Below are 72,089 nucleotides of genomic sequence, written 5' to 3'. Positions count from 1 at the left end.
TCTGCCCAAACTGTTCTACTTTAACTGTCTCGCTTCCTAATATGACTCCCTCTGCATCACCTGATTTAATTCGACTACATTCTATTATTCATGTTTTGCTTTTGTTGATGTTCATTTTATAATCTCCTATCAAGACACTCCCTATTCCGTTCAACTGTTCTACCAACTTCTTTGCCGCCTCTGACAGAATTACGTCATCGGAAAACTTCAGAATTTTTATTTTGTCTCCTTGAACAATGTTTCTTTGGCTTCCTTCACTGCTTGCTGAATTACATACTGAATGACAACCCTGTTCCACTTCCTTCTCAATCACTACTTACCTTTCATGTCCCTCGACTGCCGCCTGGTTTCTGTAAAAGTTGCAAATAGCCTTTCGTTCCCTGTGTGTTACACGTACTACCTTCAGAATTTCAAAATTGTCAGAAGCATCCTCTAAGCCTGCTTCTTAACCTATCTTGTAAGGTAGCCGTACAAACAGTATTGCCTCGCGTGTGTCTACACTGCTCCGCAATCCAAACTGATCTTCCCCGTGATCGGCTTCTACCAGTTTTTCTATTCTTCTGTACGGATTCGTGTTAGTATTTTGCAACCATGATGTGTTAAACTAGCACGATTACCCAACCCAAACGCCCGTACGCCACGCCTCTGCACTCCTATTAGCTGTCTCTGTTCGACTCTATCGATATCGCTCTCGCTTCACAATTCATACAACAGTGCTGCACATTACATCTAGTTTCGCATGATGCATTTCATACAAGAATTACGAAGAAAATCAAACATACATTGACACTTTTGCATACTTAATTAACAAGAGATTCATGTTGTTGTTGTTGTGGTCTTCAGTCCTGAGACTGGTTTGATGCAGCTCTCCATGCTACTCTATCCTGTGCAAGCTCCTCATCTCCCAGTACCTACTACAACCTGCATCCTCCTGAATCTGTTTGGGGTATTCATCTCTTGGTCTCCCTCTACGATTTTTACCCTCCACGCTGCCCTCCAATACTAAATTGGTGATCCCTTGTTGCCTCAGAATATGTCCTACCAACCGATCCCTTCTTCTAGTCAAGTTGTGCCACAAACTTCTCTTCTCCCCAATCCTATTCAATACCTCCTCATTAGTTATATGATCTATCCATCTAATATTCAGCATTCTTCTGTAGCACCACATTTCGAAAGCTTCTATTCTCTTCTTGTCCAAACTAGTTATCGTCCACGTTTCACTTCCATTCATGGCTACGCTCCATACAAATACTTTCAGAAACGATTTCCTGACACTTAAATCTATACTCGATGTTAACAAATTTCTCTTCTTCAGAAACGCTTTCCTTGCCATTGCCAGTCTACATTTGATATCCTCTCTACTTCGACCATCATCAGTTATTTTGCTTCCCAAATAGCAAAACTCCTTTACTACTTTAAGTGTCTCATTTCCTAATCTAATTCCCTCAGCATCACCCGACTTAATTCGACTACATTCCATTATCCTCGTTTTGGTTTTGTTGAAGTTCATCTTATACCCTCTTTTCAAGACACTGTCCATTCCGTTCAACTGCTCTTCCAAGTCCTTTGCTGTCTCTGACGGAATTACAATGTCATCGGCGAACCTCAAAGTTTTTATTTCTTCTCCATGGATTTTAATACCTACTCCGAATTTTTATTTTGTTTCCTTTATTGCTTGCTCAATATACAGATTGAATAAAATCGGGGATATGCTACAATTCTCACTCCCTTACCAACCACTGCTTCCCTTTCAAGCCCCTTGACTCTTATAACTGCCATCTGGTTTCTGTACAAATTGTAAATAAACCTTTCGCTCCCTGTATTTTACCCCTGCCACCTTCAGAATTTGAAAGAGAGTATTCCAGTCAACATTGTCAAAAGCTTTCTCTAAGTCTACAAATGTTAGAAACGTAGGTTTGCCTTTCCTTAATCTTGCTTCTAAGATAAGTCGTAGGGTCAGTATTGCCTCACGTGTTCCAATATTTCTACGGAATCCAAACTGATCTTCCCCGAGGTCGGCTTCTACCAGTTTTTCCATTCGTCTGTAAAGAATTCGCGTTAGTATTTTGCAGCTGTGACTTATTAAACTGATAGTTCGGTAATTTTCACATCTGTCAGCAACCGCTTTCTTTGGGATTGGAATTATTATATTCTTCTTGAAGTTTGAGGGTATTTCGCCTGTCTCATACATCTTGCTCACCAGGTGGTAGAGTTTTGTCAGGACTGGCTCTCCCAAGGCCGTCAGTAGTTCTAATGGAATGTTGTCTACTCCCGGGGCCTTGTTTCGACTCAGGTCTTTCAGTGCTCTGTCACACTCTTCACGCAGTATCGTAATTTTGCTGTAGGCAGTATCTATCCTACCCCTAGTGAGATAAGCTTCTACATCCTTACTTTTCTCCTCTAGCCATCCCTGCTTAGCAATTTTGCACTTCCTGACGAACTCATTTTTGAGACGTTTGTATTCCTTTTTGCCTGCTTCACTTGCTGCATTTTTGTATTTTCTCCTTTCATCAATTAAATTCAGTATCTCTTGTGTTACCCAAGGATTTCCACTAGCCCTCGTCTTTTTACCTACTAGATCTTCTGCTGCCTTCACTACTTCATCTCTCGAAGCTACCCATTCTTTTTCTACTGTATTTCTTTCCCCCATACCTGTTAATTGTTCCCTTATGCTCTCCCTGAAACTCTGTACAACCTCTGGTTTAGTCAGTTTATCCAGTTCCCATCTCCGTATATTCCCACCTTTTTGCAGTTTCTTCGGTTTTGATCTACAGTTCATAACCAATAGATTGTGGCCAGAGTCCACATCTGCCCCTGGAAATGTCTTACAATTTAAAACCTGGTTCCTAAATCTCTGTATTACCATTATATAACCTATATGAAACCTGTCCGTATCTCCAGGCTTCTTCCATGTTTACAACCTTCTTTTATTATTCTTGATCCAAGTGTTAGCTATGATTAAGTTGTGCTCTGTGCAAAATTCTACCAGGCGGCTTCCTCTTTCATTTCTCTCCCCCAATCCATATTCACCTACTACGTTTCCTTCTCTTCCTTTTCCTACTATCGAGTTCCATTCCCCCATGACTATTAATTGTTCGTGTCCCTTCACTATGTGAACAATTTCTTTTATTTCGTCATCCATTTCTTCAAATTCTTCGTCATCTGCAGAGCTAGTTGGCATATAAACTTGTACTACTGTAGTAGGCGTGGGCTTCGTGTCTATCTTGGCCACAATAATGTGTTGACTATGCTGTTTGTAGTATCTTACCCGCACTCCTATTCTTTTATTCATTATTAAACCTACTCCTTCATTACCCCTATTTGATTTTGTATTTATAACCCTGTATTTGCCTGACCAAAAGTATTGTTTCTCCTGCCACCAATCTTCACTAATTCCTACTATATCTAACTTTAACTCATCCATTTCCCTTTTTAAATTTTCTAACCTACCTGCTCGGTTAAGGGATCTGACATTCCATGCTCCGATCAGTAGAACGCCAGTATTCTTTCTCCTGATACCAACGTCATCCTGAGTGGTCCCCGCCCGGAGATCCGAATGGGGAGCTATTTTACCTCCGGAATATTTTACCCAAGAGGACGCCATCGTCATTTAATCATACAGTAAAGCTGCATGCCCTCTGGAAAAATTACGGCTGTAGTTTCCCCTTGCTTTCAGCCGTTCGGAGTACCAGCACAGCAAGGCTGTTTTGGTTAGTGTTACAAGACCAGATCAGTCAATCATCCAGACTGTTGCCCCTGCAACTACTGAAAAGGCTGCTGCCCCTCTTCAGGAACCACACGTTTGTCTGGCCTCTCAACAGATACCCCTCCTTTGTGATTGCACCTACGACACGGCTAACTGTATCGCTGGGGCACGCAAGCCTCCCCACCAACGGCAAGGTTCATGGATCTTGGGGGGGGAAAAGATTCATATTGCAATATTAATAAAGAAAACTAGGCACATTTAATGTGACAGAACAAAACAAAAAATATTCTAGATCATCAAAAATTAAATGAAGCAAAAGACAAGAAAGAAGAAAAAAATTATCTAGCGTAATAAGCAATATCTTCACAGAAGGCACTGGTATACTACGCAGGGAATAAGGAGCAAGCCTGAAATAAGTGGAGCGAACGAAATAGATTTTAGGTCCAGAGAAACAGCGAGAGGCTCTGGAATAAGTCAGCTCAATGATTTTCGCATTTTGCGGTCAAATAGCTTCCATTTGCATCATGGGTCACTTCAACAGCAGATTAACAAGTGGGACTGCAGCGACACAAGGAATTATGTCGCTCAGTTTTGATGAGACATCAGACAATAGGATCTTTCTTCAAAGAATTATTTGACAAGAGTCTTGTTTACCTGCTTTGAACTGCCTTAACGGATGTGACATGTTAATGGTCTAAGAACTTACAGCATTGTAATTGATAAGGCCATTAAAGCTGGACTGTAAATAGTACAGAAGATAAGTACAGTAATACTTGTGAAAATACAATGTACAATCTCCTACAAATTTAACATATTCACAAGTACCTTTACCTTTAATCCATATAAAAACAGTTTCATTAACAGATAATTTACGTCTATTACGTGTATACAAGGAAAAGGGTGAGGGTGACATATATGTTGATTTGCCAAAGTCTTTATTAGCATTTTCAGTAACATGATATGTTCGGTATGCTATGATGTCACGATCAACAAAGCTTTCCAGTCCAGATACATTGGGTACGCCTGTTCCACCACGTACAACAGCGACTGTTAGCCATCCATTTCCGTGGGTAAACGAATCATTGATGTCGATGCTGAAGTTCAGTCTGCATCCACAAAAGACTGCAGGTCCGTCCAGTAGAGCGTGTGCAGCGACAGATTTGATAGTATTCTTTTTCTTGTCGGCGGCAGATGTGGTCATTTCAATGTCTTCAATTGTTTTATATATGGTCTGTCTTGCACGACGACGGCGACTGTATCTTCTGTATGGCATCTTGGCAGCGTTCAATGCAGTTGCCTGAGCAGCAGCAGCAGCGCGAATGATCCGCTCCGCGGTCAGCGCTCGCTTTTATGGCCGCGCAGTGGCGCGGCGAGAGATAAGGGACTTAGAAACTTTCACAGTGCCAGCAGAGCGTTATCCCGTACGCGGGCACTAGTCGCTGAACAAGCTCCAGTGGCGGACACTTCAAGAAAGGCGTTACGCAATACGGAGAGGTTTATTATCGAAATTACGAGAGAGCACATTCCGGGAAGAGATGGGCAACATATTACTACCGCCCACATATATCTCGCGTAATGATCACAACGAAAAGATCCGAGAAATTAGAGCAAATACGGAGACTTACAAGCAGTCGTTCTTCCCACGCACAATTCGTGAATGGAACAGGGAAGGGGGGATCAGATAGTGGTACAATAAGTACCCTCCGCCACACACCGTAAGGTGGCTCGCGGAGTATAGATGTAGATGTAGAATACAAAAAAAAGTCAGAACATGATCACCCCAAAAAAACAGAAACCTGATTGTTCCTTACTTCACTGAAGAAACTTTACTGGCTAAAAGATACACACAATTCTATATGTTGGTAAACTTTCACGGCTGGTGTATTTTCGATAAAATAAATTTGGGTAGTAGTCTGCGTGGTTATAACTACTGAAGACAGCTAAATTTCCGACGTTTCGCCCTACTTCCTGCAGTCCTCTTCAGGACGGTAATGTTTTTTACCGAAGTTCTACCGACTCTTCTAGAGATAGTACTACCTGAATTACGTAGATGTATATGGTATCAGCACGGTGGGTGCCCGGCTCATTGGTCACTTACGGCTAGGAAAGCGCTCACCCAGCTCTTTCCTGGTCTCTCTATGGGACGTGAAGGCGTTGTCAGCTGGGCTGCACGTTCGCCACTGGACTTTTTTCTCTGGAATAAACTCCAAGATTAAGTCTATGCAAAGTCTCCAACGATCCAAGAGGGTTTAAAACGTCGCATTGTTTTAGCATGGACATTGATATCGAAGGAATTTCTTCGGCCTGTCTATAAGTCCTTGCACCAGCGACTGCGAAGATGTTTCGCAAAAGACGCCGGGCGTTACGAATACTTGTTGACACAAATGGAATTTTAAAAATGAGTATTAATGACCATATTCCTTCGTGATTTCCTTTTTGTTGTTGCTGCTGATGTAATTTTGCATAAAAGTTTGTGTCTCGGCATTCAACACGATATTGTTATTCAACCGCCTTTAAAAAATGGTTCAAATGGCTCTGAGCACTATGGGACTTAACTTCTTATGTCATCAGTCCTCTAGAACTTAGAACTACTTAAAGCTAACTAACCTAAGGACATCACACATCCATGCCCGAGGCAGGATTCGAACCTGCGACCGTAGCGGTACCGCGGTTCCAGACTGTAGCGCTTAGAACCGCTCGGCCACCCCGGCCGGCTCAACCGTCTTTAAACCTCAGTATACTCTTAGTAATAATTGGAAGTATTCATCTGTAATTTTTGTCCTACACATAACCCAGCATCGCGTTTTGAGAGACAATGCTCTCATCATCACGTTGTAAAACTTAGATCATGAGGCTCAAACGCTAAAAAGTCTAGCAATGCATAGTGGCGTTCACAAAACAAAACGGAATAGAAACACATTGGAGTGTGTGTCCTCGTCTTACATTAAAATCGACGACTTCTGTCAGTGGACGCACAATCTCACACCGCACACTACACCAGGCCGCGTCCTGCTTATCTGCTGTGGCCTCCAATAGTGTCAAGTAGAACGCTTATGCGGAGCTCCGAAATTACTAATCGCATTTTGGAGAGCCTTTAGAACTATGATGATATTAGAAAGATCGGGGCTTAGGGCAAGGTAGCCCACTTCAGATATGGTATTGCCCACAAACCATCGCCTCACTGATGCTGCTTTGCTGCACGCTGCATTATCATCGGTCACAATAATCGTTTTAGAACTGTTCCTCTACTGTACGCAGTAAACAGTGCAGCAAAATGTGTTCACATCCGTCCGCCTTTACTTCTCAAAGGTGATCGCAAAATAATGTTATACGCTTCTCAAAGGTTATTCGAAAATAATGTTATTTCACAATTAGGATTTGTACACAACAAAATCTGCTAGGTGCTAACTTCTGAACTATATGCCTAAAGACTGGAAAGCTGCACAGCTGAACAGGTCACGTCAATGAGCAAGTAATATAAGTAATCAGCTGAATTATAGACTTATATCACTCACATAGATTTGAAGTAGAATTGTCGAACATATATTATGTTCCAACATTATGAAAGATCTCGAAGACGATGATCCATTGACACATAACCAGCACAGATTCAGAAAATATCGTCCTAAAGAACTAGCTTTATATTCACTCAAATTAATGAATGTGAATGTCATGTGACTAGGGCCTCCTGTCAGGTAGACCGTTCGCCGGGTGCAAATCTTTCGATTTGACGCCACTTCGGCAACTTACGCGTCGATGGGGATGAGATGATGATGATCAGGATAACACAACACCCAGTCCCTGAGCGGAGAAAATCTCCGACCCAGCCGGGAATGGAACCCGGGCCCTTAGGATTGACCACTCAGCTACCGGGGGACATAAGGTTGATTCTATGTTCATATGTTTCCAAAATTATTTTGTCACCGCTCTTCACAAGAGGCTGTTAATCAAGCTGCGTGCCAATGAACTGTCGTCATAGTTGTGCGACTAGACCCGTGGTTTTCTTTCAGTAAGGTTACACTTCGTAGTAATTGACAAGAAGTCATCTATTAAAACTGATGTTCTATCTAGGCTTCTCCAAAGAAGCATTATAGGCCTTCTGCTGTTCTTGACGTATATAAACGATTTAAAAGACAATTTGAGCAGTCCTCTTAGATTGTTTGCAGTGGATGCTGTCGCTCACCATCCATCGAAGTCATCAGAAGATGAAAACGAATTGCTAAATGATTTAAACAGGATATCTGCGAGGTGCGGAAGGTGGCAATTGTCTATAAACAATAAAACTTGTGAGGGCCTCGATATGAGTACAATAAATAAATAAAAAATGCCTAGGGATTACAATTACAAACAACTTAACCAACACATGGAAAGTGTTACGGGCAAGGTAACGGCGGTTTATTAGCAGAACATTTAGAAGATGCAACAGATCTACTGAGGAGACCACCTATACTACGCATCTCCGTCCTCTTATGGAGTATTGCTACACGATTTGGGATTCTTGGTAGATAGAATTGATGGAGGATATTGAAAGGGTTTAAAAAGAAGGGCAATTCTTTTTCTGTTATCGTAAAACGTGGTACAGAATCGTGAAGGATGTGGTAAGCAACTTGGCGTGCCAACAATTAAAACAAAGGCGTTTTCGGTTGCAACAAGATCTTTTCGAGAAATTTAACTCACGAATTTTGTCCTCCGAACGCACAAATATTCTGTTGAATACCACTACTTAGGGAGAAACTTCTTATTAGTATTACAGAACTAATTTCTACAAAGAACGAGCAATAACATCATTTTGCTGTATTTCTGGTGTCTTCTGCCAAGCCTCTCTATTCAGGGCATTCTCCTTGCGCACTAGGCGATGCTCCATTATTTCGGTAATGTGGATTTCGAAGAACGTAGTGGTCTGCAGCGTTTATGTCTGCCAGATGGTTCCCATTCAAAAAATTTCTTTCGTCACCTATCATCTAGCCTATTCAGCATATGCCTATACCACTTTAATGATTTTCTTTCCATTCTATCTACCACTGTTTCATTTGTCTTTATTCTAGCTCCCTCATCATCGTAAGTTTTCATCTCAATTCTCGATATTCTGCGACACCTTAAAAAATACGGACAATAAACAGAAATCAGAGCTCGCAGGAGAGTGTTAGGTGTTCATTTTTTCCACGTGCTATTCGAGAGTGGAACGGTCGAGAAATAATCTGAGAGCGATTTTATGAACCCTCTGCCAAACATTGAAATGTGAATTGCAGAGTAATTAAGAAGATGAAGATATCCCACTACCGAGAGCGTCTCTGTTGATAAACAAAATAGGTTGGAGAAGGTTAAGTAGCAGTTAACACCGTTGCGGTGCCTTACAGGACTTCTCCTAGTCTATTTTCCAATAGATAGCGAAGTATTCCTTCTCGATGAAGAGAAGTGTCCGTTTAATGACAGGAAAATAAATTATAGGACAGGCGGCTCTCTAATAGGCAACTGCAGGCAGATTTCTCGAACATACTGCAGGGGTAGGACCGGTATCACAGGTCATTCTGAAGATACAAAAACCATTTTGGAGACGTGTACGGGACATAAAAAGTCTTTCGTCTTCCAAGACTAACTCAGAGACGTTCTTTTCTTTAGACAGTAATAGAATGGATAATTTTTGCAGTTAATTGTGGGAAATGTTGTTTCATGTTTACTAAGTTCATAGGCTGTATTTAGAATGTAGCCGTTTTTGGCTGACATCCATATACGTGATTTACGAAAACATAATGGTAGAGTTCATCCTATGTTGCTACACTGCGATTAAAAGACACATATACCTATATCGGCAATATGTGCATATACAGGGACAGTCGAAGTAAATGTTATGATTTAATTGGAGAGAACTAGGTGGCAAATTTATTTAAAAAAATTGTATCAGTTAATTTACGCCGATCGACCATTGTAATCCTCTATGCTGCAAAACACAGATTGAGTAGTACATAATTTCAGAAGACTATACGTTTCTGTTGATTTGCAAGCCTCGCTAATGACAAGACCAGGAAGAGAAGCGTCCGTTTAATGACAGGAAAATAAATTATAGGACAGGCGGCTCTCTAATAGGCAACTGCAGGCAGATTGCTCGAACATGCTACAGGGGTAGAACCGCTATCACAGGCCATCCTGAAGATACAAAAAGCATTTTGGAGACGTGTACGGGCCATAAAAAGATCCTGGGGGACAAGGAATTCAATTCAGCTTTGGTTATCAGACTGTCGTAAAAGACTTTTTGTTCGTCGTGCGCCGAACCTTTATGCTTCTCTGCCCGTTTACGACGTAACATTGGTTGCCTAAGCTGCGGGCGCCGTGGCTCTTCTTTTTGCAGCAACACGACTGGCGCGCTCTCTTGCAGCAGATTTATTGGGTCTAGTCACCGGCAATAATTTACTTTAAACAATGTGAAAGCTAATATACTTTTATTTGTTTTGTGCTGTCTCATGAAGATACGACTTTGTTTTATTTCAGCGTTTTAAGCGCGGCTGCCAGCTACGAAGACTTCATTATTTCCTTCGGTGGACCCGCCGAGCGGCATACATTACTCGGTTTGTTTCGAAAGCTATGGCTCCGGAGTCTCTGGCGGACACAGCTCTGACGTGTATCGCCTCCTTCGAAGGAGGTCCATCGGTCATTTCTTAATCTACTGCCATAAGGACTTCTCTTTTTTAGAAGTAGTTATAATAGCAGTTGGACTTTTATTAGGTAATGGGTACACTTTAATTGCATAATAGCTCTTCTGCGGCAGTTAGTGTACAAACGTATCGAGCTAAATTAAGCCGGAACAGAATTTCGTATACGAGACAATTTAGATCTAATGAAGTTAACGCAAAGGGTTTCAAACTATTCAGGTAACTATTGTTGTTGAAGTTCTTGGGGGAGGTTAAAATTTCTAGTGGCCAAGGTAAATGTGTTTTGACTCGTCTTGGCAACGACACACGTCAAAATACCATTCCAAAGCTGTTAATTTAACTCTGGTATGGTGTTACTTACTAGTTTGCCACCTGGGCCCACCGCAATGCAGTAGCAGCAAGAAGGTAAACGCAATGGAACTGGATGAAAATTCTCCTCTTGTCAACTCTACCTTGGTTCGGAGTGGTCACTACTTAGACATTTTTTCTGTAAACTCATTTCATAATTAAAATTGTGACCTATTCTCTCCACCCATTGTTACATATTGTTCCTAGTCTTTCGTAGTATAAGTTAATGGGAGGAAAAAATTTCTTGTCCTTAAAAACATAGTTCTCGTCTTATTGAGTTTTCTGTAACTATGGAAGTGCAGAGCAGTTCTCTGACTTTGTTTTTTCAAAGATATTCCATAGATATTGCCATCGACTTGTTCTTACTGATATTGGGCATATATAGATTTCATTACTGATTGTAGACTTAACCTGTGTCTTTGTACAAATGAATAGATAACAATGTATAACTTGGACTATTCACTTTCTATTGTAGGTTAAAATTGTTTTTGTGGCAGCAAAATTGTTTCGCTACTCATGCCAGTTTACGAAAAATTAGCTCTCTGGATACGTTCATTAATATTCTTACAACCTTTTTTACAATAAATGTTTAAATTTTCAAGCACATCTTTCACTCGTGTATACAGTAAAAAGTCTAGCGAATAAACTTTATCATATTCTGCATCAGTAATCACACAAAATATGTAACAAAACTTTCTGGCGTATTCAAGTGCAACACCTGTAGTGCTGTTAACAACTTGGCAGATAGACGTTTACAGTTCGGCAGATGATTAAACTCGTAGATTAAATCATTTACTAACACAATACATTTTACCAAACTGCCCATATAATAAGGCAAGTGTTATCAATGAGCTGGAAATTTCGCAAATGTGTTCACTGTCTTCTTGTGTGCTTTCAAAAAGCATTTGATAGTGTGAACAGGGAAGTAATGGGGCAAGAACTGGAATGGGCACAAATTCCCAGAAAACTAATAAAACTGGCACAAGCATGCACACGAGCGACAATATGTGCGATGAATGTGAATGGAAAGACGTCGAAAAAGTTCCAGTTGAGAACGTTAATGCAGCACGGATACTGCCTCTTCTCAGCTCTGTTTAATATGGTGCTAGAAAGAGCAGTGAGAAGAAGAAGAAGAAAATACCACGTGTGGCTAGGACGCGAGCGTCACCTGCGTGCAGCCGTGTCTGGAGCAAGCCCTTTTCTTCAAGTGGACTTCACTTCGGCGACTTGGGTGTTGATGAGGATGAAATGATGAAAACAATTCAACACCCAGTGCCCGAAAAAAAAAGCCCTCCGACCCGGTTAGGAATCGAAACGGTCCCTCGCAGCGCATTTCGCCATGCTGACCACTCAGCTATGGAGACGGACACTGCGGAAACTAACAAGCCTAGAAACAGGATATGGTTCAGGTGGTAAGAGTGTTATTAGAAGAGGCAAGGGAAACAGTCGTGGGGGATATTGATAAGATCAGATACCCATAGCAGAGAGAACGATGACAGACCTTCAGATGTGGTTGGCAAAATCTTCGAAAGGGTGAAACAGTCCAAATACCTTGGGACAGTGCTAGTGAAACGAGTGAGATAGACAAAGAAATAATGGCAAGAATTCAAGCAGAAACATGTCAAAGCTTGTACTCGAAAAGCTGCTCAAGTCTCCTACTTCTATCGAAATCCACGAAGATTAGGATCTTCAGGACTGTAATACAATCCATGCTGCTGTACGATGAGACCTGGAGTCTGATACTAAAGTAGAAAGAAAACTCCTGACGTGTAAGAATGTTATTCTGAGACAGACTCTTGAACTAGTGAAGAAAAGAGTCGAGAAGAAGGAAAAACAGCAAACTGCGGTAGCTGTACAAATCTCTCGATATTGTGACAGTGATTAAAGAGAACTCGTATATTTTATGAGGCGTTTATTAACGAATCTGTGAACAGTAGCAATGAGCATGTTTGGCGATTAGTTTCTAACCAACTGGTTATTTCCTAAGCCTGGGTTCTGAGGCTGCGCTGAAAGTAACTATGCCTAATAATAAACATCGGGCTGATGTCGTGTTCCGTGACTTCAGGAAAGCATGTGGCACCGTCCCGTACTGCCGTTTAGCGAAAAAGAATACGATCTTACTGTTGGGCCAGATTTATCTTGCAGATAAAATTCATCATGTCACTCTTAACAGAACAAAATCGACATATGTAAAGATAATTTCTGGAGTACCCCAAGGAGTCTGACAGGACTATTACTTTTAAAAAGTTATATAAATGATCTAGCTGTGTGGCTGGATTGAAGAGTTTTTAGCAAACAGAACACAGCATGTTGTTATCAATGGAGAGACGTCTACAGACGTTAAAGTAACCTCTGGCATGCCACAGGGGAGTGTTATGGGACCATTGCTTTTCACAATATATATATAAATGACCTAGTAGATAGTGTCGGAAGTTCCATGCGGCCTTTCGCGGATGATGCTGTAGTATACAGAGAAGTTGCAGCATTAGAAAAATGTAGCGAAATGCAGGAAGATCTGCAGCGGATAGGCACTTGGTGCAGGGAGTGGCAACTGACCCTTAACATAGACAAATGTAATGTATTGCGAATACATAGAAAGAAGGATCCTTTATTGTATGATTATATGATAGCGGAACAAACACTGGTTGCAGTTACTTCTGTAAAATATCTGGGAGTATGCGTGCGGAACGATTTGAAGTGGAATGATCATATAAAATTAATTGTTGGTAAGGCGGGTACCAGGTTGAGATTCACTGGGAGAGTCCTTAGAAAATGTAGTCCATCAACAAAGGAGGTGGCTTACAAAACACTCGTTCGACCTATACTTGAGTATTGCTCATCAGTGTGGGATCCGTACCAGATCGGGTTGATGGAAGAGATAGAGAAGATCCAAATAAGAGCGGCGCGTTTCGTCACAGGGTTATTTGGTAACCGTGATAGCGTTACGGAGATGTTTAACAAACTCAAGTGGCAGACTCTGCAAGAGAGGCGCTCTGCATCGCGGTGTAGCTTGCTCGCCAGGTTTCGAGAGGGTGCGTTTCTGGATGAGGTATCGAATATATTGCTTCCCCCTACTTGTACCTCCCGAGGAGATCACGAATGTAAAATTAGAGAGATTAGAGCGCGCACGGAGGCTTTCAGACAGTCGTTCTTCCCGCGAACCATACGCGACTGCAACAGGAAAGGGAGGTAATGACAGTGGCACGTAAAGTGCCCTCCGCCACACACCGTTGGGTGGCTTGCGGAGTATAAATGTAGATGTAGTAAAAAGCATCGGAAACTATTTGACTGGTCGCAGATGATGCGGGTCTCTATAAGAAAGTAGTAACGCCTGGAGACAGTATCGACTTGCGGAATGATCCAGAGGGTTTTGATGAATGGTGCAGGCTCTGGCAGTTGACCCTGAACGGCAATAAATGTAACATACTGCGCATACATATGAAAAGAAATCCGCTACAGGACAACCACACTGTTAATGACAAATTGCTAGAAGCTGTATCTACTGTAAAAATCTAGGAGTAACTATCCAGAGCGATCTGAAGCTGAATGACCATATAAACAAACAGCAGGAAAAGCAGACACAGATTCATAGGAAGAATTTTAAGGAAATGTAACTCATCCACGAAGGAGGTTCGACCTATTCTTGAATATTGTTCATCAAATTTGGACCCTTATCAAGTAGAACTCACAGAAGAGACAGAGAAGAAAAACAAAGAGCTGCTCGTTTCGTCACGGGATCATTTAGTTGGCGCGAGAGTGTTACAGAGGTGCGCAACGAACTCCACTGGGAGGCGCTACAAGGGAAGCGAGGTGTCTCACGGAGAGCTTTACTACTGGGATTTAGAGAGGGCACTTTCCAGAAAGAGGCGACCAACATATTACTTTCTTCCAAATATAGCTGGCGAAATGACAATGACAAGAAAATTCGAGACATTAGACTTAACACAGATACTTACTTACCGACAATCAGTCTTCCTACGAGACTTTCGCGAGTGGAACAGGGAAGGAGCATCAGTTAGTGGTACTAGAAGTATATCCTCCACCACACACCGCTAGGTAGCTTGCGGAGTATGATGTAGATATAGAAGACATCAGAGGCAACAGGCGAACGGGAAAACCACATATGAGATGAACCGATGGGATCAAAGAGGTATGAGTGCGTTGCGACTAGTTGAATACATGGACTGAAGAAGATGGAGGAGGCTGAATGGCGAGTAGAAAGACCGTATGCGGTTTTTGTGGCCAATCTAGTAAGTAAGTGATATACAATAACTAATACCAGCGACGCTGATGAGTTCTGCCGTATCTTCTGCGGGATGGCTGTTGGCTGGTGCGTTTCCGCGACCGACGCTAATCAGACTAGTCACAAAGGAAGTCTACGACGCTGGTGTTCTCCGCTCTCACCCGGCACACGCAATACACGAAAATAAACACAATTACGTAATTTCGTTTACTAATTTGTCCGTAATACATTAAAAGCGTTACGTAAAAACAAGCAAACTCCCCAGATGTCATCAGCTCTCCAGGGTCAATTTGGCACATTACGCTCTGTTTTCTGTGTGGTTGGATTCCAGGCAACAAGCGCACAAAAGCTTTTTCACAGGTCCTGATGAAGGTGACGGGGTCAGTCGTCGAAATCTTGTGCCTACAAACAGAATCAGCAACTCGGGTGGGCACGTTAAAAAAAAAAAAGAAAAAGAAAAAAAATAAAAAACTTAAACTGTCTAATGGGGTTTCCCAAATGTACATCTGCTGAATAATGGGATGGTTCGTTCACCAAAACCACACCCCTCTTTTTCAGTCACACTTTTGCGCCTCAGTTAGCACACCGTCACTAATTAATTTGCCCCTTACGGTCGCTAATTATAGCGCCTAAGAGGACGCAGCTTTCTGCTTTTACTGTGGCTGTCGTCGTGTATTATTAATTACCCAGTGTTCTCAACGTTAATAATGGTTGTTTCGATTTTTGCTGATGTGATGTAACTTTCATGAAAAACCAAGACCGTGACACTACTGGAAGACAGACGAACTAGAACTTTAGAGAAACTCCCGTAGAGCGTTCATTTTTGGAGAAGAAACAACAATCCTGTTCAGTGGAAGAGTCTGTTCGGAGTATTACAGATATCTACTGTAAGGGGAAGAAAAGACGCACGACGAAGTAATTATCCGATTGGGGCAGAAATGATGATTCAAAAATGGTTCAAATGGCTCTGAGCACTATGGGACTTAACTTCTGAGGTCATCAGTCCCCTAGAACTTAGAACTACTTAAACCTAACTAACCTAAGGACATCACACACATCCATGCCCGAGGCAGGATTCGAACCTGCGACCGTAGTAGTCGCGCGGTTCCAGACTGTAGCGCCAAGAACCGCTCGGCCACCTCGGCTGGCCGGAAATGATGAACATGTACAGCCAAACAAATAATTAGATTTTCAGAAAAAATGGATGATTCGTTCAAGAAAAAGAGCTTCAGAAACTGTGCAAGTCAGTGACGCACTGGTCCACCTCTGATCGTTACGCAGACAGTTATTTGTCTTAGCATTCACTGACAGAGTTGTTGGATGTCCTCCTGAAGAACATCGTGCCCAATTCTGTCCAACCGGCTCGTTACATCCTCAAAATCTCGATCTAGTTGGCGGGCTCTGGCTATAATGCTCCAAACATTCTCAGTGGGGGAGAGATCCGGCGATTTTCTGGCTAAGATAGGGTTTGGCAAGCAGAAAGAAAATCGGTAGAAAGACGTCGTGTGCGGGCGGGCATTAATTTGCTGAAATGTAAACCCAGGATGGCTTATCATGAAGGGGAACAAAACGGGGCCGCGAGGGGTAGCCGCGCGGTCTAGGGCTCCTTGTCACGGTCCGCGCGACTTACCCCGTCGGAGGTTTGAGTCCTTCCTCGGGCATGAGAGTGTGTGTTGTCCTTAGCGTAAGTTAGTTTAAGTTACATTCAGTAGTGTGTAAGCTTAGGGACTGATGACCTCAGCAGTGTGGTCGCATAAGACCCTACCACAAATTTCCAGAATATCGTCGGCGTACCGCTGTGCTGTAATGGTGTCGCAGATGACAACCAAAGAGGTCCTACTGTGAAAAGAAATGGCACCCCAGACCATAGGTCCTGACTGTCGAGCCTTATGGCGGGCGAATGTCAGGCTGGTATCCTACTACTGTCCAGGGTGTCTCCTGACACGTCTTCGGCTTGGAATCTCATTGACTGGAGTAAAATTGTCTTCATTAACGAGTCCCGCTTCGAAATGAACCCCGATGACCAGTGAAGGGATGTCTTAGAGCTTATATCCAGGCTGGCAAGCCAGGAAAACTCTGTTGAACCTATGCGTGAGCCAAAGAATAGATACAAATATTATTAAAATAATTATCAAAGCATAAACCAGAAGTAGGAGATGACAAGGAAATTCTTTATCACCACACGTAAACCATGTCTGTATTGAATGTATAATAAAGATCATAAATGACAAGCGTAAAAAATAACTGAAACCATTGAACATTGCATTGGATTTGTTGACACCTAGGCAATGATTTCTGATAGTGAGGAGAACATGTGTAATGATTAAAAATTTTTTCTTTTTTAACATGATATTGTTGTTATGGTTGTGGCCTTCAGTCCTGAGACTGGTTTGATGCAGCTCTCCATGCTACTCTATCCTGTGCAAGCTTCTTCATCTTCCAGTACCTACTGCAGCCTACATCCTTCTGAATCTGCTTAGTGTATTCGTCTCTTGGTCTCCCTCTACGATTTTTATCCTCCACGCTGCCCTCCGATACTAAATTGGTGATCCCTCGATGTCTCAGAACGTGTCCTACCAACCGATCCCTTCTTCTGGTCAAGTTGTGCCACAAGCTCCTCTTCTCCCCAATTCTATTCAACACCTCCTCTTTAGTTATGTGATCTACCCATCTAATCTTCAGCATTCTTTTGTAGCATCACATTTCGAAAGCTTCTGTTCTCTTCTTGTCTAAACTATTTATCGTCCACGTTTCACTTCCATACATGTCTACACTCCATACAAATACTTACAGAAACGATTTCCTGACATTTCAATCTGTACTCGAAGTTAACAAATTTTTCTTCTTCAGAAACGCTTTCCTTCCCATTGTCAGTCTACATTTGATATCCTCTCTACTTCGACCATCATCAGTTATTTTGCTTCCCAAATAGCAAAACTCCTTTACTACTTTAAGTGTCTCATTTCCTAATCTAATCCCCTCAGCATCACCCGACTTAGTTCGACTACATTCCATTATCCTCGTTTTGCTTTTGTTGATGTTCATCTTATACCTTCTTTTCAAGACACTGTCCATTCCGTTCAACTGCTCTTCCAAGTCCTTTGCTGTCTCTGACAGAATTACAATGTCATCGGCGAACCTCAACGTTTTTATTTCTTCTCCATGGATTTTAATACCTACTCCAAATTTTTATTTTGTTTCCTTTATTGCTTGCTCAATATTCAGATTGAATAACATCGGGTATAGGCTACAACCCTGTCTCACTCCCTTCCCAACTACTGCTTCCATTTCATACCCCTCGAGTCATATAACTGCCATCTGGTTTCTGCACAAATTGTAAATAGCCTTTCGCTCCCTGTATTTTACTCCTGCCACCTTCAGAATTTGAAAGAGAGTATTCCAATCAACATTGTCAAAAGCTTTCTCTAAGTCTACAAATGCTAGAAACGTAGGTTTGTCTTTCCTTAATCTTTCTTCTAAGATAAGTCGTAGGCTCAGTATTCCCTCACGTGTTCCAACATTTCTACGGAATCCAAATTGATCTTCCTCGAGGTTGGCTGCTATCAGTTTTTCCATTCGTCTGTAAAGAATTCGCGTTAGTATTTTGCAGCTGTGACTTATTAAACTGATAATTCGGTAATTTTCACATCTGTCAACACCTGCTTTCTTTGGGATTGGAATTATTATATTCTTCCTTAACTCTTCACGCAGTATCATCTCTCCCATTTCATCTTCATCTACATCCTCTTCCATTTCCATAATATTGTCCTCAGGTACATCGCCCTTGTATAGACCCTCTATATACTCCTTCCACCTTTCTGCTTTCCCTTCTTTGCTTGGAACTGGGTTTCCATCAAAGCTCTTGATATTCATGCAAGTGGTTCTCCTTTCTCCAAAGGTCTCTTTAATTTTCCTGTAGGCAGTATCTATCTTACCCCTAGTGAGATAAACCTCTACATCCTTACATTTGTCCTCTAGCCATGCCTGCTTAGCCATTTTGCACTTCCTGTCGATCTGATTTTTGAGACGTTTGTATTCCTTTTTGCCTGCTTCATTCGCTGCATTTTTAAATTTTCTCCTTTCATCAATTAAATTCAATATATCTTCTGTTACCCAAGGGTTTCTACCAGCCCTCGTCTTTTTACCTATTTGATCCTCCGCTGCCCTCACTATTTCATCCCTGAAAGCTACCCATTCCTCTTCTACTGTATTTATTTCCCCCATTCCTGTCAACTGTTCCCTTAGGCTCTCCCTGAAACTCTGTACAACCTCTGGTTCTTTCAGTTTATCCAGGTCCCATCTCCTTAAATTCCCACCTTTTCGAAGTTTCTTCAGGTTTAATCTACAGTTCATAACCAATAGATTGTGGTCAGAGTCCACATCTGCCCCTGGAAATGTCTTTCAATTAAAACCTGGTTCCTAAATGTCTGTCTTACCATTATATAATCTATCTGATACATTTTAGTATCTCCAGGGTTCTTCCATGTATACAACCTTCTTTTATGATTCTTGAACCAAGTGTTAGCTATGATTAAGTTACGCTCTGCACAAAATTCTACCAGGCGGCTTCCTCTTTCATTTCTCTCCCCCAATCCATATTCACCTACTATGTTTCCTTCTCTCCCTTTTCCTACTCTCGAATATCAGTCACCAATGACTATTAAATTTTCGTCTCCCTTAACTAGCTGAATAATTTCTTTTATCTGATCTTTTAGCCAGTTGGCATATAAACTTGTACTACTGTAGTAGGCATGGGCGTCATGTCTATCTTGGCCACAATAATGCGTTCACTATGCTGTTTGTAGTAGCTTACCCGTACTCCTATTTTTTAATTCATTATTAAACCTTACTCCCGCATTACCCCTAGTTGATTTTGTATTTATAACCCTGTATTCACCTGACCAAAAGTCTTGTTCCTCCTGCCACCGAACTTCACTAATTCCCACTATATCTAACTTTAATCTATCCATTTCCCTTTTTAAATTTTCTAACCTACCTGCCCGATCCGTAGAACACCAGTTTTCTTTCTCCTGATAACGACGTCCTCTTGAGTAGTCCCCGCCCGGATATCCGAATGGGGGACTATTTTACCTCCGGAATATTTTACCCAAGAGGACGCCATCATCATTTAATCATACAGTAAAGCTGCATGCCCTCTGGAAAAATTACGGCTGTAGTTTCCCCTTGCTTTCAGCCGTTTGCAGTACCAGAACAGCAAGGCCATTTTGGTTAGTGTTACAAGGCCAGATCAGTCGATCATCCTGACTGTTGCCCCTGCAACTACTGAAAAGGCTGCTGCCCCTCTTCAGGAACCACACGTTTGTCTGGCCTCTCAACAGATACCCCTCCTTTGTGATTGCACCTACGACACGGCTATCTGTATCGCTGGGACACGCAAGCCTCCCCACCAACTACAAGGTCCATGGTCGATGGGGGGGAACATGATATTACTTATGACTAAATTCAGGGTGCTTGTAATTAGAGTTAAACTTTCAAACTGCTGTAGAAATAACACCGCTGGTCAGAAAGACGTCAAATTGCAACGGAATATTATCGGAGAAGGCAGAAAGTGTACTGCAGAAGAAAAATAAATAGTTACAAAATGTAGCAATAGATGGCGCTGTAAGCTTCATAATTTGATAGTGGTAGACAACAAATGACAAATGAATCATACAACAATGCCTAGGAAGTACGTTTGACGTTAAACAAACTGTACTACTCGGTGTGCATGGGTGTGCAGGTGTGATACTCTTAGTTACTCAAGCCCATCCACCACGGCAAGGTCATATCACATCGAATGGGAAAAATCGGTTTTTAATTGTCCTGAGGCCAAAAACTGTGTAAAAAGCATCACTCACATCGGTTTTTAATTGTCCTGAGGCCAAAAACCGCATAAAAGGCATCAATCACATCGGTTTTTTATTGTCTCGAAACCAAAAACCGCATAAAAAGCATCAATCAAAATCACATCGGATTATTAGTTTTCGTATGACTCGGGTAAAAAATATTCAAGCTGCTGTCTACCGTTTTCTGCAACAAGTTGAAATCGAGAAACAGTTTGTTCCACAACCGATCGAAGTGGTTCCGGGGTCACATTCAGAATGTGTTGCACAAAGCGTGTCTTTAATGTAGATAAGTTTGCAATCGGAAAACTGAACACATCTTTCAGATAGCTCCACAGCCAGGAGTCACACGGATTAAGATGAGGTGATCGGGACGGCCAGAATGTAGGTAAATGGCGGCTGATAATTCTAACATTACCGCAATGGCGCTTCAGCAGCTGCTTAACTGGATTTGCAATGTGCGGAGGTGCGCCATTTTGCATAAAAATGATCCCATCCAAACATCCACGCTGTTGGAGGGGTGGAATGACGTGGTTGCGCAAAAGACACTCATGGCGTTTACCAGTGACGGTACAGGTAACAGGACCGAAGGCACCTGTCTCTTCGAAAAAATATGGCCCTATGATAAATAATGCTGTAAACCCGCACCACACAGTGACATTTTCGGGATGAAGTGGTACTGGTTTATTTACGTGTGGATTTGGTTCAAATGGCTCTGAGCACTATGGGACTCAACTGCTGCGGTCATCAGTCCCCTAGAACTTAGAACTATTTAAACCTAACTAACCTAAGGACATCACACACATCCATGCCCGAGGCAGGATTTGAACCTGCGACCGCAGCAGCAGCGCGGCTCCGCACTGGAGCGCCTAGAACCGCACGGCCACCGCGGCCGGCTTACGTCTGGATTTTCCGTTTCCCATATTCGACAATTCCGTGTATTGACATATCGTGTCAGATGGAAGTGGGCTTCGTCTGTCCACAACATCTTCCACGGCCAATCATTCTCCACTTCCATGCGAGAAAGAAATTCTAAAGCAAAGGTCTCTCTTGCTGGCAGGTCAACAGGAAGCAACTCGTGCACATGTGTAATTTTGAATGGGTAGCAAAGAAGGATGTTTCGTAGCATTTTACGCACCGTGCTCACGGGTATGTCAGGCAATTTTCCGTGCACTACACGTTTGCATACCACCACTCGCTTCCTCTTGCATTGCCGTGACCACTGCGTCCACTGCCGTCGAATTAATTCGTTTCCTGCCTCTACCAGGCTGCACACCAAAAGAACGCGTCTTTTCGAATTTCTGAATCATTTTCTCCGAGCCCACGGCAGACATCGGACCAACGCCTTTTTTCTAACCCTTCAGTGTCCAGAACTTCTGCAGAGCGACGTATACACAGTCATCATTCTTGTAATACAGCTTTACAAGCAGAGCATAATCCTGCATTGAGACAGTCATGGCGAACATCGCAGGCCCAAAAGGAGGAAAAGCCGTGTACCCGACGTGATTATACCAATGGGTCGTGCGCATGAAGGTGTTTTCATCTACGTATTCTGGCACATACAGCGCCATCTATTGATCAGTTTTCACACTATTTTTTTCTTCAGCTTTACGTTTTCCCCCTTTTCCGATAATATTCCGTTGCAAATTGACGTCATTCCGATCAGTGATGTTACTTCTACAGCGTTTTGAAAATTTAACTTTAATTATAATCACCCTGTATATGGAAGATCAGTATCGTGGTAGTTAAAGAAGCAAAACCAAGAGTAATAGCACACTTTACAAATGGGGAAAATGAAGCAGTGAACAAGATCTGTCACCTAAGTGCCATCATTGGGGGGAGGAGGGGGACGGGGTGTGTTACAGTTTGCTACTTCCGAAAATTTGAGAAGTGCATGTCTCGCAATTAATTTACGAATTACAACAGCAAAAGATTCTCATTACTTCCGTAATGTTATTGTTTACACATTTAAAAAAAAATTGGTTCAAATTGCTCTGAGCACTATGGGACTTCACTTCTGAGGTCATCAGTCCCCTAGAACTTAGAACTACTTGAACCTAACTAACCTAAAGACATCACACATATCCATGCCCGAGGCTGGATTCGAACCTGCGACCGTAGGAGTCGCGCGGTTCCGGACTGAAGCGCCTAGAACCGCATGGCCACCACGGCCGGCATCAGTATTTCACAAAGAACTTCAATTGCGAACACTGGTCTGCAAAATGTGGCTGTACAAGCGCGTAAATGAGGAGAATGCCTTTTCTTTCAGCCGTTTCCGTCTTTCCTACTCTGGCTGCCTGTGGTTTGCTGGGTCTACCTGTGGAGTCACGAACCATGCTGGATTTTTTACTGGCAGCAGGTTCGATGGGCGACTTTATCTGCCTGAAATGATACTGTCAGGTCACAGACCCATCCATGTCGGTAGGCCCTCACGCGAGCAACTGGAAACTGTCCTGGGTTAAATGTAGCTTGAAGTTGTAGAATTACTTGTCACTATCGCGGCACTTAGTTTTCACGCTACTTTAATCCAAAAATGATTTGAGAAATTTGGAAATTGATAGGGTAGGTGGAGGCAAAGCTCCGCGTGGGGTAAAATCCTCACCGGCTTTTTTAACTGACTGTCATAGATTCAGATTTTGACCACCAGGTGTTAGATTTGACTTATTGTAACTTATTCTCACACGAAAGTTCATCCCGTCAGGTAGCTCCAGAGGTGAGAACGTGAGGTAAGTCTCTTTTCTTACTACTTACATCCAACTTTTCAGATGCTTTACTTGAACATTATATAATGTAGGGTTTGAAAAGAATGATCAACGAATTACTCATTGACACTACTGCATTTAAGCTTCACTGTCGCGTGGAAATAGTTGTTCCATTTGGTCCCTAATATCAACAATAGCGCACTTTCCAGAAGAAAAATGCTGCACATCACAGCAGATGATTTCTGGCAAATCCCCGCAGCTTAAAAAATGTGACGACAATCCTTCAATGGTAACCCCCGCAAAAGATGACATTGAATAAATACTGCATGAGATCGTCTCACCTGAAGATATGATTCTGCTGCCTAAAACAAATATTTAGGTGAAAAATTCCGAGAGAACGCTGAACGTCAGCACCCAATAAAGAACGAATGGAAGAAGAATGGATGTGAAAAGAAAAGCTTGCTACTGAGAAGGAAAGATGTGCCGAAGAAAGAAAAGAGCGTGGTGTGGAAACAAAATGACATAAACTAGACTTCATGACATCAATGCCAAAAAATAAGAAAGAAAACAGGCCAAATAGCCAGTTGATTACTCTTCAGAGTCAGACTCAGACTCCTCACATCATGATAACAGCTCAGATATAGACATGGACATACTACTCGTATTTGGCGAAGAAATATCTGAAGAAGAAGAAAATCATGGGACTTCAAGGATAAATCAGAGGGCCTAACAAAGTACACTATTCACCACGTACTTAGACAGCTTAGCTTCAGAAATTGAACTGTTTCAGGTCACTCTACTAAACCTCCTTTCCTGGAGAAGAAAATATTGTTTTTGTACAAGTATTTTTAAGCATTATGTTCAAATTTACGAGACGTTTCAGTACAATATTGTGTTGGGTAACTGGGCTACAATACAACAACGCTACGAAGGGTCATTACAAGTGTTTTTATTTTGCAGTCATCCAGTTTTATCCACGTTTATCTCAAATGGGGTAAGACCTGCACTGCGGGCTTTTCCCAATATTGTGAGGTAAAGCCCTGCAGGGACACAGCTGAAGTTTGGCTGGGTTATAGGTAACAACCCAACCTTTGACGTTAATTTGAAATCCCGGAATTATGTATCCCTCACTGACCATAATATTAGAAAAACTGAAAATTGCGGGACTTCACCCCCACCTAACCTACATGGAAAAGAATTTACACTTTTTTTCTTTCTTTTTTTGGGGGGGGGGTCCTTTTTACACCCACGACACTCCCTCTTCCCTCTTTCGATCTTGGATTCGTGGCTGATGCTGACTCTGATCTATTCTGGCAAGACTCATTACCAGAAACGTAAAAGAGAGATTGGAGTTTCACATCCCATCGACATCGACGTCATTAGAGGCAGAGCACAAGCTCGGATAAGGGTATGATGGAAAAGGAAATCGGCAGTACCCTTTCAAAGGAATCATCCTAGCATTTGTCTTAAGTGATTTATGGAAACCACAGGAAACATGAATATGAATATCTGGAAGGGTATTTTAACCATCGTCGAGTGTGATAACCACTGCACCCCCACGGTCGGTCATTAACCGTATTCACGGCTTCATTTAAGCCACAATCTACCTCCTGCTTCTCAAATCTCACAGAAGCTTTGCTGTGTACCTTGCGGAACTAGGCCTCATTGAGGAAATGGTGTTGTGAAGAAAATGGCTTACGTCCTAGAGTTCGTGGAGATTCTCTGGGATGAATGTTTCACTTTGCAGCCGGCAGAGCCTGCACTGTTTTACACACTTTCTGGCAGATTAAGCTGTGTTCTGTCCCGGTCCGGCATACCGTAGGTGATATTAGAATGGGTACGGGTGAAACAAGGGGTTGAGGACACACCACGAAGGAATTACAAGACGGGACGGAAATTGGTAGATGTAATGTCCATATACGGACAAACAAATGATTATAATTTCAGAAAAAATTTGCATGATTTATTCAACTGAAAGCGCTTCTCAAATTGACCAAGTTAATAACACGCTGGTCCATCTCTGCCTCTTACACAAGTTGTTATTCGGCTTGGCATTGATTTATAGAATTGTTGGATGTACTCCTGAGGGATATCGTGCCGAATTCTGTCAATTTGCCGCGTTAGATCGTATAAATCCCGATCTGGTGGGGGCCCTGCCCATAATGCTCCAAACGTTCTCAATTTGGGAGATATCCTACTTGCTGGCCATGGTGGGGTTTGGCAAGCAAAAGGACAAGCATTGGAAACTCTCGCTGTATACAGGCAAGCGTTATATTGCTGAAATGTAAGCCCAGGATGGCTTGCCATGAAGGACAACGAGACGGGGTGTAGAACATCGTCGACGTACCGCGTGCTCTTTGGATGCTGCGGATGACAACCAAGGGGGGAGGGGGCTTAAGAAAAGAAATGGCATCCCAGACCATCACTTCTGATTGTCAGGCCTTATGTTGGGCAACCGAAAGATTGATGTCTCTTCACTGTCTGGGGCGTCTCCATACACGCCTTCGTCCTAAACTGTTATTGACGGGAGTAGTAATAGCCTCAGAGATGAGCCCCACTTTCAACTGAGACTTGATGAACAGCAGAGACGAGTCTGGAGATGCCCCAGAAAGATACGTGATGCCAGCCTGACTGTCACCCGCCATACGGTCCGACAAGCAGTGGTGTTGGTCTGGGGTGCCATTTCTTTTTATAGCAGGACCTCTTTGATTGTCATCCGCAGCACCCTTACAGCACAGCGGTACCGTTGACGACATTCTCGGTCCCATTTTGCTGCCCTTCATAGCAAGCCATCCTGGATTTATGTTTCAGCAAGATAATATCCGCCCGCACACGGCAGGAGTTTCTAGTGCTTGTCTTCGTGTTTGCATTTTCAGTAATATGATATGTTCGGTATGCTATGATGTCACGATCAACGAAGCTTTCCAGTCCAGATACATTGGGTACACCTGTTCCACCACGTACAACAGCGACTGTTAGCCATCCATTTCCGTGGGTAAAGGAATCATTGATGTCAATGCTGAAATTCAGTCTGCATCCACAAAAGACTGCAGGTCCGTCCAGTAGAGAGTGTGCAGCAACAGATTTGATTGTATTCTTTTTCTTGTCGGCGGCGGATGTGGTCATTTCAACGTCTTCAATTGTTTTATATATAGTTTGTCTTGCACGACGACTGCGCCTGTATCTTCTGTAAGGCATCTTGGCAGCGTTCAATGCAGTTGCCTGTGCAGCAGCAGCAGCGCGAATGATCGGCTTCGCCGGCTGCGCTCGCTTTTATAGACGCGCCATAGCGCGTGACCTTGATTCGGACTTAGAATATTTCACAGTGCCAGCCGCGCGTTATCCCGGACGCGGGCACTAGTCTTACTAGGTGCCCGCGTCCGCTGTTTGTCAGTCTCAGGCGGCTGGCCAGCAAGGTCTACGGATTTCTCCCCAGTTAGAACGTTTCGAGCGTTATGGGCAGATTACTTCAACCGGTTCGGGGTTTTGACGATCTAAAGCGCAAATTTTACGGAATTTGGCACGATATCTCTCAGGATATCTAACAACTCTATCAATGCGTTGTAAGTAGGCTGTTTAGGTTTTTATGTTGGTAACGCCAGGTAGCGCTCTGTATTAAAATCGCTGACTGTGCTGGGTGTAGTCTGTGACTGGTTGGACTCGTTGGAAGTTATTCGCCAGTGTAGTGTTGGGCAATTGGATGTGAACAGCCCGTAGCGTTGGGCAGTTGGAGGTGAGCCGCCAGCAGTGGTGGATGTGGGGATGGTGGTGCCAGAGTTCTCATACGTTAATATGAGCGGACGATCTCGACGTGTGTCCGTCGGAAAAAGGAAATCTGTTAAACTGGATGTCAAGAATTTTTATAAAATGACTTTTGAACATTATTGAGGTAAATACATTGTATGTTTCCTACCAAAATCTTTCACTTGCTAACTATATGCCTATCAGTAGTTAGTGCCTTCGGTAGTTAGAATCTTTTATTTAGCTGGCAGTATTGGCCTTCACTGTACTGCAGTAGTTCGAGTAACGAAGATTTTGGTGAGATAAGTGATTCATGAAGGTATAGGTTATTATTAGTCAGGGCTATTCTTTTGCAGGGCTTATTGAAAGTCAGATTGCGTTGCGCTAAAATATTGTGTCAGTTTAGAAATGATCAGAATAAGTAAAGAGAAAACAGTCTCAGCACGTTCAGTTTCACTCTGGAATTTGAAAATCAAGTAAATTAGAAGTTTCACCAGCACAGTCTTTCTTTTCATTCCAAGGGGAAGTTTCACTGCGCCAAGGCGCAGTGGATCAACGTTTTATTGACTTCCTTGGTTTGTGAAGGTCTTGCTCTTGAATAAATCATCCAATTTTTCTCAGACTGTAATCATTTCTTTGTCTATAAATGTAAATCACATCTACTGATTTCCGTCTCATTCACAAAATTCCTTCGTGGTGCGTTTTTAAAATTTCTTTGCCTGCGAGTTATGTTGTCATTTCTGTGAAACCCGAGACACCTTTATGCTTTCACATTCGTTGGCTTCGTGAATTTACAACCAAACTGTCACATTCCAATCTAATGCAGACCTCCTCTCAAGATGGTCAGACCAGCCTGAAACCGGCAAAAGCAAAAATACATTATTATAAAAAATTGACTGGTCGCAGTTTTTTCAACCTTTCAACACATATTGACACTAAGTCGTAGCGACAATTGTCTTAGATTACAGCAAGCTGTGGTACACTGCTAGGCAGGAAATAAATTCTTAATTTAAGCTACCTGCAAAAAGCCGGATCTCCCACCAAGATCTATAGGCTCGCGCAGGAATGCCTCTCCGCGGAAGTGTTCCAATCCCGGATGCGGGAGATCCACAGACGATTGCACAAATGTAAACAAGCCCAACAGCGACGCAGGTCCATCCGGTGGAGTGCAGGCTCTCCGGATAACGGCGGCCGTTTGGGGCTCGGGCTTCCCTGGAAATTTTTTGCGCGCTTGCGAGGCGCGATTATCTGTGGCCCGCTGGGGGGTCCCCGTCAGGCATGCCTGGACCGCCTCGCCTCTTAGACGACGCGGAGAGGCGCGGCGGTGCGAGGTGGAGGGTCCGGACCCTCCTGAAAGGAGGCTTGCCAAGCCTCTCGTGACGTCACAACCTGGGTTAGAGCTCCTGCATAATAGCCTGAATCGTCCTCCTCCCTCTTTTCGCTAACTCTGAGGATTCGCCAGCGTTTACCTTGTGGGTGGTTAACTTCTTCAGTATTCTCACATGTTCATGCAGAAAGCGAGCAGCGTCTTTATTATCAAGGCGCAATATTAATATACCACAACAGCGGCATTATTGAAAATACAGAGGGGTCCAAAAAAATGTATCCACTGTTTAAAAGTACATAAATTGCAAACTAATTGACGGAGTTGTTTCATTTTTTGTGAAACTGTAGCTTAAAGTCCAACTTAAGGAAACACGAAAAGATGACTGCCTAGTTTATCCGTTATTTCATGAAATGACTTTATTAACTGTGCTCTAATGACACCTGCCACATACTATAACTTTGTTGTTGCCCGAAAATGCAGTATTTAGCACGTGAGCAACACCACGATCATAATTAATTTTTGACGTTTGTTGTGGTAGGGTTTTTAGATGGGGAACGTGGTGGATACACCACAGCACCTCTACGGCCTATCCATCATCCTGGTAGATTTTCGTCGAGATACGCCCTAACACGATTTTGGTAGTGGGCTGGGGCACCACCTTGTTGAAAGTAAACTCTTCCGTCTCCATGCAAGTCTCGGATGGCAGGTAAAATGGATGTCTGAAGCTTCTGAAGGTACGCCTCACTGGTAACTGTGCCGGTGGAAGATGGATAGGCCGTAGAGGTGCTGTGGAGTATCCACCACGTTCCCCAGACCTAACTCCTCTGGACTTTTACCTGTGGGGAGCACTAAAGGACGTCGTTTATCGACAAAAGCCACGCACATTGGATGAACTTCGAGAATCCATCGTACATTCATGTGCAAATATCCAACTGTACACGTTGCAGTCAGCAGTTCTTGCTGCAGTTTGGCGGCATCGTTTGTGTGTGGATGTTAATGGTGACCATTTCGAACAGCTACAGTGATATCTTTAAGTTGGACTTTAAGCTGCACTTTCACCACAAATGAGACAACTCCATCAATTAGTTTGCCAGTTATGGACTTTTAAACAGTGGATACATTTTTTTGGACCCCTCTGTATAATCCTAGTGATTAAGTACTTGTTGTCTCCTCCTCATAGCGTAAATGCAACCACAGTGAAAACTGAAAGGTTGTATCACTAAGAAGGCCCTAGAATTGTACCATGCATGAACTAAACCCTCGAAGTACACTGATGTCCCCGTCCCTTGTCTAATTTACGATATAATCATACCGACTGTCAGCAGATGTCCTTATAGTCGTGTTCTCACGGAAGATGGCATTCCAGTCGACGGACAACCGCGCCAACAATGGCGCCAGTGCACTTCTTAAACGGGCTAGCGTCTGCTAGATAGTCCCACATCCACAATCACTGTGTACACAGTCACACCAGGTGCAGCATGGCACACAGAAGACACGTGACAGACGCGCAAAACTCGAGGGCCATAGAAAGAATGGAAGTAGGACAGTCACAAACTGATGTGGCCCGATAATATAAACCACTCTGTTGGTTCTTGGATGTGGTGACAGTTTATAGAAACGGAAACTGTATCCCGAACAGCAGTGTAGGGCCAACCACGTGTGACATCAGAAAGAGAGGACTATTATTTGGCTGTAAGGACACGACAGTACTGCCTTAGTATTGCACAGCAACTGGCGTCTGACCTCGCAGTATCGAGTGAACATGTTGTATCGAGGCAAACGGTGTACAGAAGGCTTCGGCAGAGTGACCTTTATTTTCGGAGGCCTGCTGCTAGTTTTTCTCTGACGCGTCTTCTCAGAAGGAAACGTCTAGAGTGGAGTCGTCAACATTCCACCTGAATGATCGAACAGTGAGCAAAAGTTCTCTTCACAGTTTGGTCTGGAGAGTGACTCCCGCATCTAGAGGGAACGTGAAACATGATTTTGGGACCCAGACATTGTGGAAAGAGACCGATATCAAGAAGGATCTCGTATAATGACGTGGGTAGGCATTATGCTGACCACTCGAACGCCTCTTCATGAGATTGTGCAGGTGAACTGGCAAAGTTTAACTGGTGTCAGGCATCGTGACGAGATCTTGGGACATCATATGCGGTTGTTGCTGTGGGCCCAGACTTCGTATTGATGGACGGTAATGCTCAACCTCATAGAGTTCGGGTGGCTGATGTTTTCTTGGAAACGGAAGATATTGCACGCATGGCGTGGCCTGCTCGCTCTCCCGATTTAAATCCCATACAGCATGTCTGTGATGCCCTAGGGAGACAGGTTGCATCATGACACCATCCACCAATCATTCTCCAAGAGCTGCGAACAACTCTGCAGGAAGAATGGGCGTTATGGCGCCAACATGAAATTGATTACATCATTCACAACGTGACCAGTCATTGTCAGGCCTGTATTGATGCCAGAGGTGGTCACACGCCATACTGAGCACATCAACCAGTTGTCGGAATGCGTGTGCAAATCCGTTAAGTTGGAAAAAACGAAGAACATTTTTGTCTACCGTTAGGCATGTTGCTGCTGTTTATGTTCTGTATTCTTTACACTGTTTCTACCTTACTATCACCTTCTTATACTGTTTTGTGACAAAATAAACGCAACTTCGAAAAATGTTCGTTCGTTGCTTTAATTTTGGACAACAGTGTATGTTCATATAGGCCTATTACGCAATGTTTTTTTTTTCATTACGTTAAAGTAGTTCTTGACCAGTAGGGGGGCTGAGAAGCCCCCCCCCCCCCCCTCCCAAACACCAAGTGTAAAGTTTGTATATCTGGAATACACGCCGTTATTAAATATCTTTGTTATTAACACAAAAATAAGACAAAAAATTTATTGCTTGTTGAGTTACGATCAAAGCTTTATTCTTTGAAGGTTATGTTACTTGTGCAGGTTCCCTCACAGTGACCAATCCACTATAAAAATATCTTAATTACCAGGTACCCTGCCGTGCCCATATTAGAATTGGGGTTAAGTATTATTCAGTTTGTGTATGTATATGATAACAATGTATAAATACATTGGTTTCATGTTTATAACTACTTTTATTAACTCACAGTTACAATACCCAATTGAACATCAGGTCCTGGGTCCCAGTTGACTCAGTGGCAATTTATGGTCGATCTTTTCCTTAGTTTTGGGTCACTTGGGAAATCTAAACGTGCGAAAACCATTTTTGTAATCGTTAGTGCAGCTCGTAGCTCTAGAAGCCACCAATATTTACTACATTTAATTGTGACTCATATGTAAAGAGTCACAAATATTCTATACTTTGGGGAAAAACATGGCGTACATTTCAGCTCAGTTTATAGCAGACTTAGCCTGAATGCTATTCACAAACGCAGACGATACGGCGCTAGCAGCTCACGGCGTGAATTCCACTATGAAATATTGATGCAAACGTATAAACCATCATATATTACGCATTTCACGGGGATTGCATTGGGCTTTAGAATACGGGTGGGCAACCGGCCCGCGATTGGTTTCAGTCCGGCCAGCGGAACAAATCCATGGGAGAGATAGAGAGCAAGGCGCTCGCATTACTCCACGAGCGATGCATTTACGGGTATTTCCACAGACGCTCGGTTCACCTCGGAATTGCAGCTCATGATGGTTCGAAATTCACGTTGAAGTCCTAGAGCGTGAAGCCCCGTGAGAATTTGGATGAGAACTATCAGGTAACCACTGAAATCACGAATCTAGATGATCCGCCTATTTTTATCTCTGGAGACTCCAGTCACACACTGCAGGACATGGCTGATGTTCACGTTCATGTGCAAATGAGATACATACCAATCAGAAGCCAATTATTTAGGAGATCTGTTCAAAAAATTCCCGAACTTCGTCCTCAAAATTTTTCTGGGCTAACCTTTTACTTACTGCGTGTGGTCTCCTTCGAAATACTCTCCTCCACAATTGATTCACCGCTCCCGACGCCTTTTCAACTTCCGGAAGCAGTCTTTGTACGCCCTTTTGCTGGATCGCGTGAAGCGCCGCCTGCGAATTTTCGTTTATCTCATCTATCGTTGCAAATATTCGCCCCCTCAACGGGAGTTTCAACTTTGGAAATAAGTAAAAGTCCACAAGGACCAGGTCTGGAGAGTACGGAGGACGAGGCAGCACAGTGATTTCGTTTTTTGTGCAATAGACACGCACTAACAGGTATGAATGTACGGGTGCGTTATCGTGATGTTAGAGCCATGACTGGTCTCGCCACATTTCAGGCCGTTTCCTTCTCACATTTTTTCGGAGTACCATCTATTGTTCCTGTGGCACGAATTCATGATGATCCTTCAAAGTCAAAGAAAACTATCAGCATGGCTTTGACATTTGACCTGACCCGACGAGGTTTTTTTTTTTGTCTTGGAAATACCTTTCCCGACCCAATGTGAAGACTAAACCTTGGTCTCAACATCATAATTATAGACCCACGTCGCATCACCAGATTTTGTTCTCTTAAGAGATATCTCGTTCTCATTTGTGCGATCCATAAGCTCTTCACAGATTGCGAGACGAAGATCTTTCTGGTCTTGGCTCATGAGCAGGGGGACTAACTTGGGGGCAACACGATACATTCCAAGATGCTGTGTCAGGATTTCGTGACATGATCCAACTGAAATGTTACATTCTTCTGCAATCTCTCGGACAATCAGTCTTCGATTAGCACGCACAGTTTCGATGACGTTCATGACATGAGCGTTGTCGGTAGACGTCGAAGGGCGGCCTGAACGAGGGTCGCCTTTAACTTCCTTCCGACCATTTGTAAACCGCGTGAACCATTCGCAGCTACGGCTTATGCACTCATCACCGTAGGCTTCCTACATCATTTGGTGTGTCTTTGTAAACGTTTTCTTGAGTTTGAAGCAAAATTTAATGCAGACGCGTTGCTCATCTACTTCTGCCATCACGAAATTCGCAAACTTGCGACACAATTTTCTACTCAGTACAGCACTGAACATTAACTAACAGACATATAGCAATGAAACTTCCGGCAATTACACATTTAAAACAGGCGTGTGCAGGGATGCCAACCGCATTTATCTCCAACACACCATTGGCGCGAAATTACGATTGTTTCGGAATTTTTTGAACAGACCTCGTATTCTATTCTTCTAAAATAATGGAAATAATTAGGACTTTATAATATCTTTGAATTCTTGATTCTGATATATAGAAACTACACTATCTAATCAAAAGTATCCGGATATCTATTAGTGAACGTTAATATGGCGTGTGTGCACCCTTCTTCTTTAACAACGGCTTGAAATCTACTGTGGCTTATAAGGTGCCTGTTCGTCCGATTCTTGAGTATTGTTCATCTATTTGGGATCCCTACCAGGTAGGACTGATAGAGGAGATAGAGAAGATCCAATGAAGGGCGGCGCGTTTCGTCACGGGCGAGAGAGCGTTGCGGAGATGCTAAACAAACTCCACTGGCACACGTTACAAGAGAGGCGTTGTGCATCATGGAGAGATTTACTATTGAAATTTCGGGACAGCACTTTTCAGGAGGAGTCAGACAACATATTACTTCCCCCGACATACATGTCGCGTATTGACCACGACGAAAAAATTCGAGAAAGCCAGTACAGAGACTTGCCGACAATTATTCTTTCCATGCAATATTCGCGAGTGGAACAAGGTTGGAGGGATCAGACAGTGGTACGGAAAGTACCCTCCGCCACACACCATTAGGCGGCTTGCGGAGTATGATGTAGATGTAGATGGGAGGAATGGCAGCCCATTCTTCCTCAAGAATCGAAACCAGAGAAGGTAGTGATGTCGGACGCCGGGGTCTGGAGCGAAGTCGACGTTATAACTCATTCCAAAGGTGGTCAGTTTGGTTCAGGTCGAGACTCTGGACAGCTCAGTGCATTTCAGGAACGATATTGTCCACAAACAATTGCCTCGCAGATGTTGCTTTAAGACAGGATGCTTTGTCACCCTGATGCAAACGAACATTGTCTCCGAACAGTTCCTCTGGTGTACGCAGTACATAATACTGTAAAATATGTTCATATTCTTCCCCCCCCCCCCCTCCCCTGTAACGTAACATCAGCTCCTACATACTTCACTGTTGGCCCTACACATGATGGCAGGGAGCGTTCTCTAAGTATTCCCTAAAACTAAACCGTGCCATCGGATTTCCACAAGTTGTAGCGTCATTCAACACTCCAAATAACTCATTTCCAGTTTCCAGTTTTCAACCGTTCAGCGGTGTCCCTCTGCGCTCCACTTCAAGGGTCGTTTAGCATTGACAATAGAATATAAAGCTTTTGAGAAGCTGTTCGACTGTTGTACCCCATTCTTTTCAACTCCCTACGCACAGTCGTTATGCTAGCTAGACTGCTGGTAGCACATTGAAACTCTCGACTGATTCCTTCCACTGATTTCATGTCATTTTTTACAAGCACTACACGCTATGCTTGACGGTTTCTGTCTGTCAGTATAGGACTGTCTAGTCTTGGTTTAGCTATGATTGTTCCTTCACTCTTCCATTTCACAATACGTTGTAACACTTATATTGATTAGAAGTAGGTTTGTATTATGTAACTGTGTATCTGTAATTACGAAGTGTGTATTCTTTGTTGATTAAGGTCATTGATTTGTGGCAGGAAATTTAAAGTCTTGTAATGTATATATGGAAAAAGCTGAATGCTGTTTAAAATAATGAAATTTTATAATATGTGTATATTTAGAAGGAAAACATTGTATATTGGAAGCTGGTTCATGCTTAGGGCACTTGTATTGTAAAATGTAAAAGATGTAGGGATGTCAGTCCGCAACGGAAGTGGCTCGGCGCGATGTAAAAGCTGGTTTTGGCGGTCGAACTGGGCGGCTACTTGGTGGGCACGGTACACAGTCAGTGGCTAGCCGTTGCACGGTACACATCGACGTTGACAAGGGAGGCAATCGGAAGCCGCTTTGCAACGAATTTTGCTTCGGATGTGGATTTGGCTGTTGCATGGTACTCTTGGCAATAAGGAATGGCTCTAACACATTAAAAACCCGTCTCCAAGAAGAAATTGTATAGATCATTCAAATATCAAGAGACGTGAGAACAGTTAGCCGCCACGTCGCTTGCCACCACTACTTCGCTACTGCTCCACCAGCTTCATGCATCAGAGCATGGACCAGTTAATTTGCGCGAGTGATTATAATAATAATCCAAGTGCTATAAACCTGTGTTTAGAACCATAACTTTTATCCTGATCATGAACCTACGCAGGACCCCCCCCCCCCCTAAAACAGAGTATCCTGTTCCAAATGCACTATTATTGTTTAATTATGCGTGTCAGATGTGCAAGGATTATTAAAAGTGAAGCTAGTTAGAATTTTACTAAAATAGTCTCAAATAATTGCAAGGTATCGTTTTGCAAAAATTCAGTGCCAGACTGTGTAAATGATTCTGTCTAAAATACCTGCTACACAGGTAATGAAAAAAAGGCAAATAAGTTATAGTCATTTGAAACTTAATTTAGCTTTGATTACTATCATGAACGAATTTTTAAATTTAATTGAGCTCAGTGTTGAATAATTTGCCTTGAAAAGTAAAAACATAAACTATTTCAAGTGAAGCTAAGAATTAAATTTAGTTGCATTGAATTTTGCTACTGAAATAATAATAGAGTTTGAGTAGTGATGTAATATCAGTTCAGGGGTCCCCACCATATTCTTCTCATATTAGAAAGATAATTGGAATATTATTGCTACTAAGGAAATCTGATTCATTTCTATAAATGGGAGTGTAAACAGTGTAATTGTGGTATTATTTATTTTTATTTGTCGTATTTTATGTCAGTTAAGTCAGAAGCTCCTCCTGGCCAATTTTAGTTCTGCACTTCTGCGTGAACATTTCAGTACTGATCCAAGAAACAACATTTGAGTGTAGATTTTATTAGTGTGAGTTTGGTACGAGTTTGCTTTCTATGATTACTAGTATGTGCGTTATTGGCAACTACTGCTACCCATAGCTGCACTGTGTCCGTTTGTATCCTGTGTGCTATTCAAAGGGAATATTCATGAAAGTAACTTCAATAACTAACATTCAATTTTCTTAATCTTATATTTCCAAATTAAGGTGCCTAATTAGGCTGGCGACCGTTCGTTTTTTCATTCACATATGCATTTTAGTACTTTCATTAAATCCCAAAGTTAGAGCCTGTTTAGTTTTTCTGTTAATTGCAATATATTCAACATTACAGTCCGATACCTTTATCCGTTAGACGGAAATGCGGTCAAAATTTAAAAATTCTCTCAGAGGGTAATATTAGCTTGAATAACGACAGGCTAGTGTTATACGTGGCTTTTCCTGTGACAGGTCTTGAGGTTAGGTTGTTACGGAAGAGTGACGTATAGCGAAGATAGTGTTATAACGTCACCAACAGTCGACCTGGGCAGCGTTAGAAGAGTTGGAACGTTCCTGATGGATTTCTTACTCAAGTGGTTTCTGATGACCAGACCATGTTCGAAGTGACTGAGATCTCCTGACGGACCCATTCTACTGTTACTGCTTCACTATTGACAACACAACACAGTTCTCCCTGCCTCATTTTATACTGGCGCGGCCTCCTCTCGTGACAGTGGACAATTCCACATTACACAGTGTGTCAGGATGCTCTTGAAGTCTGTGGAGACATGGGACTGTGCAGTTTACGTGGAACCGGCTGAGAAGGTGAGTAGTTCTATGCAGATCATTTTAAAAAGAGCCCATTGTGACTTGATCGACTATAAAGAGAACAGAATTGATTGGTGTACCGAGTTTAGTAAGTGGGAAAACAACAATAACAACCATTACCATCATTACTACTACTATTACTTCTACTACTTCTTTAGGTGTTACGAGTGTGCAATAGACTCAGCCCCATTGCAGTAATAAATTTCGCAGTGTGCGCTTCTACATCGATACCCCTTGAGGTACTTTCAAGAGGGTACTTTGTATGCCATAGTCACATCCCCCTTTCCTTGTTTCGTTCTCAAATAGGTCGCTGGAAGAACGATTGCGGCAAGAGTCTGTGTGAGCTGCAATCCCGTGTTCGAGTCTGGGACCGGCACACAGTCTTAATCTGCCAGAAAGTTTCATATCAGCGCACACTCCTCTGCAGAGTGAAATTCTCATTCTGGAAACATCCCCCAGGCTCTGGCTAAGCCAGGTCTCCGCAATATCCTTTCTTCCAGAAGTGCTAGTCTTGCAAGCTTTGTAGGAGAACTTCTGTGAAGTTTGAAAGGTGGGAGACTAGGCATTGGCGGAAGTAGAGATGTGAGGGCGGGTCGTGAGTCATGCTTGGGAGGTTCAGTTGGCAGAGCTTTTGCCTTGGAAAGGCAAAGATACAGAATCTGTGTCTCGGCCGGGAAGTTTCATATCAGCACACAATATGTTGCCGTCTGAATATCTCATTCTGGATGTATAGAGGGTATTTAAAAAACAATTCACAAACTTGGAGGACGATTCCTTACACCAAAACAAGAGTAAAAGTCTAGTAAACATGGGTTCTAAAATGTATACCGTAAGAGCTATGGGCAGTTATTCATCTTCGGTATGTGAAACAGGTCTCTTCTACGGCAAACTCTTTGTTTTTCAAATTTTGGGAAGAGGTAGTGTGGACTAAATCGAGAAGAAAGGCCAGTAAACATGGGCTCCAAAATGCCTACCTTAACAGCTATGAGCACTTGTTCATCTTCGCTAGTGTCTTCTGCTCAAGAAATGTGCTTCACCGTATCGAAGATGAACAAGTCATCACAGATCTTAAAATATGCAGCTTAGAGCCCATGTTTTCTAGACCTTTTTTCTTGTTTTGGCGTAAGGAACCTGTCCCCAAAGTTTGTAAAAGTATTTTTGAATCGCTTTATATACAGCGTGTTACAAAACGATACGGCCAAACTGTCGGGAAACATTCATCACACACAAAGAAAGAAAATATGTTATGTGGACGTGTGTCCGGAAACGCTTACTTTCCATGTTAGAGCTCATTTTATTACTTCTCTTCAAATCACATTAATCATGGAATGGAAACACACAGCAACAGAACGTACCAGCGTGACTTCAAACACTTTGTTACAGGAAATGTTCAAAATGTCCTCCGTTAGCGAGGATACATGCATCCACCCTCCGTCGCATGGAATCCCTGACGCACTGATGCAGCTCTGGAGAATGGCGTATTGTATCACAGCCGTCCACAATACGAGCACGAAGAGTCTGTACATTTGGTACCGGGGTTGCGTAGACAAGAGCTTTCAAATGCCCCCATAAATGAAAGTCAAGAGGGTTGAGGTCAGGAGAGCGCGGAGGCCATGGAATTGGTCCGCCTCTACCAATCCATCGGTCACCGAATCTGTTGTTGAGAAGCGTACGAACACTTCGACTGAAATGTGCAGGAGCTCCAACGCGCATGAACCGCATGTTGTATCGTACTTGTAAAGGCACATGTTCTAGCAGCACAGGTAGAGTATCGCGTATGAAATCATGATAACGTGCTCCATTGAGCGTAGGTGGCAGAACATACTGACGAAACTAAAATGAGCTCTAACATGGAAATTAAGGGTTTCCGGACACATGTCCATATAACATCTTTTCTTTATTTGTGTGTGAGGAATGTTTCCTGAAAGTTTGGCCGTACCTTTTTGTTCAAATGGTTCAAATGGCTCTGAGCACTATGGGACTCAACTGCTGTGGTCATCAGTCCCCTAGAACTTAGAACTACTTAAACCTAACTAACCTAAAGACATCACAGACACCCATGCCCGAGGCAGGATTCGAACCTGCGACCGTAGCAGCAGCGCGGCTCCGGACTGGAGGGCCTAGAACCGCACGGCCGTACCTTTTTGTAACACCCTGTATAAGAGCGCTCTCCGTTCAGGATTGACTTTGGTTGTTTTTGTGAACGTGCCAGAGAACATGGACCGATGGCAAGACTGCTATCTACTTCACTGCCTAATTCTTTCGCAGGGTGGTGCAAAATACGTGTTGGAAAGTGTTTGTCTGCTGTGCCTTATCCATATGCCGAAAAATGGATCTCCTTCTGATATTGTTGTACTGTAGCTCTGAAAATTTTTTAGCTCACTCACTAACGTCTCAATTCACATTTCACAATGGAAGCACTAACATTGTAACAGCGATGCTGTGAACCCACGCGCTCAATCTACTGCTTCATTTCATCAACAGTAAATCACTCTCATGTGCGCAATCTTTGCGCAGTGCATTATTGGATCCATTTTTAATGAGGAACCTGTCACAGAAGACAACTACAAACGAGTTCTGGAACATGAATTTATACTGGCTGCATGATGCCACAGAATGCTTAAAACTACTGGTTCATGCAGGATGTAGCACGTCCACACCACAGTGCAGACGTCTTCCATTTTCTTCAGGTGACATTCATACGTCGGATCTGGAAACCTTAGATTTCATTAGACATGTTATGGAATTGGGCCCTTATGGTCACGATCTTAATCCATGTAATTATTTCTTATAGGGTTATCTAAAGGCCAGAGTCATCAAAGACGCTCCTGAAACACTTCTGGATCTTCGTACTGCAATTTACAGAGAGATTTGTGCAACCGAAAATGATGTTCTTCAGAAAGTCATCACGGAATTCAGTTCAGGACTCAACACACTAATTGCTGCGGAAGGGAACCACTTTGAAAATTTTCTGTATTAAATTTCAGGTTGTTCGCTATAGCACAAATATCACAACAAAAATATATCGTGCCTTATTACATTATAGTAGACAAAAACTTTCTAATACCTACTTTGTACCACACGGTATTTATTTATTCGTCCAAAAATCTTACCAGATTAAGGGCTACATCTTTCATGTATAAATATTATGTAAGACTGTATGAACAAATACCTATTCACACACACACACACACACACACACACACCACACACACACACACACACACACACAAGTGCACGTAACATAGCCGGCCGCGGTGGCCGTGCGGTTCTAGGCGCTCCAGTCCGGAGCCGCGGTGTTGCTACGGTCACAGGTTCGAATCCTGCCTCGGGTATGGGTGTATGTGATGTCCTTAGGTTAGTTAGGTTTAAGTAGTTCTAAGTTCTAGGGGACTGATGACCACAGCAGTTGAGTCCCATAGTACTCAGAGCCATTTGAACCATTTTGCACGTAACATACAAACACAGACGTACACGACACGCACTTTCTCTTACGTAAAGTGTATTAAATCTAACAGAGATATTGGAGTCAATAAATGATTCTCTATGAATTTATCTACAAAAGAGTCTGCACTAATTGCAGTAGGAGATGTGGAGGTTTCTTGTTTCAACTCTATTGTGTGTATTTGAAGTGTTCTAGTAACCCTACTAGTCTATATAAGCAGTGATCTAATAAGAATGCTAGTAGAGTTTTACTGAAAAGTGAAAGCGAATACTTAAACCACGTGATGCAGAAGGAATTACAGTACGAAATTGGATACTGAAAGCAGTACCTGAGTTTTGCTATTTGGGCACCAGAATAGATGATGATGGCCAAAGTAGAGAGGATATAAAATACAGACTAGCTTTAGCAAATAAAAAAGAAAATCAATTCTGAAAAACGGAAATCTGTAACATCTAATGCATTGTCCAGTCACAATAATGTGACCACCTGTCAAGACTGAATAACCACCTTTTGCAGCCCACTGTGAGGCGTGCAGGAAGTGAGTAGATGAGGTTCTGGAAGGTACTGACAAGGATGTGGAGCCATGCAGACTCCAGTGTCGTGGGCATTTGGAATAGGTTTCTCGGTTGAGGATCCATGGCACAAGCAACCTGATCGAAGTGGTCCCACAGATCGTCGATGGGGTTTAAATCTGGGGAGTTTGGTGGTCAGTGGAGTACGATGAAACGTTGCATTGTCCTCCTGGTAGATGCCATTCTGCTGGGGAAAAACAAACTGGACGTGGGGTTGGACTTGATCGCTATGGATAGATGCATACTCTGGTTGATACATTGTGTACATGACGAGATTACCCAGAGAATGCCCTCTGGCTTGGACCCGTACGACGATTGTTGCAGGCTGCTTGCTTTCAGACGTTTCACGCTGTACACGCCAACTGTCCCCTGTCCGATGGAGCACAAAACGTGATTTATCAGAAAAGGCCACCTGTGGACATCCAGTTGTGGTACTGGCGTGCAGATTCCAGCCTTCGTCGGCTAGGAACAGCAGTGGTGCATGAACCAGGCGCCAGCTGTGGACATCCATAAGCAAGAACTTTCGCTAAACAGTCGTTGAGGAGACAATGTTGGTTATCCCTTGGTTCACTGGGCGATCGGTCGCTCAACAGTTGCATGTCTATTCGTCCGTACACATCTCTACAAAAAATGGTTCAAATGGCTCTGGGAATTATGGGACTTAACTTCTGAGGTCATCAGTCCCCTAGAACTTAGAACTACTTAAACCTAACTAACCTAAGGATATCACACACATCCATGCCCGAGGCAGGATTCGAACCTGCGACCGTAGTGGTCGCGCTGTTCCAGACTGTAGCGCCTAGAGCCGCTCGTCCACTCCGGCAGGCCACATCTCTACACCCCTGTCATATATACAAACGATATTGCAGTACCTGTATTGTTCAGAAATACGACATATCCGAAGGAACATACACTGCGACGGCTACAGATGTTATGAAGCACATGAAATGTATTCGCAGTTGCAAATATGGACAACGATCAGATGTATAACGGAATGATATCGAAAATTTGTGCCGCTCCGGGAATCGAACCTGGATTTCCCACTGTCATAGCCTAGAGGTAAGGGAACGCTCGTGATAGGCCGGAAATGCCTGTCAGAGTCTCGGTCCGGCACACATTTCATTGTCCTCATCCCGTTATACAGCTGATGATTGTCCACATTCTTAACTGCGAATACATTTCATGCCTGTCATCAATGGTCCATGGTGCACCACAATTGTCTTCCCGCCGGTTTTTGATAGCGTCTTTTTGTTATGCACGGTTTACTTTAACCGCGGCGGCGCGCGAACGACTAACAATCTTAGCCGTTTGAGAAATGCTTCCACCCTTGAGCCGAGAGCCAATGATCATGGCCTTTCGGACATCACAAAAGCACTCTATTTCCGCATTACGACAACGACTGCACTGTTTTCCGCTTTCCCCTGACACGGTTTATACACCCTCCACTGCTAGTGCTGTCACCTACCGTCTGTGAGTGGTTAATTGCACGTTGATGTCGAACATAGGCGGCGGTCACATTAAAGTGACTAGACTGTGTATACATCCAAGTGTTAAGAAGTCTCTTCTGAATGTCTTCGTTTGGAGTATAGGCTTGTATGGAAGTGAAAACTCGACGATAAGCAGTTCAGACAAGGAGAGAACTGAAGTTCTGATACTTGGTGTTACGGAAGAATCCTGGAGTTCGAGTAAGCAATGAGGAGGCACTGAATCGAATTGGAGGGAAAAATGGAATTTGTTACACGACAAAAGGAAGGTACAGGTTGAGAGGAAGTATCCCGAGGTAGCAAAGAATTGTCAGTTTGATAACAGAGGAAAGTATGAAGCGCTGTGTAGGGGGCGGTGTTTTGTAAAAGCAGGGGGTGGGGCGGTGGGGGGGGGGGGGGGAGTAGCTCGACTACAATAAGCAGGTTCAAATGGACGTAGGTTGCAGTCTTTACGCAGAGACAATGTAGAGTGGGTGAAGAAAAGTTTCAAACCAGTCTTCGGACTGAGAAAAAAAAATTGTAATGCTGGTCTAAGGGCTGCGAGAATAGGAATGGAGGAGCAATGAGGACAGTACATGTGGATCGATCACTGCAGCTGGGAGCAGAAGGTGGGTAGCATGCAGCAGAAAGTTGTAAAGCAGAGACCGTCAAGCTCCTTCACCATGAGAGTTACTAGGCTGAAAGCAGTGTTAGCTTCAGGCAAAATGCTCAATGGTGGGTGTGATGCGCTACCTATTTTTAAGATTCTATGTGTTTTACGGAGAAACAAGCTTCATTGAAGATGGCTGCCAGAAATATAATTTAATACACCTTACAGTTCAGTGAGGAAGAGATAGTTAATATTCATTTAGTAAGTTTTTAACTTCTAAGGCGTCCTCTTCCTCTGCTTTCCTATCAGACCGGCGAGCAAACTGGTTAACGTACATGTCAGACGGCGGATGATCGATCAAATTACTCCAGTTCTTACAAGAATATCAAGTAAGCTATTGAAATCTCGCCGGCACGAAATATCTCACGGACGCTGTAGTTTCATTCAAAGAAATGTGGCACGAGAGAACATGATATGCGCAGTCCAACAATTCGTCACCAACATCTCCGATTTTAACCCTGAAATAAAGTTCTAAAACAACACAAATAGTGTTACGACCTTAAAAAGAACTTCGTCAGGCGAGGATATTGAATGAAATACGACACGGCAGTATAGATGATGATAACTTTAATCATTCGATTAAGTAGGATGCAGTGTTTACTTTACATGTAGTTTACTGAGCTTGAGCAAGAAGAGAGATAAAACTTAGACCTTACAAGGACGGATCTCCATTTTATCCGCGAAAGGCATTTACAGATCAGAACCATAGATTAAATACAACATAAATCGATTAAAAAAAATACGAACTTCTCTTCATCAAGGAAACAAGACTGTGTAAAAATGCATCACTGAAATTACGAACTTATACAAATTTCAGTTAATTCCAATGGCAATTTTATTTTATTTTATTTATTTTTTTGGTGGTGGTGGTGGGGGAGTGGGGGTAAGAGTCTGAAACTTAAGGGGTTTGTTCTGTATAAAGCACTCTTGATCTTATTTTTATTCAATTTCCGGATTATTTTCGCCACTGTAGGGATGAAACGTCCCGTGTCTCCTCGGAGAAAGAAACACTACCTGGAGCGACTACGGATTCTTGGATCAATTAAAAAGTTGTAAATAGGTTGAAATAAATTGTTTCGAGTACGTTTTCATCAATTATAGCAGAAAAACGATAAAGATACACGAAATCAGAAAAAAAAATGTTTTGTATTCCTATGTTTCAGTGAGAAAGATCAATCTCACTTTCAGTCATTATTTGCTTTATGTTGCTGGTTTAACCACTGCCATTCAAATGCAACTGTCGGGATATTCATTTATGAGTCTGGTACTGTATTTGTTGTTAATTACATTTCATGCTAAAAAGGAGTCTCGCATAAGTAGGTAGAACTGAACCGTGCTCCCACTCATAGTGCAACATGGACTAACATAAAATATTTCTTTTGTATACAAGGGCTTAAATAAATTAAGTCACTTGGCAGTGTTATGAGCTCCATTGCTGTTGCAAGGCCATCTTCTTGAAAAGTCGAAAATTAGTCTACGCCGACTTGCGTGAGACTGACGGTACAGACTGCAGCAGAAGTATGATTTTTTTTTTTCAAATCATGAAAACCGTTTCTGAAACTGTGTTTTAAAGCAAAAATAATTTCATCCTTTGAAACTTCCTGGCAGATTAAAACTGTGTGCCCGACCGAGACTCGAACTCGGGACCTTTGCCTTTCGCGGGCAAGTGCTCTACCATCTTTTTTTTTTTTTTTTTTTTTTAATGAACCGCTGCAGGAGCAGGACGACGGGTAGGGCAGGGGTCGACACCCGAAGCCTGGCCATCCCGCCGCCACGCCCAAGCAACGTGTTCGAGTTCGAGGATCGAAGGATCAGGAAGAGGATGGAGTGGGTTTGTCGATGGTGTTCTTTTTATTTATTTATTTCTTTAATTTTTATAATTTTTTTTTGTATTATAGATTTATTTTTGTTTCATTACAAAGAAAGATCCTACAACTGCCGTAGCCGAGCGTCCGAGTCGTCTTCTCGTCTGTTGGGAGGGGTTCCCCCCTATTCCGTCCGTAGAGGATCAATATGCTCCAGGATTCTTCTTCATTTTCAGCGTCTCATACCCGGAACGCCCCAGTGAGCAGGAGGATCCGCAAATAATGAACCTAAATAATTTGCGAAACGAGTTCTGTACTTCGGGTGGCGGCTGAAAGCTGCATGTGTCGTCATCAATAGGGACCAAAAGTCGAGTGTGCCTTTGGGAGCATCGCAAAATATGTAGTAAACGGCCATGCCTTTTAGCCAGTTAACGGCGTTCGTTCTGGTTGCTGGAAAGTATACGACGTCGGGGCGCAATACGTCATCAGGGGAGATAGACTCCGGCAATCGCCGCAAGAGTAATGCCAGCATGCGCTGCGTCAGTAGCCAGCACTCGCTGGTCGCGGCACACGTCAGCCGGTGTGCATCCGAGTCAGCGACTGAGCATGTCGGACACAAGGGGTCGTCCGTCAGATGTATAGAATGTAACCTCTGACGAGTAGCGAACTTCCCATTCACAACCACGTACCACAATGAACGCACCGTCGTAGGTAGAAAAGGCGTGTGTACCGCTCGCCACACCGTGTTCCAGGCAACTTCAGGATGTCTGTGGGTGACCGTATTTACAGGTTGCCGCTGCTGATAGAGGCGATAATAGTCTTTTGTGCTGGGCTTCCGTGTCGTCGGAAGTTCTGACCGTAAGTAGCTGAAGTCAATAAAGAAGTCTCTGGTGTGGGTGAGTGCCGGTGAAATGTGTCCTACAGAAACCGGGGGATGCAGAGAGTGTGGTGCCACTTCCGCTATCAGGGTGCCCGTCAGAGTGGCGTGGGCAGAGGTCCACGTGCGACGCATAGTGCTGAGATAAAGCGATCGCGCACGGTGATATACGTGAATTAAACCGATACCGCCCGCCCGCTGCGGCAGTGTCAGGGTGGCGTATCGGACTTTAAAAACCAGACCGGTGCTTACGAAATGTCCATATGCTGCTTGAAATCTGTCGGCCATCGTAGCTGTCAAGGGAAGGATATGCGCAAAATAGTTCAGTTTTGAGACAAGATAGGTGTTGACATAACGTGTTCTGAGGAGCATATCCAAGCGACGCAGTTTGTTGTCCTGCAGCAGAGCACGTGTCTGGTGTAGGAGCCGACGGTACGTAGCCGCTGCCGTGCGGCGGACATTGCTATAGAATTGCACTCCTAAACACTTGAGTACGGGCACCTTGTCAAAGGGCACCGCCGTTGTGTGGGAAATCCCCCCTCCGACATCCATGTATTTTGTCTTCTTCACGTTGATGACGCTCCCAGCGACCGCCCCGTACTGGCGTAGCCACTGTAGCGCCATATGCATTTCATCCTCTGATCTGGCCAGGAACACCACGTCATCGGCGAATGCACCACAACAAAAGGTCACGTCCCGCAAGGAGATACCAGTTAATCGCTGCCGTAGACCATGTAAAGCTGGTTCAAGCGCTGCAGCAAATAATATGCCCGACAGGGGGCACCCTTGTCGCACTGACCGTCGAACAACAATGTGACCAGACTGATAACCGTTGACCATCATGCGGGAGCGCGCTCCGTGGACCAGTCGAAGGACCACCTGTGCAGACTCCGGAGAGAGGCCCATGTGCTGCAAAACTGCGCGTAAGAAGCCGTGATCGACGCGGTCGAATGCGTGGTCAAAATCTACGGCGACAAGGGCGCCTCGTATTTTGCAGGCCGCCGTCAAAGCAATTACGTCGCGGTATGCTCCTAACGCCGTATGAATGTTGCTGACACCACCTAGACATGTCTGATCGGTGTGGATGGCTTTCCCGATAGCGGTGTGGAGACGCGCGCGGAGGATACGGGCGAAGATCTTGTAGTCGTTGTTGAGGAGTGTGAGTGGGCGAAAATCCTGCCACCTACACCCACCATTCGGTTTCGGAACTGGGATCAAGATGCCTTCTGTGAATTCTGTGGGGACAGTGAAATCAGGGCGGATCAGGTCTTGAAACATTTGGAGCCACTTGTCGCCCATAAGGTGGTAAAAAGTGCGGTAGAATTCCAGGGGTAAACCGTCCGGTCCAGGCGACTTGTTCGGTGCTCCACGTGCCAAGGCCGATGTCAGCTCGTCGGGTGTAATGGGCAACAGCAGACTATCATCGGGTGCCACTTCCCGAGGGGCGGGAAAATCGTGCAACAGCTCGTCATAATCACGTACATTTCGCGGATCTTCCATGTACAAGGTCCCATAGTGTCTGGCGAACGTGTGCGCGATGTCCGTTTGTGTCACTGCGCGCCCGCCGTCCTCCGTGTTTACCGCCGTAATGAGCTGACGTCTGCGGTGGCGCCTCTCGCGCACAATGTGATACACTGACGCTGTTTCGTTGGGGATACAGTCTTGCACTCGCGCACGGATGCGAACACCGTCTAGCTGCTCTGTCCTGATGCGAAGTAGACGAGCTTTGATGCGCTGTACGGACATCTGACGTTCGGGAGACGGCGGTTGCGTCGCCAGCTCACGTAACGCTGTATAATAAAATTCCGATGCCGCCCTTTGCCAATGCGATCTGTCTCGCCTGTAGGCCATCAAGGTCTTTCGGAGGGCAGGTTTGACACATCCCAGCCACCACAGTAACGTGGAAGCATACATAGGCAGGCGCCTGATACATCGACGCCACGTGTCAGTGACTGCTCGCCGACACGCTTCCTCGCGAAGGAGGGAGACGTTCAGCGTCCACGGGCCCCTGCTGCGTCTTGTGAGTTGTCGGGGCAAGGTGACAGTGCAGATGTACGCGAGATGGTCCGTGAAGGCCGTCGGCCAGAGTTCGGCATCACGGGTTGCTGTGCGGAGGGCACGCGAGACGTATATCCGGTCCAGACGACTGGCAGAATGGCTGGTAAAGTGCGTATATCCACTCTGGGTCCCATGATGTAAGAGCCATGTGTCGTGGAGCGCGAGGTCACGTATTAATGCTTGTAGAGCCGGGCATGGGACGTAATGCGGTATCTGGTCCTCGGGCCGCAGAACACTGTTAAAATCGCCGCCCACTATGTAATGGTCCATATTTCCTTGCAAAAGTGAGGCCAACTCCTCCGAATAGAAGACATGCCTGTCACCACGGTGCGAATTACCGGAGGGAGCGTAGACGTTAACGAGGCGGACTGCGCCAAGTGTGAGTGCGATGCCTCGCCCGTTCGGCAAGTACGTCGCGTCCGTCGCGTCTATGCCATCTCGGAGAAGGATGGCCGTTCCTCCTGCGCCATCACCTACGGGTAGGCTGTACGTGGCGTAGCCATATAAGTCTAAACGCAGCTCGGGACGGACCTCCTGGAGAAGGGCAATGTCCAAGTCTGCCGCTCTGATCATGTCGTGTAACATGCGGGTCTTGACAGTGGAGTGGACACCATTTACGTTGACTGTTCCCACACGGTATGACTGAGACATATCAAGTGGCGGAGGCAGTGTGCCGTTGCAATCCCACAGTGATCTCACACACCACACAGCCATCCATCTGCATGCTGTGCATTACTGTGCCGTAGGAGTCCCTGACTGGCAGAGCCCTCCGGGCTCAATGTCAGCCACGGGCTCTGGTGGAGATATTGATGTTTGCTGTGCATCATCTGCCTCCATATCGTCTGCCCAATCACCAAGAGACGATTGTGATGTCATTGGGGGCTGTACGCTTTCACAGGAGCCCACATTTTGGGAGTCGACGCAGTGCGCCTCGTTTTCTGGGCCACCAGATTTAGGAGAGTGTTCCTTGTCTTCAGGCACCTTCTGGTGAATGGTGCCACTGGAGTCCGTTGCAATTGTGGGCGAGTCAACGAAGTCGATGTCTTCCGCCGGCTTCACATTCCTGTCGTGTTCGTCAGCTGACAATCGTCTCTTCTTGTGTCGCTTGGGTGATTTTTGCTTTCGGGTCCGAGATTCGACATCCACTGGAGGGCGGGGCTCGACACAGTCTCGGTCGCTAGGAACCCCTGTGTCTGATCACGACAGTGACGGTGGCTGGGTGCCCACGACGCTGCGGTGGGCGGAGGCTGTAGGAACCTCTGCACCGTTGGGCTGCGGCGTCGTCGACGGCGCTGACTCTCCAACGGAGCTGGCAGCGGCTTGAGGAGGTAGCAGGTTTTGATCATCCATCACATCGTGTCGTGCCGCCTCCACATATGTTAGCGGGAGAGAGGTCATAGTGGATCGTTGGGGAAGTTCATTGCGGGGCACCTGAACGAGGCGGCGCTGCAGACACTCAGTTCTAACATGGCCCTCCTGGCCGCAGCCCGAGCAGGTCCTCGGTTGTCCATCATATATAACAATTGCGCGGCAGCCACCAACGAAAACATACGATGGAACGTGCTTCTTAAGTTCTATGCGCACTTGTCGTACCCCGTTAAGGACAGGGTACGTTTCGAATGTGTTCCATTTCTCCTCTGTGTGGCTCAGAACTGTGCCGTATGGCCGCAGCGCATCAACGACTAGGTTGGCAGGAACTTCGAACGGTAGTTCAAAGATGCGCACGGTACGCACCCCCAGACCAGCATGGTCAACTCCTACCACGCTCACGTTACCGTCTGCGTGACAGAAGCGAAAGCCGTTTGCAGATCGTTGGAGTAATCTGTCGCAGGCCGCTTCGTCAATCAGTTTGAGATACACTGTGCTGGTTACAATAGACAGATGAATTCCTATCAGTTCTTGTGGTTCGATGTGCATGATGTCTCGTAGAAACCGTTCAATTTCATGGGCCTTCGGTCTCGTGTACGATGCGTTGAACGTTAGTTTGATTGTAGCTTTTCGATATGAGAACGCCATGTCGGGTCGGTACAGGTACTATACGGCAAGACAACGACGCGACCGCGCGCTAGCGGGTAAACAACAACACCTGCGGAGCACTGCCCGGCGCGCCGAGCCCGTCCGCACGGTAACACGGCTGAAAGCCGACTGCGTGCCTGGGGAATGTTTCCAGAAATGAGATTTTCACTCTGCAGCGGAGTGTGCGCTGATATGAAACTTCCTGGCAGATTAAAACTGTGTGCCCGACCGAGACTCGAAACTCGGGACCTTTGCCCTTCGCGGGCAAGTGCTCTACCATCTGAGCTACCGAAGCACGACGCACGCCCGGTACTCACAGCTTTACTTCTGCCAGTATCTCGTCTCCTACCTTCCAAACTTCAGGAGTGCTAGTTCTGCAAGGTTCGCAGGAGAGCTTCTGTAAAGTTAGGAAGGTAGGAGACGAGATACTGGCAGAAGTAAAGCTGTGAGTACCGGGCCTGAGTCGTGCTTCGGTAGCTCAGATGATAGAGCACTTGCCCGCGAAAGGCAAAGGTCCCGAGTTCGAGTCTCGGTCGGGCACACAGTTTTAATGTGCCAGGAAGTTTCATATCAGCGCACACTCCGCTGCAGGGTGAAAATCTCATTCTGGATTTCATCCTTTTTTTGCCATTGAGGTGTTGTGATAACTGATTCTCCGTATTATTTTTCAAGCAAGTGAAGTGTTTGATCCCACCAGGCTAAGATTTTTTCCCACAACTCAAGCCTTACTGAAAACGCCTCAACACCAGGACTTATTTCTCCTAAATATTTGTCCTTGCTTTGGAGTTTGTAGTTTAGTTCATCAAGTTTCTCTGTGAAGTTGACCAAAACCGCAAAATCTAGCAGTCAGATTGGGCTTTCAAGTTCATGTTAGGATTCATTGCTTTTTCTAAAGAGATCCTACTATTGCAGGCACTTAAACGCTACAGAACGAGCCCCTTATTCAACCGTCGTACCTGTAAATGCAGTGGGTCTTCATACTCGCAACCCATTTCATGTCAGTGTTTTGGACAAACGCCTCATTTTGTATACAACTTTCACCATTAGCACCATAATGCCATTCAGTTTGAGAAATTTTCCCCACAGGGCCTGCAGGAAAATAATACAGCGACATGAAAGGAAATGGGGAAAAAAGTTTCATCTTGCCGACACATTACTATGAGTCCTTATCTTAAGCCATACTTGAGGCACCACCTGTTATGAGGGCCATCATTTTATACATGAGAATTTTCTCAAAAGTAATAAATGTCTTTATCTTTGAAAAGACGTTTTGTACCGCGGTGCTTCGCTTAATAGTAATGACTTTCTCCTTTGCGAAGTCATCAGAAATCGTCTTTACAAAAATAGCTAGCTGAGCAGTATCGACGTCTCTTGTTCATTCGACGAATTGAAGTGTAAAACAACAGCTCCATGAAAAAAAAAAACATTTTTCAGTTGGGAAACATTAGAACGCATAAGCTCAAATCGCCTCATCATTGTGTAGACAGAAAACTGCATTGGTCTTGCAGCAGAAATTGTCTCAGATTCGTTTTTAAAGTTCTTATGCAACGCACTCCAAGCCTCTAAAAAATCTTCTTTAAACATTTAATCGTCCTCATACGATATCTGCTTTCGATTGAAGATTCTAGTGACACTGTTCGATGCTTCAGTGGCAATCTTATTCATGTTTTCTGTTTTATTGTATAACAGCTGTCGAACTACTAGTTTATTGGGTGTAAAATAATAACTGCAACCAGTCACAATCGGTGATTTTATTTGATACACGCCCGGTTTCGGGGTTATGCCCTTCTTCAGGTGGTTTACATTCATTTACATGTCTCCACATTTAATGTTGGAGATCAATGTTTAAATAAAAAACAGATAATGGGATGATACTAAATAGACACAACTGAAAAAAACTGCAAGTGGCTAAGCTATATTTGTTGAAAATCTCGGTGTACTTACGTATAGCTGGAATATCCATATCGTTTCCACGCTACATTTACCACATTACTTGAACACATATTTCGACTTTTCATACAACCATATATGAGTCATCAAGGTAGTCATTGGAACTTCCATATTATGGCTGTGATACCTACATTATTGGCTCTTTACATGTTAGTAACTACAGACGGACATGCACTCACAACATCCAATGCGTTTACATTGGAACACAGAGCTTATGCTCAAAGAGCTTAGAACAGATATTACAAATTACGAAAATGGTATTGTTACATGATTATGGAACCCCACTGCCATTTATAATACACTGACGGGAAAAAATCGCTGAAGAAAGAAGCAGTTGTGTGACGTAAACGAAAATTGTTAGGCGCGTTACTATTTCTGAACGATGATATCTATTCAGATTTCGCGCCAGTCGCATAAGATTGGCACCGCTATGAGGGTGCAAATCGGATTTGCTTTACATACGCACTGTAACGGTCGCGAGCTTTAGTCACCTTTCAGATTGGACGTGGTGAGTTAATGTAAGTCAGGAAGGCCTTTAAGGCGACAAAGATGCTATTATCAGCACCTCACTGAGTCTGAACGAGGTCATGTGATGGGCTACGAGAAGCTGGATATTCCTTCTGCGATACTGCCGAAGGCTTGGCAGGAATGTAGCCTCCGGACGGCTAAGTGGCACTACCGAAAGGGAAGATCTTCGTTCTCGGCGTATGGCTCTGGTGCATCGTACTGCATTTGCCGAACCACTTTGAGTAGCAGTTGGCACCGCAGCGACGCAATGAACTGTTACAAATGGGTTAGTTCAAGCACAGGTCCGAGCAAATCACCTTGTAACGTGTATTCCAGTGACCCCAAACTGCCGCCACTTGCAACTTCAGCGGTGTCAAGCGAGAGCTCATCAGAGGGCAGGATGAAGGTCTGTTGTGTTTTATGATGAAAACTGGTTCTTCCTCTATGTCAGTAATGGCCGTGTGTTGATTAGGAGGACGCCAGTTGAGATCATGCAAACAACCTGTCTGCATGCTGGATACACTGGTCGTACACCGGGTGTTATGGTCTGGGGTGCGATTTCGTGCGACACTCTTATGGTTATCCTGTGCACCCTGACTGCGAAATCTGTACGTCAGTCTGGTGATTCGACCCATTGTGCTGCCTTTCATGAACAGCATTCCAGAGGATGTTTTCCAACAGGATAACGCTTCCTCACATAGCACCCAACATGCTCTACATAGTGTCGACATTACGCCTTGGTCTGTTCGATCACCAGATCTGTCTCCAGTCGAGCACATACGGGACTTCATCGGACGGCAACTCCAACATCATCCACAAACAGCATTAACCGTCCCTGTATTGACCGACCAAGTGGAACTGGCATGGAACTCCATCCCACAAACTGACATCTGGCATCTGTACAACACAATGCATGCACGTTTGCGTGCTTGCATTCAACATTCTGGCGCCTACACCGGTTATTATTGTACCAGCATTTCGCATTTGCGGTGGCTTACATTAACCTGTGATCATGCAATGTTAGTCAATGAAAAATGTAACCTAAGAGGAATGTATTCCCGAAATTTCATTACTCTACATTAATTATTTCTTCGTGTTGCGATTTTTTCCTCTGTAGTCATCGAATGGATGCTTGTGAATTATATTACGTTAAATAGTCATTATCAAATGATATAGGTTAAGTAAGTTGGGAGTGAGTGTGAGGTGATCTGTGTTCATACCTTGGATTTTTATATTACAATTTAGGTATTTAGATGAAATTATTGTTAAATATTTCACCAAAAACGTGTAGAAATGACTTGTTTGCGACGTCTACTTGTTCACAGAGACGGGCGTGTGGTGCGTTCAAACTATGGACGTAAATTTAGAGCTCTTCAAGAAGATAACACTTTTCGCAGGTGACTGTCTAGGGATGTTAAATATATTGAAAAACGTATATTTGTTCCATCAGCTGTACGATTGTATTTTCATTCTCTACGGGTTTCAGTTAGTACAACCACCTTCACAGGAGAAAAAACGGTGTTCATCAATGGATCAAAAATATATTTTTGTCAAATATGACACAACCAGATGTAGAACATGCATAACTATCATAACAGTCTGTCTGAACACAGTCTATATAAATGTGCTGTACCCCGGAACAATTACAGTAATGTAGACATGCTGAAAAGTTCACACTTAAGATTAATTTTCTTTGCTTTGGTGACAGTGTGTAGTATCTGCAGGTTGTCTTCAATGACTATGGCCGAGTGGCCATGTTCTTTCAGATATGTTGCAAAAGTGGGTCTATAAATTTAGTCGCGAGACATCCATGTGGCCTCAATATCTTATAGTGAGATTCATTCGTGTGTGACCTATGGAGAACTGTGGGCAATCATCACATAAAAGTATGTAAATACCTGGTTTGCTGCAACACTGGCTATTTGTCTTGCTGCAGTGAATGATGTGCTATTGTCAGAATAATGTTAGCGCTGAAGTATATTTGAATAACACCGTTAGGAAAAAGCTTAGCAACTTGGTATGAAATTGTTTCTATAAAGGGGATGCAATTGAGTATCTGTTTTTATGAATCTGGTTTAGGATGTGAACAGTGTTCCTTTTTGATGTAGTTGCGAAATTTATCAGTTATATCTGAGTTGTACCCATTCCTGTGTGGAATTTCTTTGATAATGTTAATTTCTTTTCGTTCATCAAGAGAACTAAGTGGGACTTAGTGTTGCAAACTTAGTGGATTTTCCACTAAAACTGATGGTTTATACCCTCCTTTTAGAGGCGAAATATTGCTTCTAGTGGCTGGTGGATTTTATAGTGGTTTAGTAGTATTCAGTTTCAGTTACTGAAAATGCCATCTCTCAACCACTAAGCTATTTATATGTTTCAAAATATGTTATTTCTACTTTATTTGATTTCAGGAGTATTTAAGTATTTGATGCATTACAATGTGACATCAAACGAACCATCACACTCGATAGAGTGCATGCGGGGATTCCCTGTAGAATGAACAGTATTTAATAGCACCTATTTATAGTTCATTTCGCGAGCGAAGACGGCTTGCGCAGGTGCAGGGAATGCAGCAACCGGTTTCAAACAATGGGTGCTTACTTATTTCATTGTCGCTTCGAATAAACACAGAGTGCTTGTTAGCTCACGCAGGGTGCGTCACGTCAGATGCACAGAGAAAGTGACTCGACTGTCGTCGTTCGTGGTGTGCACTATACAATTGTGATTCTCATTGTATGGTTCTATTTCACGACTTCATACGTGTATAACCATGCCGAAACCACAATATACGCAAAAGTTTCGGGATTCTTCGCTTCAAGACGCACGTTTAATAGATAGGCTTCAAGTTACTGAAAGTACTACGGGTCAGGTAGCGAACTGCAAATTTTGCGGTAGAGTTGGATGTCAAAGAAACATCTACAAAAAAAAGGTTAGTAACCTTTTTTTTAATTGATTAGTCATTCATTGATCGGTTTTACATCTTTGACCATTCTTTGACTAAGTAAATTATTGCAGATTGTCACTATGCAGCCTAAAATTGCTTTTAAGTCAGAGCCCATTGGCAATAAAAAAAAAGGAAGAATCAAGATTTGCATTATTCACAGCCATTTATACTAGTATACGTGTAGTCGACCATTTGGGAGAAGTAATTAATCACATTTACGAAAAAGATATCGAAAAAGTTCAGCTGCACCGAACTAAGTGCACCTCAGTTACAAAAAGCGTGTTAGCACCGCATTTCACTGACGATCTAAAACAAGATTGCAAAGATCAACTATTTAGGTTATTAATTGATGAATCTACTAATATTGCTGTACGTAAATGCTTGGGATTGATTATAGTTTGTTACAGTAAATTACATCAAAAAATAGTATCTACATACCTTGACCTTGCTGAACTGTGCGAGTGTAATGCTGAAGCTGTTGTCTCTCCTATAAAGAAGACACTTCAATGACTCGATTTGCGACTTGAAAATTTAATGGGTATTGGTACAGGTAATTCCTCTCTAATGGTTTGAGTAAATAACGGAGTATTTACGAAATTGAAAGAAGAGGTACCACACCTGATTTTAGTACGCTTGCAACTGGCTGTTTCAGTTGACGCAAAAGAGTTTTTATCGAGAAATTTGGAGTTTTTAATTAAAGAGACATATGATTGGTTTAGTCGCTCCTCTTCCAGACAAACTCTTTATAAGGAGCTATACAAAACCACGAACGATGGACAGAGACCGTTAAAAATAGTGCAAGCGTGCCAGACAAGGCGGTTATCAATAGAATCCACGGTATCAAGAATATACACCCAATGGTCAGAGATAAAAACACATTTTTCCGTAGCTAAAGTGCGCGAATGGTGTCACACAGGAGAGTTATTGCACGCTAAGTGTGCGAACAATATTGATTACGCATATATTTCATTTTTATATCCAATATTAACTGAAATAAACAGTCAATAAAATGTTTGAATCAAAAGATACAGATCACACCAAACTGTTTGATGAGTGGACCAACCTGATAGATTTGCTTGTCAGAAAAGTTCCGTTACCTGCAAATAGAGTTAATAGTTTTACCCGAAATATTCATCATTTCTTCCACGGAAGATGTTATCTGGGATTCCGCTTTGAAAAGCAGTTGCTTGAAATGAGAGAAAAAGGATTATCACGGGAGAATGAAGAAATGTTGCGTAATCGGTGCATAACATTTATAGCAAATCTGTTTGAAGAAATAAAAAAAAACATGTTACTAGAAAATTTGATATTAATGAAAAAAATTTCCAGAATAAATGTTGAACAAGCACTTAAGGTACACTTAGTTCGGTGCAGCTGAACTTTTTCGATATCTTTTTCATAACTGTGATTAATTACTTCTCCCAAATGGTCGACTACACGTATACTAGTATAAATGGCTGTGAATAATGCAAATCTTGCTTCTTCCTTTCTTTTTTATTGCCAATGGGCTCTGACTTAAAAGCAATTTTAGGCTGCATAGTGACAATCTGCAACAATTTACTTAGTCAAAGAATGGTCAAAGATGTAAAACCGATCAAAGGAAATCTAATTGATATAATGGTTCAGTTCAATAAAAGTGTAGAATTTATAGCAAGAGTGGATGATCAGTGGTGACAAATTCATTTTTTGAACGAAACCAAAGAAACAAAAATATTTTGGAATGAGGTATTGCATTTCTAAGAAGCTCAAGGGGAATCCAGATCTGAGGAATTAGCGACTTTTGCGATTACTCTCCTAATGCTGCCTCATTCCAATGTCGATGTTGAGAGACTATTTGGTAATATGAATAGGATGAAGTTAAATCTTTTAACTGCTATGTTAAGAATACGCTGCGGTTTGAGGTTGGAAAGAAAAATGCTGCAACGAATATGAAATTCCAATAAACGTTGTAAAACAAATCAGTACCAAAGAATCGTATCAATCTGAAACCGACGACGACGATGATGAGACAAAAATGATTCAACTGAATAAGACGAATTCATTTAAATAATTAGCTGTTATAGAACTTTATGCTCCTGACTTTGACTTGCTGATTTGTTTATTGTATTTTCATTTAATGATTGTGAATATTTTATTACTTAATAATAAAGTTAACTAATCACTAATATACTTATAGTTTTCTCTCATAATAATTTAAAAAATAGTGGAAACTTTTTGCTATTTGAGACTAGAGGCATTTTTGTTTGTTGTTTTTTGGTGTTTTTTTCACTTGAAACTGGTGGGGAGCTCACTTTAACTGTTGGCGACATTGGTGGGACACTGTGTATACAATCAAGTGTAGATCTGAAGAATGCCATTTTTTTTGTAATGGGTGTTTGCGACAGCATCACTTGTGGTGAATAATCGATAAATTTGAGAAGCATGTTTGTTATTTACATTAGAGACCATAAGATTAAGACACTTTTGTTAGTTTGATGTTTTAAAGTGAATGTTATTGGGCACACAATTGAGTTCATTTGCTTGTTATTCAATCTCCTCTGTTGTACCATTGTCCAGGATAATGGTATGATGAATATACTTTTTGTAATAAATTATCTTATCTTTAAATAAACATTCTGACCCAAAAAATTGATTTTCTGTGTGATTAATGTAAATATCTGCAAGGATTCCTCCCAAACTGCTGCCTATTGCGAGATAATGTTCCTGCTTGTAAATTTTGTTGTTAAAAGTGAAATAATTATGTGGCAGGATTAGTTATAGCAGTTCATTGAGCTCATGTATCTGATGTATTTTTTAGATCACTTATTTTTTTCTTTTTAGGAGCTGAGTGTAGAGGAGAAAACCAATTACTGAATGAATGATATTATAGTAGCCTTCTATGATTCTTTTCATTCCCATGCTTGCATTCCACAGCAACGACATACCATTGCCCTTAGCCCCTGGGAAGAGGCAGTCTTCTTCACTTTCCGAATGAAAATCGTTAAGACGTAAAGTCAAGCTCTGGCACGCCAGTCAGAAAGGAGGGAGCAGAGAGGGCTATGAAGAAGACATCAGCCAACTGCACACTGTCCGGCCCCTTTCCAGGGCGAAAATGCGACGGCAGTGGCCTCTATGCGAAGAGGACATAAGCACCGCGCCGAGCCGGCTGGGGTGGCCGAGCGGTTCTAGGCGCTAGTCTGGGACCGCGCGACCGCTAGGGTTGCAGGTTGAATCCTGCCTCGGGCATGGATGTGTGTGATGCCCTTAGGTTAGTTAGGTTTAATTAGTTCTAAGTTTTAGGGGACTGATGACCTTAGAGCCATTTTTGAACCACGTCGCGGCCCAGTTCTACAGCAACATCAAATTAGGCGCTTCAAGACCAGCGAATTAGGAATTGTATATACTGAAGAACATTGTTTATTTTGTCTGTTGCCCTTTGCTTGCGACACATCTATCCAACACAAAGTTACGTATTGTCATGTACATTTCGTAATAAAACTCATTAATACGGTTTGCTTGAATTGTTGTCTAGCGATCCGAGAAGCAGGTTTTTTAGACACCCCATCTTTGACAACTAGGCAGGTTTCGACAAAAATGATTAGCGTTTTGTGCTTTACTTTCATTCGCCACTCTTGAACAGCTAACACGTAAACACTTGTGAAGGAAGGACAAGACTTTTCAACTGGAGTTTGGAATAAGCTGGCGACAGTGCAGCCAACGGTGCTGGAGCCACTGAAAATGTAGCCACGAACTGCTACTGGTAGCTCGCAATTAACCATTTGGTGGCCAGTGCTGTAAAAGCGACAGCAAAGACGGAAGACACGAAACGCGAACTAAATGTAGAAAGCGGCCATCAACTCCCCGATTTCTACTCGAGCTGGGGTGCGTCCGCGTAGTTACATCTGGAAATCGTTTAAGGCGTGTAGTAAACACGCGCGAACGCCATTAAAAGTTCCTGTATGGGCAGCTTGCCCAGAATTGCTGCTTTCTCCGCCTATTGTGTTGGCGGATGAGCGGGGCTGATGAGTCTACGCCGAACACGACGGTCCAGTGCCTCTAATGGCACGAGTTTGCCAAGTAGGTCACACAGATAATGGGAGGTGGACACAGAAAGCCCACATGTTTGCTGAGTAGGTATAAAAGTGAAGAGAAAACGCTTCACAGTGTGCTGAAGGAAACATACGACCATTAGCTGAGCCACGGTCAAGCGCTACACGTCAGTTCCTTTGTCCACCATCTCAGTATATGATTCTCTGGCAATTTTCAACCTGTTATGTAAGCCACCAACGTGGACGACAACATATATCCGTAAAGAAATTGTTCCTCCTTTGATCTGTGTTTCTCTTTAATTATTATGGCAACGGGATATACGTATTTCTTCATTTATCGAGGTGTCTGTATATGTCTTGAGAAATATGTATTATTTGGAAAGCTAACTATAAATTACCTGTATAAGCGTATATGTGAGCTAGCGCCATCAAGTTCATTTTCATTTCATTTTACACGCAAAATCAGTGTGAACTTAAAGCTCTCAAATAGCAATTCTCAATTATTACTTCCAATTCCTTGTGGAATAACGTTATTTGTAGGAAGTTAAGTTTATAAAATTATTAACCTTTCCCACCGTATAAGGGGACGTTTAAGAATATGGAATAACTTAAACGATGAATCACAGAATACATCTAAATCTATATGCTTCGTAAGCCACCTTGCGCTGTGTGGGTGAGTGCACTGCAGTGTACCACTCTCACTTCCCACGTTTTCTCTTCCTAGTCGTAAATCGTTCGCAAGAAGATCTACTGACTGCGAGAAACCCCCGTGTGGGCCCGAATCTAATTGTATCTTCGTGGTATTTTCGCGAGTTATACGTAAGAGGAAGCAATATTTTGGTTGACTCTTCTAGGAATGTACAAACTTTAACTATAAACCGTAGCGTGATGGAGAACGCCTCTGTTGCAGCGTTTGTCACTAGAGCTCGTTCATCATCTCTGTGCCGCTTTCGTGCTTACTAAATGAACCAATAAACAAGCGCGCTGCTCTTCGTTGGATCTTTCCTATTTCTTCTATCTACACTTCCTGAGTATTTTTCCAATGAATCTCAGCCTGGCACCTGCTTTACCCGCTATTAATTTTATGTGGCCATTTCACTTCAAACCGCTACACAAGCATACTCCTAGATATTTTAAGGAAGTAACTGCTTTCATTCAAATGGTTCAAATGGCTCTGAGCACTATGGGACTTAACATCTATGGTCATCAGTCCCCTAGAACTTAGAACTACTTAAATCTAACAAACCTAAGGACATCACACGACACCCAGTCATCACGAGGCAGAGAAAATCCCTGACCCCGCCGGGAATCGAACCCGGGAACCCGGGCGTGGGAAGCGAGAACGCTACCGCACGACCACGAGCTGCGGACTGCTTTCATTGATAGCACTGCAATCGTGTACTCACACAATAATGAGTCTTTCTGTCTACATACACGCAACACGCTTACTTTGTGTTGAGAGTCAATTGCCACTCGCTGCACCAAGCGTCGATCCTCTCCAGGTCTACTTGCATTTCTTTACAATTTTCTAGCGTTGCGACTTCTCTCTATGCAACAGCACCATTCCCGAAAAGCTCCATGGAACTTCCGACTGGCAGTTCTATACAATGATGAAACAGACCAGAACTCCAAGAAGGAGTTGGTGAGACATAGACGAAAGTTCTACATCTGAAAAATGGTGTCTATTCAAATTTCGCGCCAGTTGCATAAGAGTGGCACTAGTAGCGCCGCTATGAGGATCCAAATCAGGCTTACCTTAAATACACGCTGAACTTTCGTGAGCGTTAGGTACCTTTCTAACAGGTCGTGGTGAGTTGAAGTTAGTCAAGAATACCTTTAAGGCGACAAAGACGCCATTATCAACACCTCACTGAGGTTGATCGAGGTCATATAACAGGGCTTCGAGAAACTGAATGTACCTTCTGTGATATTGCAGAAAGACTTGGCAGGAATGTAGCCACTGTACATGATTGCTGACAGCAGTGCTCACAAGAATGTGTGGTTGTAAGAAGACTGGGCTCCCGATGAACACGTGGCATTACCGAGAGGGAAGACCATCATGTTCGACGAATGGCTCTCGCGCTTTGCATCTGCAGCAGCAACTTGAGCAGCAGTTGGCACCACAGAGACCTAACGAAGTGATCATAGAATGAAGGCTTTCACGATCGGATGACATAGCTGCTGGTAAAACTTTCGGGATGTCAGGTCGTGGTCCAACAAACTCTTCTGTTCCTGTCGTTTCGTCCAGGACTGCGCTGGCCATCATCAGAGACTCCTCTGCTGAGTATTGCCGACTGGCTGGTCGGACGTCCGAGAGCGACATATACACTATGTGATCAAAAGTATCCGGACACCCCCAAAAATATACGTTTTTCATATTAGGTGCATTGTGCTGCCACCTACTGCCAGGTACTTCATATCAACGATCTCAGTAGTCATTAGGCATCGTGAGCGGGCAGAATGGGGCGCTCCGCGGAACTCAAGCACTTCGAACGTGGTCACGTGATTGGGTGTGTCATATGTCTGCATGAGAGATTTCCACACGCCTAAACGTCCCTAGGTCTACTGTTTCCGATGTGATAGTGAAGTGGAAACGTGATGGGACATTTTCAGCAGAAAAGCGTACAGACAGACCTTGTCTGTTGACTGACAGAGACCGCTTACAATTGAAGAGGGTCGTAATGTGTAATAGGCAGACATCTATCCAGCCCATCACACAGGAATTCCAAACTGCATCAGGAGCCACTGCAAGTACTATGACAGTTAGTCAGGGGGTGAGAAAAATTGGATTTCATGGCTCATAAGCCACACGTCACGCCAGTAAATGCCAAACGACGACTCGCTTGGTGTAAGGAGCGTAAACATTGGAGGATTGAACAGTGGGAAAACGTTGTGTGGAGTGACGAATATCGGTACACAATGTGGTGACCGATGACAGGGTTTGGGTATGGCGAATGCCAGTTGAACGTCATCTGCTAGCGTGTGTAGTGCCAACAGTAATATTCGGAGGTGGTGGTGTTCCGGTGTGGTCATGTTTTTCATGGAGGGGGCTTGCACCCCTTGTTGATTTGCGTGGAACTATCACAGCACAGGCCTACATCGATGTTTTAAGCACCTTCTTGCTTCCCGTTGTTGAAGAGCAATTCGGGGATGGCGACTGCATCTTTCAACACGATCGAGCACCTGCTCATATTGCACGGCCTGTGGCGGAGTGGTCACACGACTATAACATGCCTGTAATGGACTGGCCTGCACAGAGTCCTGACCTGAATCCTATAGAACGCGTTTGGGATGTTTCGGAACGCCGACTCCGTTCGAGGTCTCACCGACCGACATCGACACCTCTCCCCAGTGGAGCACTCCGTGAAGAATGGGATGCCATTCCCCAAGAAACCTTCCAGCACCTGATTGAACGTATACCTGCGAGAGTGGAAGCTGTCATCAAGGTTAAGGGTGGGACAACACCATATTAAATTCCAGCATTACCGATGAAGGGCGCCACGAACTTTTAAGTGATGAGCAGAGATAATCCTTATCAAAGATAAAAAATAACTATCGTTATCGTCTTGTCAAAGATAAAATCGTCTAGTGATTCTGCAGAGCAACTGTCCATATCTCACAAAGTTTCATTGCCTCCTCTTTCCTATTAAAATTATCATGATTCTTATAAATTTCAATGACTTCTCTACAGAGTCGTGGATAATAATTTAACGTTGTAGAAGAGCATACAAGTCTTTGCCGACTAGGAAAAATAAATCAGCTGTAGCAGAGATGCTCTTCAGTGAGGTTAACACGAAGTGAAGTTTTCTGAAACAGAAATTTTATCTACAATGTTATATTATTTGTTACTTCTACCACGCCCCCCTTTCCTACAGTATATGTGTCGCTCTCGGACATCGGACCGGCCCCTCGGCAAGACTCATCGGAGAAGCGCCTCTGTGAATGACCAGCGCAGTCCTGGACGAAATGTCAGGAACAGAAGAGTTTCTTGGACCACGACCTCACATCACGAAAGATTTACCAGCAGCTATAACGAACTGTTACAAATCGATTATTTCCAGAACATCTCCGAGCCAGATGCGCTGTAATGCACATTCCACTTACCCCAAATCACCGCCATTTCCTCTTCAGTGGTGTCAAGAGAGAGCTCATTGGACGGCAGCATTCAGGTCTGTTGTGTTTTCTAATGAAGGCTTTCTCTGTATTGGTAACAGTGATGGTCCTGTATCGGTTCGAATGACGCCGATTAAGGACCTGCACCGAGCGAGGTAGCGCAGTGGTTAGCACACTGGACTCGCATTCGGGAGGACGACGGTTCAATCCCGCGTCCGGCCATCCAGATTTAGGTTTTCCGTGATTTCCCTAAATCGCTCCAGGCAAATGCTGGGATGGCTCCTTTGACAGGGCACGGCCGACTTCCTTCCCCGTCCTTCCCTAATCTGATGAGACCGATGACCTCGCTGTTTGGTCTCTTCCCCAAAACAATCCAATCCGAAGGACCTGCAAATAACCTGTCTGCATGCTAGATGCACTGAAACTACACCTGGAATTATGTTCTGCAGTGAGATTTCGTATGACAGCAGGAGCACTACCACGGTTATCCCACGCACCCTGACTGCAAATCTGTAAACCAGTCCGGTGATTCGACCTGTTGTGCTGGCATTCAAGAACAGTATTCCAGGGTGTGTTTTCCAACAGGATAACATTTGCCCTTATACTGCTGTTGTAACTAAACATGCTCTACATAGTGTCGACATGTCGCCTTGGTCTGCTCGATCATCAGATCTGTCTCCAATCGAGCACATGTGGGACATCTTTGGACGACAACTCCAGCGTCATCCACAATGAGCAGTAACCATCGCTGCATTGACCGACAAGTGGAACAGACACGGAACTCAATCCCACAAACCGACATCCGGCACCTATACAACATAATACATGTTCGTTTACATGCTTGGATTCAACATTCTGGCGGTTACACCGGTTATTAATGTACCAGCATTTCACATTTGGAATGGTTTATCTGGCTCTTGCATTAATTAACCTATGATCGCGCAATGTTAATCACTTAAATATATTACCTACACAAATGAATCCCGAAATCTCATTGCTCTACATTAGTTTTTTTTGTGTTACGGTTTTTTTCCGTCAGTGTATTTGCGAACATAGCATATAGTAGATATTCTCCCGCAAGTACTATAATATATTCGTTAATGTACTTGGCTTGTTAACGTACTTCACAAAAGCTTCTGCTTTTGCCAGACAATGTCTGAACCTGCTAGACTTCCTGTACTGACTCTTTTCTTTACATGGAACTATACTCTATACTTTACTTATTGTATTCTAAGAGAAATGTGCTAACATCTAATATAAATTTAAGCAATAGCAAGCAGTTTTTGAAAGAATTGGTGTACGGTGTAGCCTTGTACGGGAGTGAAACGTGGACAGTAAAGAGTTTAGACAAGAAGAGAACAGAAGCTTTGAATGTTCTTCTGCAGAAAATGCTAGAAATTAGATGGGTAGATCGAGTGATCTACGGTAACCTACGTTTTTCACCTCTTCCGTTAAGGGAAACCGTTGAATATCCTTATACGACAATGGTAAGCGGACTCTACACGCAAGTTGTTGTTCGATATAGTGTTTTACAAACACAAACTGTCTTTAGCCGCAATATATTTGATTGCTACTTGAGGCGCTGTGGGTTTCGATGTTACAGTTTTCTTTTCAATAGGTTACACTCTGATTTTTAGTCGCGCTAGTGCTTCAGTTTTTCACCATATATTTATCGAAAATATTTGGGTTCTAATTTTACGAGAATAGCATGCCAACTGCGATATACTTGAAAAATAACTTCAACTGAGGAAACCGGTGACCTTTGTATCGGTTTATACAAGGGTTGTAACTTAAATAGCGGCAATTATTTATTCACAACCGAAACAAAAGAGTTACACGTTTGCACGTGTTACTGTCCTTCAAAGTAGTCACCACCGTTGTGTAGAACCCGTTGCCAGCGATGTGGAAGCCGTAGTATACCGTTAGCAGAACCAGTCCTGTTGATGGTGCGAATGGGGCGGTCTTCTGCCTGTCGAATCTCTGGAACAGTTCTCAAGCGAATGCCACGAAATGTTTCCTTCATCTTCGGAATCAAATCAAAGTCACAAGGACTGAAGTCCGGAGATTATGGTGGATGCTACAGTACTTCCCAGTCCCATCGACCGAACAGAGCAGCCACAGTTTGCGCTGTATGCGCCCGCGCATTGTCGTGCAAAATGATGGGTGGGTTGCGCAGAAAGTGTCGCCGCTTCTTTCGCAAAGCTGGTCGCAGGTGATGCTCCAAGGACGAACAGTAATACTGTACATTCACGGCCTGCCATTGAGGAACGACAATCACCATAACTTTAGACCGCTTCATACGCACCATCAAGAGAACAGGCTCTGCTAACGGTATACTACGCTTTCCATATCGCTGGCAACGGGTTGTACACAACGCTGGTGACACTTTGAAGGACAGCAACAGGTGCAAACACGTAACCCTTTTGTATCGGTTGTGAATAAATAGTTGCCACTATTTAAGTTCCTACCCACGTGTTATAAAATTCAGCGTATTGGTCACACGATATTTCATTAAAATTGATTGTCGGTTTCTCCTTTTCAGCTATCATCAGATCTAAAAAAATTAGCAGCTGTATCTCCTCTCGTAGACAACACATAAAAGAACAAGGGCATGAAGTGCAAATTTATAGATTAATCCCATCTTTTTAATTCCATCGTTATACCATTATTTATGTCCCTAAATTTTTGTGCGATTCACCTGTCTTGCTTAATGCTTTCAAGTTTTTTTATATATACTTTCGATTTAACACTATATAGTATCAAGTATAAAGTAATGTGGCAGCTGCGATGTTATGTAATTACTGCATGATTCAACTGTACAGATACCGCTTTCGAGCGTAGCATAAATTGATTTTATCATTTTAACTTCCATCTCACATAATGTATTATGCTCTTTATCACACGTGAAACGAACTGATCTACACCTTACACATTTATTAAATTTAATATCTGTTTTCAAATACATAGATAACGGCATATTTTAGAAACGTGCAAAAAGTTTTCATTCATACATCTTCTTCTTCTTCTTTCGTTTTGGCCATATTAGGACCACGTTAATTCGCTTCAGCTTCGCTCCTTCTAGTGTTTCTTCTTTCCCAGTATTTTTTCATTCTCATACTTCGCAACCTTCTTCGATCCTCTGTCCAAGATGATTTTGTTCTGGGTCTCGTTCTAAGCTTTGAAGGCCTAAATTTTTTATATAAAAATGACCCTGTTGTATATCTCTGGTTCCTGTCTTCTCATTTCTTCTAGATGTCTTTGTATCTCTTAGATCCATCGTACTTTCTTGTTCATCAGAAATTGTGTGATTCGCCGTGTTAAACTCCCCTGGTCCATTCTGAGGATGTGTCCGAAGAACACGCTACGTCTTTTCCTGATGACGTCAGAAATTTTTTTCTGTCTTGGTATACAGTTCCTGGTTGGCTCGGTTTCTAAATTGACCATCTTCTGTTCTTATAGGTCCTAATATTCTCCTGAGAATCTTTCGTTCTATCAGTTCCAGTCTCTTGATCGCTCCGGTTTTTGCTATGTTGAGAGTTTCTGCTGCATATAGAGCTTCAGGGCTCCCATTGCTTCTTTTTCTGTCAGTCCAATGTCTATCCATTCTCAAATGTATTTGAATCTCTCCACCTTCTGAATTTTCTCTCCTTCTATTGTCATCCATCTAGGAGCTATGTGTGTGTCTTCTCGATAGAGATCTGTAGGCCTGCTTTAGCTGCATTTCTCTGCAGTTCTGTGGTTTGGTTAACTGCCTTTTCTAGTGATTCGGACAAGATCATAATGCCATCTGCGGATGCCAGACAACCTACCCGTTCTCTTTCATTCTTACTCCCCAGTCATATTCCACCCAGTCCTTTCATTCCTTGTCGGCACTCTCTGATCACCTTATCGAGGACACAATTAGAGACCAAAAGGGACAGTCCGTCTCCCTGTCTCACCCCGGTTTTAATCTTAAAGGCCTCTGACAGCTTTCCTCTGAACATGACCTTCGATGTTGTGTTGCTTAGGGTCGGTTTAACCAGTTCACAGGATTTTCTATCCAAACTTACCTCCCCTAAAATTCGGAACAGTGTGTGTCCGTCTACAAATCATGGGCTTTCTTGAAGTCTATGAATTTAAGCACAAACTCTTTTGCTCCTCTGTTTTTGATAAGCGATTATCAGTTTTAGATTCAGGATCTGTTCTGCTCATGATCTCTCCTTTCTGAAGCCTTCTTGGTACTCATCAGTTCGTGGATCTAGTTGTACTTCCACTCTATTTAGCAGTGCTTTTGAGAATACCTTATAGGTCACAGGTATTAAAGAAATTCCCCTGCAGTTCCCAGGTTCCATCTTATCGTCTTTCTTGTGTGTAGGATGTATTAGTGCCAATGTCCAACCTTGTGGAAGCTGCTCTTCTTTCCAGATTTTTCGTATAATTTGTGTTAGTTCTATGATCACATTCTCGTTCGCATACTTCAACAGTTCTGCGATGATCCCGTCTTCCCCAGGTGCTTTGTATTCTTATCCTCATCTATAGTTGGTGGTTCCGAGTCGGGGTTTGGTTCTTTCTCATTCTAATTGAATGTCTCGAATGGCGCTTCACAATTCAGGAGGTCTTGAAAGTATTCCGCCAAGGTCTGACTCTTTTCCATGTCTCCATACACTGTATTTCCTTCTTTATTCTTGAAGCTGAGGTTTGGAGGATCATATCTACTTAAGTTGGTCTTGAATGTTCTATAGAAGTCTCACGTGTTGTTCTTCCGGAAGTCTTCTTCTATTTGAGTTGAAAGTTCTTGCAAATATTTTCTCTTGAGATTTCTGATAGTTTTAGCAGTGCTTTTCCTTACTTTTTGGCAGTTCTTTAGATTTTCTGGTGTTTTATGAGATCACCAATCAACTCACGCTTTCCGAACGCTTTATCTCCTTCTACCGACCACTATGCATGTTTCTTCCTCTTCTCCAGGCGAACTGTTTCCTTTGCGCTGTCAGACAGTGCATCTGCCAACTGTTCCCAACCTTGACAGTTCTTCTGATTCAGACTCGCCTTAAAATATTTGCTAGTTCTAAGTTTCTCTGTATAATACTTCACAATATGGGTAGTGTTTTTAGTCTGATGGGATCTTGCTAGAATTTTGCTTTTTGTTTAGGATAGAAAGTGATCTGAGTCTAAATTTGCATCCCTGAGGACTTAGACATTTTGAATTTCCTTCTCTGCATGTACTGATATCGCTACATGGTCAAGCTAAAACTCTCCTAGTAATGGATTGGGAGATACCCATGTTCTCTGTTTTCTTGGAAGGTGTTTAAATGCTGTTGATTTCATTATAAGATCAAAGGTCTTACAAATTTCCACTAGTCGTTTGCCATTCCGATTAATCCTGTTGTGGGCTGGATAGTTCCCAATTATGTTTCTGAACTTCTTCTCTTTCCCTAGCTGAGCATTAAAGTCTCAAAGTTTTACTGACCTTCAAAGTAGTCACCAGCGTTGTGTACAACCCGTTGCCAGCGATGTGGAATTCGTGGGATACTCTTAGCAGTGCCAGTTGTGTTGACAGTTCGAGTGGCGCGGTCTATTGCCCGAAGAATGTGTAGCAGTTCTGAAGCGAATGCCGTGCAGTGTTTCCTTCAGTTTAGAAATCGAGTGGAACTCACGAGGGCTTAAGTCAGGGGAGTGCAGTGGGTGGTGTAGCACTTAGCAGCCCCATCAGTCAAACAAACCAGTATCAGCTTACACTGTACGTGCTTGAGCATTGTTCTGCAAAATGATGGTCAGGTCCTGCAGAAAGTGTTATCACTTCTGTCTCTATGCTGTTCATTTTGGAACACAACCTACTACCAGTCCGGCGGTCACAACAGTACCATACAGGAAGTTTATAATTGACGTCTTAAAGCCATACGTGAGTGAAGAACAATTTCGTTTGCTCCTCGATTCATGGGAAGGGCAAACGAACATGCTTTTGTTAAAATGATGTTTCAAATGGCTCTGGGCACTATGGGACTTAACTTCTAAGGTCATCAGTCCCTTAGAACTACTTAAACATAACCAACCTAAGGACATCACACACATCCATGCCCGGGGCATGATTCGAACCTGCGACCGTAGCGGTCGCGCGGTTCCAGACTGTAGCGCCTAGAACCGCTCGGTCACCTCGGCCGGCCGTGCTTTTGTACGACGAAATTTTTCAAGATAGAGAAGGCCTGACAATGTGCAGTTAATTCCTCCAAAATGTGCTCGCTCTGTGCAGCCCTGCGACTTTTATTTTTATAGGCAGGTGAAAAACCTTTTATAGCGGCTACATTATTGCTCGTACATCGTCGAACACAATAGAGAAATAACTTCAAGAGAAGATAGCATAAAAATTTAATCAATCGTTCAGTATCAGTTGTCTGCACCAATATTCGGTGATATAATCAGATATCTGTAGTATGCCGCGAAACCGTGTGATGAACGACAACTCTTTATGAACGTAAACCAAGTTTGTTTTGCAGTAGAAACATTGACAAAACCATGCTCACGCAAAAACTCGGCCGTCATTACGTGTGCTGTATACCACAATAATTAAGATCAATGTCATCTTGGTTCGTGCAGTGCTCCATACGTGTCACAAATGTAGGTACAGTAATGTCAATGAAAAGGCTACACTGTTTTGATTCAAATTGGTCGTGTATCCTTTCTTATTTCGAACGTCCTTACAAAAATATTTCGTCTTCCTGTTTTTCAGGATAAATATTATGGCATTGATAAATGAATCACTAAATACTAATAATGTGGGCAACCATAATACATATGTTGTTAGAGTTACGTGGGAATAAAAACAAAGTCACCAGGGAGTGAGGTTCGATCCAAAGACATTGCGCTTCTAAAGCTATGCACTTAATGACTTAGCTACGGATTCCTTGCCGGTTAGTGGCCACACATATACATGCATGCCTAAAACTTTCAAACACTATATTCTCGAAAACGGTTGAGAGTTGCGCCTTCCTCTCTACATAAGTTGAAGTCCTAGTCACACTCTACACGCCCTGTCGACATGAGCCGGCCGGAGTGGCCGTGCAGTTCTAGGCGCTACAGTCTGGAACCGAGCGACCGCTACGGTCGCAGGTTCGAATCCTGCCTCGGGCATGGATGTGTGTGATGTTCTTAGGTTAGTTAGGTTTAAGTAGTTCTAAGTTCTAGGGGACTGATGACCTCAGAAGTTAAGTCCCATAGTGCTCAGAGCCATTTTGAACATGTCGACATGAATCAAACGGTTAAAGCGGTGAAAGTATGTAGGTCCCTTGTTAGCACTGACAAGTTACAGACGCTTGTACTTTTGTACATAGGTTATTTAAAGTGTAAATAAGGAATTTCAGCAAAATTATTTTTCTTTTTGCAGACTTTATATTTTGCTAAAAGTATCCGTGAATTCATGGTTAAGGAGAGGAATTTTAAGAGAAGGAACTTGTGATAATTGAACTGATACATCTAGTACTGAAGAAGAAAAGGATACACAAATCATGATGAAAGCTATTTTAAATTTGTACCCACGCTTACACAAAGCAAAAGATATTCACTTTCTTAAAATACAGCCTGATTCAGCAGAAAAGTCCAAACATCAAACAAACAACAACAAAAAGTGCATACTGATCTAAAATATGTTAGGGGTGAAGCGGTCAAAATGATAAGTTGCGTAAAATCTCGACCATTGTGGCCCAGATTGTTTAAAATTTTGTGGGACGGAATGGGTAATGACCACAACCCTCTTTTACTACTCTATCATTTATGGTTTTTAAAACTCTCTTATCTGGCAGACAGTTTTACAAGCTGCAACGAAATTAAGTTATCGTTGCAAGGAGAGGCTATAACAATTTTAATACAAGAGACAAAATTGCATCTTCTGAGAGAAATTTCTTCAGTTCAAGAAAACAATTTTAATTGCTGTCCCTTTTTACATGAATGTTTTTGACTGAAAACGATTTTAAAATAGATGAAGAAATTTGTAAGACATTTATAGAGCGCTTACAGGACTTGGAAAAACTATTCTGCAATATTTTCCGAAGACTAGTGAAGATAATTCCTAGGTTCGAAATCCAGTTTCCGTAACAGCTAAGCCAACAGGTTAAGTGTAAAAGACTATGAAAAACTGATTGATATAATAAGTGACTCTGATTTAAAGCAAAAGCACAATGATCGTCCGTTATGTAATTTCCGCGAGAATTTATCAGAAAAATATTTGAGTTTAACAAAATAAGCTATTTCTGTTTTACTTCCGTGTACCACTACATATATTTATGTGGAGCAGAATTTTGTTATTACGTTGCAACGGAGACGAAGTTCAGAAACAGGCTAGACGTCGCATCAGATGATAGAATTCAATTTTCTACTGTTG

This window comes from Schistocerca piceifrons, chromosome 4 (genome assembly GCF_021461385.2).
Source record: "Schistocerca piceifrons isolate TAMUIC-IGC-003096 chromosome 4, iqSchPice1.1, whole genome shotgun sequence".
NCBI lineage: Eukaryota > Metazoa > Arthropoda > Insecta > Orthoptera > Acrididae > Schistocerca > Schistocerca piceifrons.
The sequence above is the reverse complement of the archived record's forward strand: the minus strand, read 5'-3'. Positions refer to the sequence as shown.